The 66,662-nt window shown below is 49.8% G+C and overlaps 2 long non-coding RNA genes across 2 annotated transcripts; both read right to left on the reverse strand.

The window, feature by feature from the left end:
- Nucleotides 1–37,115: 37,115 nt before the first annotated feature.
- On the reverse strand, nt 37,116–45,885 carry LOC140598322 (uncharacterized). Its single transcript, XR_012000650.1, has 5 exons — nt 43,687–45,885; nt 39,951–40,148; nt 38,724–38,833; nt 38,298–38,465; nt 37,116–37,565 (listed from the first exon to the last, which is right to left on the reverse strand). It is a non-coding gene; the product is annotated as an uncharacterized lncRNA (long non-coding RNA).
- A 1,238-nt stretch (nt 45,886–47,123) lies between these two features.
- LOC112923308 (uncharacterized) lies at nt 47,124–48,247 on the reverse strand. Its single transcript, XR_003235656.2, has 3 exons — nt 48,140–48,247; nt 47,963–48,023; nt 47,124–47,208 (listed from the first exon to the last, which is right to left on the reverse strand). It is a non-coding gene; the product is annotated as an uncharacterized lncRNA (long non-coding RNA).
- Between the last annotated feature and the right edge of the window lie 18,415 nt (nt 48,248–66,662).

Below are 66,662 nucleotides of genomic sequence, written 5' to 3' on the forward strand. Positions count from 1 at the left end.
CCTCCGTGAGCGCCTATTAAATACCAGGCGAAGAGGTTCTAGGGCTGCAGAGATGGATTCAACCGGTGAGCCTGTCTTCAAGGAGAGCCCTCTCCTGGAGGACATGGGGATGAGCACCAGGATCCTACCCTAGGCAAGATACTCTGCTGTTCATTCATCCATCCATTGAACTAACCTGTATCGAGCCTTTATTATGTACGAGGCACCAGGGATCTTAGGATGAAAAGTCAGGAGAAGAGTCTTCTCTCTTTTTTTTAAGATTTTATTTATTTATTCATGAGAGACACAGGCAGAGGGAGAAGCAGGCTCCATGCGGGGAGCCTGATGCGGAACTCGATCCCGAGACTCCAGGATCACGCCCTGAGCCAAAGGCAGGCGCCAAACTGCTGAGCTACCCAGGGATCCCCTCTTCTCTTTTTTTTAAGATTTTATTTATTTATTCATGAGAGACACAGAGAGAGAGGCAGAGACACAGGCAGAGGGAGAAGCAGGCTCCATGCAGGGAGCCCTCCAGGATCATGCCCTGAGTCAAAGGCAGACGCTCAACCACGGAGCCACCCAGGTGTCCCAGAAGGAAGATTCTTCTCTTAAGGAACTTATAATCAATCATTCCGTACCAAAAAAAAAAAAAAAAATAGGACGAGGTGGTGATGAATGATTAAAGTACTACTGGGGATGGTCAGTCAGGCAAAGCTTCTTCCAGGAGAGGAGCTGGGATCCAAACATGAGAAGCTGCAGCTGTGTGAAGCAGGGAGGTAGTCCCAAGCAGAACAAAATGCATGCCAAGGTCCCGAGAAGGGAATGACCTCAGTGCTTGCTGAGGGATGAACAGAGAGAAGGCAGTTTGGCCAGGACGAAGCAGGCCAGTGGGAAAGAGTAACACGATGAGGTCACAGGCAGGGAAAGATGCTAGATCATGTAGGACTCTTAACTGCCAGGGTGATAGGGTTGGATGTTGACATTGGAAGCCACCAAGGTTTAAGGCAAGGGAGTGACATGACATCATGAACATTATAAACACAGCTCCCTGGCTGCTGTGGACGGAGCATATCGCCCGGTGGGAGCAAAGACCAGCTTGGGGCCTTCTGCTCCTATCTGGGTGGCAAACATCCCCAACGTTTTACAACCTCCTGTTGTAGGTTGCGGGGGAAACAGTCTTCCCAGGTGTCACTTGCAGGCTTGCAAAAGGGCGCCACTCCTACAGGGAGGGGAGTTGGGCGATACCTAGCAAAATTCCATATGCATTTATCTACTGACTCAAATCCGACTCTTAAACATCTATCCCCAAAATATACTGGCAGAAAAGACAAAGAAAGGGGTCATGAGGCTGCTCATGGTCACTGCAGCATCACTGATGACAGCACAAGACTGGGCATCACCTGTACTGGGGCATTAGAAGGAGCCTGGCTAAGTTCATATGGCACGTTGACCCAAACCCATCAGCAACACAGCTGCCAAAGCAAGGTCCAGAGTCTTCCATTCTGCTACAGAGTAATCGCCATGATGTATTATTAAAGAAAAAAGCAAGGTGGAGAAAAAAAATGTGTCTATTTTGCCGCCTTTTACCTCAGAAAGAGCTGAAATATGAACAGATGTTTTTTTAATGGGAAAATAAAGCAAAAACAAGAATGACTACCCACCAGGGGAGGGAGGAAACAGTAGAAGAGGGAAGAGATATAAACTAGATTTTGCTGAAATGGACTTTAATTTTCAATTTGACTTTAAAAATATTGTGCTATTTTGAATAACATATTTTTAATTTAAAAATTAATTTAAATTTTTCTTTAGGGGGATCCCTGGGTGGCTCAACAGTTTAGTGCCTGCCTTTGGCCCAGGGCATGATCCTAGAGTCCCGAGATCGAGACCTGTGTCAGGCTCCCAGCATGGAGCCTGCTTCTCCCTCTGCCTGTGTCTCTGTCTCTGTCTCTCTCCCTCTCTATCATACATAAATAAATAAAATATATTTTTTTAATTTTTTTCTTTAGGATTTTACTTATTTATTTTATTTGAGAGCATGTGAGCAAGGGAGGGAGAGAATCCCAAGCAGACTCCCCACTGAGCATGCTCCATCCCAGGATAGAGATTATGTGCTGATCCTGAGATCATGACCTGAGCCAAGATCAAGAGCCGGACCCTTAACTAACTGAGCCACCCAGGAGCTCCTTAAAAAATTAATTTAAACTTAAAAATTAATTGTTTTAGCTCCTCAAATTTTTTTTTAATTTTTTATTTATTTATGATAGGCACACAGTGAGAGAGAGAGAGAGAGAGAGAGAGAGAGAGGCAGAGACACAGGCAGAGGGAGAAGCAGGCTCCATGCACTGGGAGCCGGACGTGGGATTTGATCCCGTGTCTCCAGGATCGCGCCCTGGGTCAAAGGCAAGCGCCAAACCGTTGCGCCACCCAGGGATCCCGTAGCTCCTCAAAATTAAAAGCAAAATGAAACAACCAATGAGCCTAACTGTATATCGGCTTGGTGGCATAACCACATGGGAAAAAGGCGAGTCGAGTGACTTTAAAACATAGTAAATTTTAAGCATCCCTAGTAAGAAATACAGGAAGGACAAAAACAAGGTGCCCAACAAAAGTCTGTTTTCATTCGTCAAACCATTGATAGGAGTGTTATTGTTTTCCCAGAGACCATTCTGTGTGTGTGATAAAATAAATCGAGTGAGTTACTACGTTGGTTTCCTGGGGAATCGGGAATCTGGATGTGCAAGGATATATATATATACATATCCACGTATAAGATCGAGGAGGTTAAGAAAAAACCCGCTAGTCCAGAGTTGACATTGAAAGTCTCGGTATTGGGGTGCCTGGGTGGCTCAGTCAGTTAAGCATCTGCCTCTTGGTTTCGAGTCAGGTCTTGATCTCAGGGTCACGGGATGGGACCCCATGTTGGGCTTCGTGCTCAGCGTGGAGTCAGCTTGAGATTCTCTCTCCCTCTGCCCCTCCCCCACTTGTGGTCTTTAAATCAATAAAAAAAAATTTTTTTAAATAAAAGAAAATCGGGACGCTGGGTGGCTCAGTGGTTGAGCACCTGCCTTGGGCTCAGGGCGTGATCCTGGGGTCCTGGGATCGAGTCCCCCATCAGGCTCCCTACATGGAGCCGCTTCTCCCTCTGCCTGTGTCTCTGCCTCCCTTTCTGTGTCTCTCATGAATAAATAAGATCTTTACAAATAAATAGATAAAAATTTTAAAAGTCTCGTATAAACTCAAGATGTATTTTATCTCCAAAGAAAAAAAGCCTCCCCCCACCCGCCAGCATCCAGACTGTGGGCTTTAAATACTGCTCTCCACCAGGAGAAACCAGGGGTCAATGCAGAAGTGTCTGATTCTGTCTGGGGCAGAGGAGGAGAAGTAGGAAAAGGGAATTATAAAGTAGCTGTCAGTGAATAAGGAGAAAAAAAAAAAAAAACCCCAAGGGAGCAAATGGACACTGAAACCAAGAGAAGAAGCTGTTCTAAAGAAGGTGGGAGTGAAAATTACCAAGAACAGCAGCAAAATTTTAAAAATTGTTCTGGAAACTACCAATGGAAGAAAAAAATAAATAACACCATCAGAGGAAACAGATCCAAACCCTGCCATCTGCATACTCACCTCTAATAGGAACCTGGCATTTGGAAAAGGTAAGTGAAAAAAGATGCATTCTTTCCCTCACGCTCCTCATCAAAATGCAGGCATCGCTTTCTGCATGTGGTGACATTTAAGAGCAGAAGCGCATAATCTCAGCAACCCAGACCCAGGTAAGGCAGTGAGCACCCCATCTCGGGAGGGGATCAAGTCAAGGAAGGAAGATCATCCTTCAGGGATGCTACAGGGGTGATCCAGACTCAGATAGCGAAATAAGGCTCCCCAGGGCAAGAAAGCAATACGGCGGAGCAAACAGCAAGCGGGGACTTCATGAATGTTCCAGGCTGATCTGTGGAGCTTCCTCAGCACGCCCCAGGGCCCTCCAGCTCCAAGATACTGTAATTCCACGGTGTTTGCTTTGGATGAAAGGACCCCGATTCCCTTCCATGGACCGTTCCTCCAGGTATTTCTCTGCACTGGCATCTCTTCCACTCCATCTGCCAGGGCGTCGCCTGCGCATTCACCTGCCAGGATTAGCCACAGGAAAACAAGCAACGAGGAGGCCTTTGTGAACACCACCAGCGGCACAGGCTGGCCCGGGGCCCTCCTGCAGACTCCAGCCACATGACGGCTCTGAAGCAGGCCCAGAGCACATGCCCCCTTCTGTTGACTCACAGGGATGGAAAGGAAATGATCGGTCCTCCAGTTGTGACCTGTGTATCAGTCAGGGAGGGCTCCCCAGAGGAACAGGACCAATGGGATCTATGTACGTAGATAGAAGAAGGCTTATTCTGCAGGACTGGCTCACATGGTTTTGGAACAGAGAGGACCCACCATCTGCCACCTGCCAGCTAGAGGCTCAGGAAAGCCAGCAGCATGGTTCCAGTCCAAACCCAAAGGCCTGAGAACCAGGGGAGCCAGTCGTGTGAGCCCCGGGTCTGAGTCTGAAGGCCTCTTTTAATGGGCATGGGGACGGTCATTAGGGCCATGGCAATAGCTTTACAACTTGTTAAACCCACTAAAAAAAAAAAAAAATCACTGAACTATACACTTGAAATGGATGAATGATACAGGATATTAAGTGTTGGTACCAAGAATCCCAGTGGATCAGCTAAGAGAAATCCCAACGTCAGAAAAATAGGCAAGAGGTACCCTGGCCGAGGGAACGCAGTACCCATTAGCTCAGTGGCAGTCCCCACATGTGGAAGCCAACCTCTCGATAAGCCACAGAACACCCACAAAGTGTTTAAAAGTGACTTTAGGCAAGATAACGTCCTGTTTTATTACACTGGTAGGAGAAGAGGGATGAGTGACCACGTGAGGACCACAACACCATTGGTAACATGTCTAGAGTAACTCAAGTTTATACTTGCTTTCGTCGAAATCTTTTGGGGAGGGAAATTTTCTAGAATGTCCAATTGATTATCTCTCCATGATTGATTAGTGGTGACTGGCTGGAGCATTGGGTTGGAATTGATTAGTGATGTCTTCCGGGGATACAGGAGTGGGAGCATGAGCAGGTGCGCCATTTATCTGCCAGCCCGGCTTAGACACTCAGGATCCTCACCCTGGTACAAGAGGGAGATGCCATAAGCCTGAGATACCTGGGAGGTGGGGAGAGAATCCTTTCCACTACGAGCCTTGTTTGCACAGAGGGTGTGCTAAAGAAAAAAACACTGAAACCAGAACCTCTAAGGAATTCCTTGGATACACTGAACCTACCAAATGCTCATTTCCATGGAAGCAAAGAAAACCACGAAGCAACAAGTCTGACCCCATCTCCTTGCAGCCCATTTGTGCAGTTGGAAAAATTTTTCCCACCTCTTTTTTTTTCCCACCTCTTTTTTTATGAAAATCTGTCATCCTGTAGTAAAGTTCAAATAATAGGAGGATCATAAACACCGAGATTCATCTAGATTTATCAATTGTTAACACTTTGTCATGTTTGCTTATCTCTATCCATATATATATATATATATATATATATATATATATATATAATTTTTATTTTTTTTTCTGAACTATTTGAAAATAACTGGTAGCATCAGGGCACCCAAGTGGCTCAGCAGTTGAGCATCTGCCTTCAGCTCAGGGAGTGATCCCGGGGTCCTGGGATCAAGTTCCACATCAGGCTCCCCACGGGGAGCCTACTTCTCCCAATGCCTGTGTCTCTGCCTCTCTCTGTGTCTCTCATGTATAAATAAATAAAATCTTTTAAAAAAATAACTAGTAGCATCATGACACTTCATCCCTACATACCTCAGCGTATATTTCTCCAGAATAAGTACGTTCGCCAACATCACCACTGTGCAATAGTACCATCAGCACAACCGACGAGATTTAAGTCATTCAGTGCTAGTACCTTATAAGCAGCGCACGTGAAAATCTCCCCTCAATGCCCCCAGGAATGTTCTTTTCTTTTAATTTATTAATTAACCCAGAATCCAATCAAGGCTCATGTACTTCACTTAGTTATCATGTCCCATTTGTCTCAGTAACCAAGAACGGCCTCTGGCTGCCTTGCGGTTACTTCCATTCATCGATGCTCCTTCAGCGTCTAGGCTAGCTGTCTTGTGTCTCGTGCAAGGGCCCCCTCCTTCTGAAAGGGGCACAGCTCTTCAAGAAAGCTTTTTTTTTCTTTCAAGATTTTATTTTTTTATTCATGAGAGACCCAGAGAGAGAGGCAGAGCCACAGGCAGAGGGAAAAGCAGGCTCCCTACAGGGACCCCGATGTAGAACTCAATCCCAAAACCCCAGGATCAAGCCCTGAGCCAAAGACAGGTGCTCAACCACTGAGCCACCCAGGTGCCCCAAGAAGGCTTTAACATATCAATTCCCCAATGTCTTTCCCACCCTTCTGCCTGCAATTTTGAGATCTAAGTCAACATCCTATACACAGCTGATTTAATTCCAATCCTCCAGTTAAGAATGGATTCAAGGCACCTATCTCTTCTCTGCACGCAGCCCTCGTGCGATGTGGCCGCCAACTACAAGGTGGGCCTCACTGGCTTGGTTTCAAGTCAAGTGAAGGGCATCTGGCTGGCCTCCGTCATCCCAAAGAGCAGAGAAAATTCGCTTAGGTTTGGGGCCATTGGTATCATTCCGACGCCTCTCCAAAATTACCTTCTTGCTGTTTTTATTAATTCCAGTGGGTGTTTCATAACAGGTGACAGCTTTGCCCTTTAATTGCTCAGGGATTTTAATTTTGCACTGCTGTTTGCTGTTCAAAATTATTTACCTTGGTTCATAAACACCTGCATCCCAGGGACTTTCTGTATGGTCAGAAAAGTAAACTTACAGGCTGTGTAGACTCCAATGCACGCCTTCAATTAGAGCACTATCTCCCGACATCACAAGGTTCGTATCACATCAGCTTTTGGGGCAGTGTCTATAATTACTTACCTAATACTGTTCTTCAAACCAAATTGCTTTTCTTACTGAAATAAATAACTTCTCCAACAAGATCTTTTATCACTATTAATGGAAAACTGGCATGATTTTCCATAATCGGCTGTAAAAATAAGCTGAGCCCGAGGCCTGCTCCGTCTTATTTAAATGGGAGATGGGCAGGAGTTCAAGACAGAGGACACCGAGCCAGCCAAGACGGTCGGCTCTGAGCCATTAGGGGAATGGGGAAAAAAAAAAAAAGAAAAAAGAAGCTGAAAAAAAAAAAATAAAGATTGGTTTTCCACCGCAAGATTTGAAGTTATTTAATATCCGGTCTGATGGCCAACTCTCCGGAATGATCTCCATGCCCACAGCATGGCACACATGCTCCACTTTGAGAAACACCAGTCTTCCTCTCTGGGGTGGCTCCTTTCGTTTTCTTGTCTCAATACTCTATTCGAAGATCAGGCCTTACGTGGGATGGCTGATCCCAGCCTCTACTTGGAAATGTTGGCCATCGTATGGCGCCAGATGGATGGTCGGCTGGCAACACCTTCAGCAAGAACGAGGGTCAAACCATATTGAAGTCTCCACGTATGAGGATTGAAAATGATCTCATGTTAGTGACTTCATGCAAGGCAGCTTGGTGGCCTCCATCAGGGACATGAGCATCCTGCACGACAAGGCTCGTCACCTACCCAGCACACTGCGCCAGCACGACCTTGCTTTGGCCCCAAAGTGAGCTTGGACCCAAGTTTCCTCCTATCTTTCTTCCTTTTTTTCTTTTCACGTCCCTTTTACAGACGGGAGAATTGCTCTACAGTGGGAGGGGGGGGCCCCAGGCCAGGCCGTTATTGCTACAAATATGATGGTAAACAAGGAACGGGAATCCGAAGTCAGCGGTGGCTGCTGCCTGTGGCTCTGCGCCCTCGCAGCTCCCGGTGGGAGGCTGTACCTGCTTTGTATCCCCTGGGCCTGGCGAGAATAAATGTCCGAGAGAACAGAAGGAGGGAGGGCAACCAAAATGCAGGATTTAGTTCCTATTGCGGTTTCTTGGGATCTCCATGGGAGGGAAATACAGGTTTAGGATCCAGACAGGTGAGTCTCCAGCTCCCAGCCCCTCCCCTGCCCAGGTGTGACCTTGGGCAAGCCGCTCCACCGCTCTCAGCTGCAACTCTGTTGTCCTGATAAAGTAGAAATGAACTTGGGATACTCCGAAGAGAAAGCAAAAGCATGATGAGCGTCTTGCCACTGCTGTTACTGTTGTCATAGCTGAAAAGACCTGCCTCCTTTTTGCCCTGATGACTAATTACATCAATTTCTTTATCCTCGGAGCCACCCTCTCAGTTCAAGGGAGCTTTGACCCCCGGTCTGTCCACAAAGAGAAGGAAAGCCAATGAGAGCCACCGAGATAGTTTCCCTGGAAGCGCAGAGAGGCCACCTGCATCAGGTGTGTCAAAGGCTCGGCTCTGGACAGCGATTCCCTGAAAACCGTAAGAAACAGGGAAGTTCCTTTGGGTCTTAGAGGACAAAGCTGCCACCGCACATCTCTGTCGTGGTATAACCTTCCAGGCAGTGAGCCCAGCATGTCAGGGGCTTGATAAATGTTTGCTGAGCTGAGCCGTTGGTTCTAGTGGGGAGGAAGGATTGCAAATCACCACAGTGAAGCCCCTGAGGGGCTGTCAGGGGGGGAAAGTTGCACACTTGTTCAGCCCAGAAGGCAAGATGAGGACCACTGCCTGGAGCTCAGAGGAAAACAACTTCCACACTATAAAAAGGAGCACTTTCTTAATTAAGAGTTTGCAGAGACGCCTGAGGGGCTCTGTGGTTGAGCATCTGCCTTCAGCTCAGATCGTGATCCCAGAGTCCTGAGTTCGAGTCCTGCATCGGGCTCCCTGCAGGGAGCCCGCTTCTCCCTCTGCCTGTGTCATCTGCCTCTCTCTCTGTGTCTCTCATGAATAAATAAATAAAATCTTTAAAAACAAATCCTGACTCTACCACTCACCTGCTGTGTGACCTCAAACATCTTACCCACCCTCTCTGTGCCTCAGGCTCCCCATCTGTGAAGACAGGGTAATTTGTGGACATGCCCCTTGGGGGCTTTTTTGTAAAGTGATTCCCTGTGTGACCCTGAGTGACACTGGGAGCCAAACACCCCAGGTCGAGCAGGAAACAGGTTTACTTGAAAGGAAAAGCGCACCATCCAAACCGGGTACCATATTAGCTTCCTGTGGCCTGGCAATAAATTACCAGCAACTGGGCAGCTTCAAACACAAAAATGTGTTCTCTCAGAGTTCTAGAGATGAGACAGCTGAATCCAGACGTCGGCCGGGCTGGTGTCCTCAAAGCCTAGGCGGGAGAACCTGTCTCCTGCTCCTCTTTTAGCCCCTGGTGGCCGCCGCGATCTTTGGTCCTTCCTGGGCCTGAGTGTCAATGCCCAGTCCCATCTCTTTCTCCATCATCGCACAGTGGTCTCTTCTGTATCCCCTCCTCTAGGTCTGTGTCTTCTCCCCTTTCAAATTCACCATCCATTGGGTCTGGGGCCAGGATGAACCTTACAACCCAGAATGATCTCATCTCAAGATGAGATCCTTAACTTATTTTTTTCAAGATTTTATTTCTTTATTCATGAGAGACACAGAGAGCCGCAGAGACACAGACAGAGGGAGAAGCAGGCTCCTCACAGGAAGCTGATGTGGGACTCGATCCCGGGACTCCGGGATCACATCGTGAGCCGAAGGCAAACGCTCAGCCACTGAGCCTCCCAGGAGCCCCTCAAGATCCTTAATTTAATTTATTTTAATTTAATTCAAAATTTAATTTAATGAATGATACGTGCAAAAACCCCTTCTCCAAACAAGGCCACATTCCCTTGTTCTGGGGGGACAGACCTTTGGGAGGAGCTGCCAGTCAAGGCTTTGCAGGCACCCAAGGCACCCCAGGCAGGAGCTGCCTTCATTCCAAGGGAAGAAGAGTGGCCCACGGTTATGAAGCATTTACCCTGTGCCTGCACCGTGCAAAGTGATGTCCACTCATTAGCTCCTTTAGCCCATCCAGTTTGCTCCAGCTCAGCACTTGGAAGTGTGGCTGTCATTCCCCTGGGGGCCCTAGTGCCTGCAGAACAATGACACATGAATTAATAAGTGGCGCCATCTGGAAGGCGATGGGAGCAAGCGCCCTCCCTCCCCCACCATCCGTTCCCCTTTGATGATCTATAATTTGATCGCTTTAAAGGATGTAAGGTAATCACCCTGCTTCAAAAGAGGCATCCCTTTTATCTTCTCTAAGGCTTTCATGCGGCTGGCCGGGGACAAAGTCTCAGAAGTGAACTGGGGTTTGTTTCTTTAAAGCCCCTGTAAGGATGCAAGTGTGGGGTTGGCCCCCAGAGGAGTGGGAAATAAACCTTTTCCAAAGTTGCGGATTGGCATCCACTCTTGGAGGCCAAGTAGAAGTAATAGTAGCAAAAATAATAGTAACAGCAGCAAGAAAAGCCGGGGAGCCCTTCATCCCACATCCTTCTCAGGCTCACCCTCTGCTGCTGGAAGCTAAAATACACCCCGAGCCCTGGAGCAGCTTACAGCCTGGAGGTCAAGGTGGGGCCAGTGGAGGAACATTTGCAATGAACATATAATAGAGGGCAGGTGCACCAGCAGCCTACACGATGGACACCCCGACAACGAGCTGAGGCTGCCCAGCTGGGGAGGAGAGCCAGCTTGCAGGTGAGAAAACTCAGGGAGAAGCCCCCACCACCACCAATCTGATACTGTCCCGAGCTAAGAATATTCTTGGGAACCGCTCCAGGACACCCGAAGAGCAAATGCATGCGTGGACCCTTGGCATTTGTCACCTCGGTTAACCCTTGCAGCCAACCCCATGCCCCCAGTGCTGTCTCCATCATGGCACAGTGGTCACACCACTGTCATTCACAGCGGTTTCCAGCCCGGCCCCCACGGCCTCCTGCTGACAGACCATTTGAGGCAAGCTGCCAAAGCTTCCCCAGTCCCTGAGTTGTGGTCACCACAAAGAAAAATATTGAAGGTTCTGGTCCTCGAGATTTTCCTTCCCAATGCACATTTCTGGTGCTACGGAAAATATTTTGACATCTGCTCATAGCTGGTTCTAACAAGTACCTTTTCTCTTCCTCATGCTATATGAAATGTGAAAATTAAACAGAAGTTGCAGCCCTTGCAGGGAGGACTGGAAGGACAGGACGGTCACGGCATAACTTCCAGACCAGACTGTGACCAGAGCTCTGCTGCATGACCTCAGACACGCAACAGTGCCTGTGTCTCAGTTTCCCCACCTGGTGTAAGCAGGGAGGTGAGGGAGGCGATCATCAGACTGCTGTGGGAATTAAATAACTGAACATAACAGAGTAGGGTTCGGTTTTCCGTGCAGGACCAACTCTGCCACTAGAGTAATAACAGCCGCAGAAAATATGCAAATGAATGGGCGTGTCTGTGTGCCAATAAAACTTTATTTACAAAAGCAAACCATGGGCCAGGATTTGGCTCATGGGACTGCGATTTGCTGATAACGGGCCTAGTCTCAGGTCCCAATTGTGCCTCTTAGAAGCTGTGTGACTTGATGCAACTTACTTACCCTCTCTGATCCTCAGCCTTCTCGTGGCACATGGAAAAGACTCAGCATACAGCAGCCCCTGATGTTATTAATATAAACCGCTGCCTCTCCTCAAGGCTTTGGGCACCGTCAGCCCTGACTCCCACAGCCCACCTCCGTCATTCATGGGATTGTGTGGGAAGCCTGCTTGTTTCTCCACCTGCCTCTACCCATGAGCAACTTGAGCTGACAGTCCACAGCCTGGCACCCCGTCGATGTTCAATAAACGCCACTGGAGTAAATGACCACATGGACCTCGTTTCTACATCCCAAGCTAAGCCAAACCCAAATATGAATTTTGCCTGCCAAAGAAACCTGGAAAAAGCCAGGCCAGGGGAGGTGAATAAATACTAGTTGGTTGGTCTGCCTCAGACTCATAAAAAACCAGAGCCAAGACCCAAAGGTATGCCTAGAACCTCTCAGCAGGTTCAAGCCGGAGGAAGGAGTAGAATTCAGAGTTAGTTTCCAGGCTCCTTGCTTAGTTACCATATCCCTCTCCTTTCTCCGTCACTCAGCCAGCCCACAGATGAATGTCCTCTCAGGTGGGATTTCACTGATGCTGGTGGGCTAGATGGGTGAGCCTGGATTTAATACCTTATGCTCGGTCATCCCCACCAATGTTGAATTCCTCCAGTTGAGTCCACCAACCTGCCCAATCGTGGCTTGAAATTAAGTTCACTCACAAAGGTGGGCTCCATGCAACCAGGGCTGGGATGTTCACAGGGCTGTAGCCCGGGAGCAGGGTGGGGAAGTGAGGGGCTCTGGCTCTGCAAAAGGTCTCTGAAAGGATCCCAGCTTATTACAGAAGCCCTCTTCTCAATTTATCGTCAGGGCCCAGAACCCCCTGTCTGCTGCTGTAACAACAAAGACAAATAATAACTAAATCCATTCAGACTACATATAGCATGTGACAGCTCTTGGCAGACGAGATCAAGTTTAAGCTTCATGACAAGGAGGTAATAGAACCCCCTCTAAATTTTAGCAAGACACAGCTTTGGAGCTCAGATAGAGATGAGATTTCCCAGCTTCCCTTGCAGCTAGGGGTGACCATGGGACTAACTCTTGCCAATGGGAACTAGGCGGAGGTGGTGAGTTTCCATGTCACCTCCTTCAAAGGAGTTGCTGGTCCCCATTCCATAGATGTACTGCTGGTGAGCCCACTTGGCCACACTGATATTAGCAGAGCAACAAAGTAGAAGGAACCTGGGTTCCTGCATGACATCATGGAGATGTCAGCCTGGAAGGACCCACCTTGACTCTTGTGGAAGAGAGAAAATAATCTTCTATCTACTTAAAATCACTGCATTTGGGGGACTCTTTGTTACAGCTTAATATCCTAACTAATATACCTTTAGTGCCCTAATGAGCATGTCTACTCGGCAGATGAGGAACTGGGTCTTAAAGTGGTTAAGCTACTTGACCAAGAGTGGGCAGATGAGATGTCACCAATCAGGGACTGAACAAAGCTGGGACTGACCCCAAGATCTGGATCCTCCTCCTGAGTCATGATACCTCTCAATTACAAGGCTCATGCCGCATGCATTTCTTCAATGTACACAGTCCTTTCACACACAAGGACATTATTTCTGAGCTTTGCTCTAGCCTGGTCAAGGAAATTACTCCTTTCATTTTACAAATGAGGAAACAAGGTTTCACCAGGATTGAGACAGTGCCCACGCCTACACAGGTGGTAAGAGGCAATTCTGGGATCTGAAAGGAGTCATCTAGCTTTAAAGGCAGATCTCCCATCTACCACTCTACAGCTGCCCAGCTACTTCAATATTGACAAGAACCCCTAAAAAAAGGTTCAAAGTGCCCCTTCCTGAGGTCAAGATGCTTCCACTAAGTCACAGATGGCCAGCCGTCTCCACTTGGTTCCCCAGGAGCAGACCTGAGACAAGATGCATTAGTCAGGGTTCTCCAGAGAACAGAACCAATAGGATACATGTATTTAATATAAGGGATTGTCCCACACAATTACGGAGACCTAGAAGTCCCCCTGTCTGCCATCTGCAAGCCAGAGAGACCCAGAAAAACCAACAGTGTACTTTGGTTGCCTGAGAGTCAGATAACTGATGGTGAGGATTCCACTCCAGCTCTGAAAGCTTACAGTCCAGGAGTGCTGAGGGAAGGAGAGCAAGTTGGCAATTAATTTTTTACCTTTTTGTTCTATTCAGATCTTCAAATGGACTGCATGATGCCCACCCGACATGGGGGAGGGCCATAAGTTTTACTTACCAAGTCAAATGCTCATCTATCTCATCTGGGAACCCTGTCACAGACACACCCAGAGATCATTTTACCAGCCATCTGGTGGCCCAGTCAAGCTGACGTCTAACATAAATGATCACACAGCCTTTCTAGCGAAAGGAGTTTCTCTGGGAAGGGATCGCAGGTGTATGGACAGGAAAGTGAGAGAGGGAGAGAGAGAGACAGACAACCAAAGTATGCATTATCCAGAAAGATGCCTTGCATGCAAAGTGGAGCTTGATACACCTGAGGAACTAACTGTGGGCAGATGATGCTGGACACCTCTCAGTTTCCCATCGAAGGGGCAAGGACTCTGCAGTATTCCCACCCACTCCCAGTCCCTGTCGGTGGAGGGCTGCTTCGAGGGGTGGCAACTCCCTACCACTTCCAGCCTTCCCCATCCACCGGCAGATCACGCCGTTAACCCCAAGGGCCCTCAGTACACAAGCACAGGACAGCAGAGGTGTGTAGAGACAGATAACGATGGGCAAGCAAAGCATCAACACCTTCTGCACTCCAGCGCTAGGAGGACACTGAGTGGACAACTGCTCTACCTCTTTGGATACCAAGAGGATAAGGAGGCCTCATTTTGAACTGATCATTGATTTGGGCTGCTTTGATTTCAGAACCCTATTTGCTTGATTTTAAGACACCATTGCCCATAAGATACACAGTGGGCACTATAATAAGAGCTTTTCTAGATTTAAAAAAAAAAAAAATCTACATTAAATGCCCACAAAAGGCATTTTAATTTCAGATCTCTTAAAATGTTTTAAAGAAAGCATCTCAAGCTCTAGACAATACGGCTTTGTCCTGCTGTCCCCATAAGAACACTTGTACCCTTCGACCCTCTGCCCCACTCTGGGCCCAGAAAATAGAGGTATTTTGTTTGAAAGTCTGTTCTGCCTCTGAAGTTCTGTGATTTTCTATTTCCTTGCCATATCTTTGTCATGGCAACACAATGCACATTTGCATTTCAAAAACCACCCCGGCCTACTCTACACCTTAAAACCAGAATCACAATCCCACCCCTCCTTCCCCCAACATTTATAAACAGGCAACTTCAGCCCCTTTGTGTCCAGGTTCCCTCTTCTCAGCGACAGAAAGAGAACACACGCAGTTCCTTATTCATTGTGTCAGTATCTTTCAAATGCACATTTATTAATTAGATGCAGCAGGGGCTGGCTAATTTGGTTACAAGGAGAAAGGAGGAGAGCTCCCATTTATTAATTGACTGTGGCTCTTAGACAATATCTAATGGCTCTCCATGTATTGTTTCAAGCAAGTTCTACAGCCCTTCCACCCACAAAAGAAACTAAATCTCAGCTCGCTTAATATCACCTGCCCAAGGTCGGGTAGCTGGCAAGTTGCAAATCAGAGACAGTGTTGGTAAAATTGCCTTCCTCCACAACTAGCATCCTGTCAGGGCTTTCTGCAACAGACAAAAACAGAAACAGACAGAGGAAAGAGCGAGAGGAGGAGGAGAAGGCAAAGAGACAAAAAAAGGAAGAAGACTTCCACCCCCCCGAAGATCTACCCTCCTCCTGATGTCAGACCACATGATGTCACTAAGAAACGGGGGTATGGGCTCTCTGGTTCCCAACCTCTAGAGGCAGAAATCAGATCACCCCAGCAAAAAGGGGAGAAACTTTCCTTTTCCTTGCCTCTACCCTCTTAGATATTCTCCAGCCGACGTTGGCCAGCCAAACTCCCTGGTTGTGAGATAGACTGTGTTAGCTATTCTCTGGTCCATTTAATTTAGCCTATTGTTTTTTTATGAGTATCGACCTCTTTCCTTCACTCTGGAAAAGTTTTAGAGATTGGTAAATGTGGGCTCTTTAGAATCCCACATGAATCTCTCAGACTTTGTTTTCCCACTTTGGGATAATAAAATAAATCGGTTGCTATGCATTAAACTGCATTAGCCCAGCGGTCAGGCAAGCATGGTCCGTGTAAGGCCAGCTGAGCTGGCTCCAGGCTGCCCCACACCCTGCTGTCCGTGTGCTCCCACCACTAAAGAATTCATCATTCCACCATTAAAGATTCATTCTTTTGGCTATCCAAAAGCCATCTGTAAAAATCAGATGATCCCGGGAGAAGTGACAGGTACCTAAGATCCAGTGGTTCTTAACTTCTTTTATGGTTTGAGAATGGGAGGGAGGCAGAGGCTATGGACCTTCTTTCTAGAACAATGTAGACAGGTGCAAAATCCTCCAGCATGCATAGACCCCAGAGGGAGAGCCCCTGCTTGAATCTGCTGTTAGCTGATTCCTCAGAAAGTGGGTTGCAAGGAAGGGTTGTCTCATGGTGGCAAGGACCAAGGTCCTGCAGAGGAAGATGATAGTAAGCCCCAAGAGAGCCAGGGAGGTAGGAGGGAACCAGGGCTTGGGGGCAGTATGCAAAAGAGGGGCACCTGGGTGGCTCAGTGGTTGACCATCTGCCTTGGCTCAGGTCCTGATCCCAGAGATGTGACCCTCGGTCAAGAGATGCATTTGGACCCTGATAGACCTTTCATGGAGGAAACAAAGAGAATACATTTCTTGACCTCACTGCCCCCTCCTCCTACTGTTGTTGATCCCATTTTACAGATGAGCAAGATGAGGCTCAGAGAGATAAAGCCACATGTCCAAGGCCACACAGCTGGGAAATGGAAAAGCCAGCACTGCAACTCAGTTCCCCTCTCCCAAAGGCGCGAGCCTTGACCCTTGATCGTCTCCCGGAGGGCCCCAAGGAGGCTGGAATGCATGTGTCCCCTGGAGCCTGGATAACTCTGGTTTGTTTTGATGTGGCCAAGGCCGGTTTGCAAAATTTAGCTAATAGTGCCCGAATGCCCCGAAGTGCCACGCTACCAAAAGGACGGCAGGAGAACCAGATCACGCCAATGAAATCTGCCAATGGGGTGATGGACATGTGGTCCCAGCTGGTGTCATGATCATCAGTCGTTAGGCAGAGATGGTCCCTGGCAAGTCTGTCCCAGGGGCATCGTAGAAGCTACTGAGGCTTCACCAGTTATGCCCGTCACCCAGGACTGAAGGAGGGAACAGAGCCCACCCAGGAGGCTCTCACCCCCAGCACTGGAGGCATCCCCTCAATCTTGGGGAGACCCCTTCCCTGAAGGGGCCTCCCCAGAGGCGTAGATGTCACAGCAAGACATGGGTTAGGGGGAGTCACCGTTTCCAGGATAGCACCTCCCACAGGGAGGGGACCAGAAGTCCAAAATCAAGGTGTCGGCCACTTTGCTTCCTTCTGGGATCTCTAAGGGAGAAGCCGCTCCCTGTCTCTGTCTCAGCTTCTGGTGGGTGCCGCGGTCCTGGGCGCTCCTTGGCTGATGAAAGCACCATCCCCTACTCAGCCTTGGCCTTCTGTGGCCTTCTCTCCACTAGCCGCTGTGTCCGTGTCTCAGAGAGCTCCTCCTCCTTCTCTAAGGACCCTTGTCATTGGATTTAGAGCCATCCTAATCCAGTGCGACGTCCTCCTGAGCTGCTGAACGGAATCCATCTGCAGAGGCCCTTATTCCAAATAAGGCCCCATTCTGGGATTCTGGGTGGCCATGGATTTGGCATGGGGCGGCGGAGGCGTTATTCACTCCACTGCATCTGCCTCAAATGGATGATCCCAGAAGTCAGACATTTACACACACACACACACACACACGCACACACTAACCTCAGCCTGAGCCCAGAACCTCCCGCATTTCTCCCTCTGTGACCCCCCCTTCCTGCTGTAAGGCCTCAAGTCAACCTTCCCTGAAAGACCCTGGGTCTCCTTCGAATGGGTGAAGCCTCCACCCTAGAGCTCTCTGCCGATCCCCCACCCAAATACTTGTTACACCTGGATGCCACCTGTTCCTTCTCAGTGGGCCGTCTCATCCCCAGCACCATCCCTCTCAGAGGGAAACATCTGTACCCTCCATGTTCTGGGTCATACAGCTAGAAGGTGGGAGGACTGGGAATCACAGGGGCGCCCGCGTGGCTCAGTCGGTGAAGTGCCTGCCTTCAGCTCACGTCATGATCCCAGGGTCCTGGGATGGAGCCCCTGCTTGTGTTCTTTCTCTCTCCCTCTAAAATAAATTAATTTTTTAAAGTCTTAAAAAAAAAATTTAAAGGCCAAGAATCACCCACTGTCTCCCTACAAGTGCTAATAAAGGACACTCCAGGTGACAGTAGTGCGTTTGCTCTGTGCTCAGACCCTCACACGCATCCCTATCTGCCTGACGGTGTAGAGTAAGGGCGCTGAGCCCGCCTGCCTGAGGCCCCACCTGTCATTTACAGATTGTTGGACTGTAGGCCAGTTGTGTAACCTCTCTGTGCCTCCATTTCCCCACTTATAAATGAAGATATGATGGAGCGAGGGTGGTGTCGCCAGTTTTACATTCTAGAGACGGCCCCCCAAAAAATATATGCCCCCCCTTTGCATGTTCCCCTGCGGTGAGACTCTCCACCAAGACACACGGGCTACCCCTCTGCCCTCCTCCATCTTGGTGGGACCCGTGGTGCTCTGCCCAAGAGAACACAGCAAAAGGGACCCGGGCCCTGGACCCTGCTGCCACGGAAGGAATGTAGCTATGTTGAGACTTCTTTGGGCGGGGGGCATGTGGGGGGTGGTGCAGAAGGCCCCCGCCAATTTGTCCAGAGATTAATCCCCAGACCCTGTGAATATGTTACCTTAAAAACAAAAGGGACAAAAAAAGGGGGGGGGGGATGCCTGGGTGGCTCAGCGCCTGAGCATCTGCCTTTGGCCCAGGGTGTGATCCTGGGGACCCAATCGAGTCCCACATAGGGCTCCCTGCATGGAGCCTGCTTATCCTTCTACCTAGGTCTCTACCTCTCTCTCTCTCTCTCTCTCTCTCTCTCTCTCTCTCTCTCTCCCTCTGTTAAAATAAGGGGGGAACCATACAAATGTGCTAAGGTTATAGAACTTTCCAGAGAACTTTCTCTGGCTAGAAGCACAGCCAAGCGGCAGAAAGAGAAGTCAGCGAGCTTCGGAGCAGGGAAGGGGCTCGGCGCACCGTTGCTGGAGGGGAGCCAAGGCCAGCCCCCAGCTGGCAACCGGGACCCCGACCTACAAGCACACGGTAGTGAATTCAGCCAACAACCTCAATGCGCCTCAAGGAGCTTCACTCTCAGAGGCTCCAAAAGGAACCAGCCCCTCCACACCTTGATCTTGGCCTTGTGAGACTCTAATCGGGGGACTCATGGAGCCACCTCACCCAGACTTCTGGCCCCCAGAACTGCGACTTGATAAATGGGTATTATTGAAGCTGCAAAATGCGTGGTCATTTGTCACAGGGGTAACAGGAAACTAGCACACACACACATACACACAGGGTCACAAGGACACATCTGGGAGGCTGGGAGCCCACAGAGAGAGGCTAGGAGCATCCCAGGTGCAAATAACCACCGGGGCCGCCCAGCCTGCCCCCCGGGAGACAGAGTGACTCCAGCTCCAGCTACACCTGCCCCGCACCTGCACGACAGACCCCAAGCCAGGAGCGCCCACTGAGCCCAGCCCGCCCACAGAAGTGGGACAGACAGCGATCACGCCACTCAGTTCTGCAGAAATAGAAACCCAGACAGCCTCGTTAGGAGGATAAATTAGAGCTAATGCCCTAGAGCATCTGGAATAGTAAGTATTCCATAAATGTCAGCAAGTGCATTTTTACTGTGATCCTCCCCACGTGACAGACTGACAAACGAGGAAAGCGGGACTGGAGGCAGTCGTGGGACCTGCCCAGCTGGGACGGGGTACAGCCGGGATGTGACCCCACGGGCTGCCCCTGCCCCCGGACACCAGCTGGAAGCGAAAGGAGCTGCCTCGCTCCTGCAGCAGCTGGCCCCTTGGTCCAGGCCGGGCCAGGCCGCGGGAAGGTCACCCCCCTCCAAGACTCTGACATCTGTAGGTTCTCGGTCCCCGCTCAGGCAGCCGCTGCAGCCAGTGAGCCTGGGGTCCACCGCACAGCCCTGCCTCCCTCCTCCACTCTGCGCCCGGACAACCAAGCTCAGGAGGCGCCTCGGGGGCTGCCAGGCTGCCTTGCTTGTGGCTCTGGGCCCCGTGGGCTTCCAGATTCTTCCTCGGAGCCCGCAGCATCCTGCTTCCTGAGCAGAATAACAATGACCAGGTCCACCGGCGATGCTCCCTCCATTGGAAGCTAAAAGACCAGATGTGTAGCTCAGGGAGGGCCCAGCCTCGGGGTGCTCATTGGCACCCCCTCCCCTCTGCAGGGCGCAGGGAAGAACACGGCCCAAGAAGGGAGATTCTTTTTCTGTTTCCTCTCTCCTTCCCTTCACCTTCCTTCCCCGCTGCCCTCCTCTCCTCCTCCTTATTTCTTTCCCTCTTAATCCTGGATGCTCCCTCTCCCTCGGTGGACCATCCGCTCCCTCCCTTACGCGCGCACACACGCACACTCATGCACACGCACGCATACGCACAGCCCATCTTCCAAACCCAGCGGAGAGCACCAGCCCCAGCCTGGCAAGCTGCGGATGGAGCTGAGATCCGGAGCAGACAGGCTGCTCAGGGCTCAAGCCCAGGGGAGGCTAGCACGGCCTCCAGAGGCCTCAGCCTCCCCGCAGCGGGCAGCCTCCTCCCTCCCTGAGGGCACGTGTTGAGCGCCAGAGGGAAAGGCTTTGAAAGGACAGGTCTCGTCCCCTCCTGCTCATTCCTACCCTCCGGCTACTCCGGGGACCGGCTGATGGGGAAGACTTGCAGGCTGCGAGCCGAAGACACACCGTGCGGGGATCTGGTGACAGCCAGCTGTCAGCTTCCTTCTGCACAGACCCTGGACATGCATCAGAGGCGAGGGGCTGCAGAGCCAAGACAGCAAACTCCCCTGGGCTCCGCCTGGGGTCCCTTGATATCTCCTCCCTGCCCTGCCTCTCTTTCAACATCTGGAGCGTGGGGCCACAGCCTGGAACCCCCATGGGACTGCAGATGCAGGAGTGGTGTGTGTAGGGAAACTGAGCCCCAGTGTAGAGGGTGGGAATGGTCAGGCCTCTCTCTTCCTCCTCCCTCAACTCCACTTCACCAAGCCTTCCCTCCCTCCTGTTTCCTTGGGAGACCTAAGGAGGAATGAGCTGTGTAGCCATCCCTCAGATGGGTCCTCGAAGGCCCAGCTTCGCTTCTGGGATGATCACTACGACGTGAAGACAAGATCCCGCAGAGGAAACAACACGGCCTCAGGAAAGTGAGAAAGTCTGCAGGTCGGAGGTAAATCCAGAAACCATGGGGACACCTGGGTGGCTCAGCGGCTGAGCGTCTGCCTTCAGCTCAGGACGTGATCCCGGGGTCCCAGGATGGAGTCTCGCATCGGGCTCCCTGCGTGGAGCCTGCTTCTCCCTCTGCCTGTGTCTCTGCCTCTCTCTGTGTGTGTCTCTCATGAATAGATAAATAAATACAATATTTTTAAAAAATAAAAAAGAACTAATAGAAGAGTGAGCCATTTCTTTAATAATCAGAAGCAAATTCAACCTTCACAGCCGAAGAGCCTAATATCTGAGATTATGTAACAAGAGGAAAAAAAAAAAAAAGAGGAAAAGAGAAAAGCAAATGGATGTAATTAGAGAAGAGAAGAAACGATTTGGACCCCGGGCCGCAGAAGTGAGGAGGTGCAAGTAGAATGCGATTCCAGGTCCTCTCTGCTGGAGATCCCAAGTCCCCATCGCAGCCCGAGGTGTCCCTTGTAGAGAGCCTGCATGTTCCCGCTCTGCCCATCACGTGTGGCATCCCCTAACAAGCTCCGGGAACAGGCTACCCTTGTGCCCATTTCAGAGACAGAGGACTGAGGTGCAACCTCCCTCAGCACCTGTCCAGCAGGTGCCTGCTGTACGCCAGGCACACGCCGGGAACCCCAGAGGTTCTCCGAAGAGCAGAGATGGTCCCGGAGCGAAACCTGCATGTGTCTCACACCAAATCCACTCCCTTCAGAGTAGGAACTCCCATCAACACTCGTGAAATGAATGGATTCCTTCCAAGTTTTCCTTCCACGGCTCTTGCTTTATTGCTGGAGAGAGTTCCCAGCCGAGGGCAGCCGGGATGAGACACCCACGTCCCAAGCAGCCCTCAGCAACTTGTGCCCCCAGAGGTGGCTGCTTCTGAAACAGCCAAGGCTGGGTCCTGGCCCCACAGGCGCACGGGTGGGTCCTCGGCCCCAGGGGCCTGCATTAGACAACCTAGGAAGGGTGTCAGCTAATGGAGTATTGATTTTTTTTTTTAAAGAAGCAAAAATTGCAGGTGTTACAGCAATCGATAGCCAAGGAGAGGGAGTAAAAAGAGAGCCCCTTGAGATCTTCCAGCACTTTCTCCTGACTCCGTTGACCCCCTGCACGCCTGTCTCCAGCTGAGGTCTTGGGAATAAGAGGGAGCAAGAGGCAGGAAGGGAGGCAGCAGGTCGTCCCTGCAGGCGGCGTGCAGCCTGGCGTGGAGCCCCCACCTCTGTCTTACAGATGAGGAAACCCAAATGGCAAGGGGCTGGTCCCAATGTCCCGTGGCCACTGAGTTAATGGGCCAAAGAGCGTTTGGTACAGAGGGAAGAGCATATGCAAAGGTCCTGAGGAAGGAGGTGTGTATGGCGAGATTTGCAAAAAGGCCAGTGGTAGCTGGAATTCAGGGAACAAGGGGGAAGCAGAGCCTGAGGCTGGAGAGGTAGGCGTGGGAGAGACCACAATGGACCTTGCAGGCTCTCTGCAGAAATTTTGTCCTTATCACAAGACAAAGGGGCATCCCTTGAACTGTTCTAAACCAGTGAGTGGGGCGGGGGTTTCCATGATCGAATGGTCCCATCATCAGTCGGCTGGTTGAGAATGGAGCCGAGCAGAGATGCTAAAGCCACGGCCCGTGGTGCCTTGCCCCGCACTGTCTCGGGGCCACCCGGTTCGGCCAAGCCGTGAGGGGCACAGGCCACAGCCTACCTCGGGGCTGCCTGGAGATGTTGTGTGCTCTGTTCCCTGCCCAATGAGAGCCACGCGTCCTGGACGTGAGGTGGGCAACCGTCCAGGGCTGGGGGACACTTCTGCCCCCCTCCTCTGGTGAGCCCTTTTAAGATGCTGTCCGCAGCTCCTCCAGAACTCCTCCCCTTGCCCGCAGCGTGCCCGCAGCTCCAAGAACCTGTCCCCGTCTCTTACCCAACAACCTACCTGTGCCCAAGCCCCCGCCTCAGGCCCCACTTTTGGGACTATTCCAACCCGGGTCAGGCCTCGAGGGGGTGGAGAACAGGGGAAAACCAAGGGTGACTTGGAGCAAAGTATCAGCAAAGCAGGGGTTCACTGGCTGCTGACTCGCTCTCTAACTTACCCACCCATTCATGACCTCATCCTATCGCTCATTCATCCCACCCCTCCTGCCATTCCTGCGGGTGATGAGCAACCCCCACCCCCACACCCCACCCCCAGGAAGGGTGAAAGGACCTTTCCTGGCCTGGTTTCAGGTCCTGGCCCTGGAGGAGCATTCTCCCTCTGCACAGGGTGCGAACTGCAAGTCACATCTCCATTTTCATGCAAAAAGAATCGCATTTCACCTCCGAGACAAAGAAAGTCCATTAAGCAGCCTTCCAGGGAGGGATCTAAAAAGCACAGATTTCCCCAGGGGTCACATTCCTAGGTCGGGAGGGAAGCCGGAGCTCTGTGTGGACTGTCTAACCTCAATTAAATAATCAAGCACAGCCTCCTTCCACAGGGCAGGCTGTTTCTTGCAAGCGTGAGATTGCATTTCCTACTCGAGAGTCCATTGTTCACCTCATCTCAACTCTGAAACGTCTCGAAAATCTGAAAAGACATCACAGAGATATCAGAACACCGTTTTGTTTCCCAACGTGCAGGTTTCTGTCTACAGGCTTGATTGTCTTCAGTGTCCGCCCTCCCTAACGTCTCCTATCCTCCCCCCACCCCCCCACAACCTCCGAAGGTGTAAGAGCTGCATTTATTGAGCACCTACTATGTGCTGAATGTTTGATGTCAGTGAATTCGTGGAATCTGCAAAACAGCCTCGTGTGAGGTATACGCGCCCATAGTCACCTCTGCTTTGGAAGTGAGGAAACGGAGCGGCGGGGGACTAGTTGTGTGTCACCTGGCTGACACAGTGGGGAGCTGGCGTTGAACTAGGAGCTCAAAGTCACGGTTGTGTCCCCGCAGGACTCTCGTCCTTTTTCCACTCCAAGCCTTCTAGGGCCTTGAAGGAACCGAAAATGGCGGGTAAGGTCCCATCCGTGCTGTGGGGCAAGGGACCCAGAACTGGGAACCAGACCCACGTGAGTTTACCATATGACTGGGGGCTCCGGTTCCTCTGACTATCCACATCCCCAGCAGGATCTCCAGGCTGGGGCCCTGCTGATGGGTGCATCCTCATCCCTTCTTCTCTGCTGCCCCCACCCACCCACCCTGCAGAAACCCCTGATGGCTTGGAGCTCCCTGCGCTCCTGCGCTTGGTGCCTCTGTCCCAGCAGCGCCTGTCACCCCGCAGAGCCACTCCCCAGTCTTCCTCCCAGCTCGTTTCTCAAACCCCTGCCCAGGTCCCACTGTGGAGAACTATTGTCGGGCATCATAAGGAAGTCTGATTTTGGAGATTTTTATTTATTTTTGCGAGGATGGGCTGGGAAAGGAAGGGAGAGAGAGAGTGCATGCATGGGGGGAGGGTGAGAGGGAGAAAGAAGCAGACTCCCTGCTGAGCAGGGAGCCTTAGTCTGGACTGATCCATCCCAGGACCCGGACCTGGGGATCATCCACCAGGCCGAAGGCAGCCGCTTAACCGACTGAATCTGCCCTGGTGCCCCTAGGAGGCCTGATTTTAAAGCAGAATTGGAAGCGCACACGGAGAGGTAGAAACCTGGCACGTCTCTATCTCCGCAAAGCCAACAACCCTTGTGGGGCACGCACTGGTTTGGATTATCCATCACCAAGTAGCAAAGCACCCCAAAACTTAGTGGCTTCAAACTGCAGTGTGTTTTTTTTTCTTCTTTGCTCGCACATATATAATCTAGGTAGGGGTCAGTGGGAACGGCCCAGCTCCCATGAGGCAGCCGGGTAGGGTGTGCTGGGATTGGACCAGGGCTGGGGGCCGGGGACAGCCGTTTCCCCCTCACGCAGGCCTCTCAGGATGCCGCCCGCCAGCTGGGCTTCCTCCCAGCACAGTGGCCGCTTTCCAAGGATGAGCACAGGTGGATGTGCGTTGCATCTTTATGCCCCAAAATCGTACGCCAGCATTTCTGCCATTCTGCGTGGGTCAGGACAGCCACCAGGGCCGGCCCCGGGTCACATGGAAGAGGACAGAGACTCTTGATGGGGCTGGCAATGTTCTAGCCCAGCGCCTGGGCCAGGGGGCACGTCTCTGGAAAACACAGCCCGCCTCAATTTGCATGATGGCTTTCCTGTGATTTCCAGCTAATTGCTCTGCCACGACATCATTCCTCTCAGCACCTCCCGGATGGGATTCAGTACCGAGGAAGGAATAAATCCCAGGTAACCCAGGTAACCGGGGGTATTCGGCACACGATGCTGAACTTCCTTGAGTTGCTAGGTGGGCAGGAATATAAAAGGACTGGACAAAGCCCCAGGCAAAATAAGATCAAACACCGGTTCCTCCTGGCTTTTTTGTTTTGTGGTTGCCATGGTGATGCGAAGGGCAGCTTTGGAGAAGACTAGACATTATCATCATGCTGGAGCTTAGAAAATCTATGTCACTTTCCACACACACACACCTGCCCACGGCAAGTACAACTGGGTAATTGCCAGCACTGGGTAATTGAGATCTCCCACCCCCCCCCCAAAAAAAAGTCAATTAAATCTTTAAGATTCTGCTGGCTGAAAGGCCTCCCTGGGGACCCCAAAGAGACACAGTCACGGGGATGGGAAGTCACCTCCTCCAGGAAGTCTTCCCGGGTCCTCCAGAGGAGGCTGTGCTCTACCCCTTGGCTTCCTTAAGTGACCTTCACTGGCAAATGTATCCAGCTAGCATCTAAGACCTTGTTTCTTTTTCCCTTGTTCTTAGTTGTGTTCTTGGTTGTTTCACACCTAAGCTTTTATGTTTCAACTGTCATGTTATTGCTTTTTATTTTTGCACATTTACCTAAGGGCCAAAAGGCTTGCAGATAGGTATTTAATTACACTTAAATTGCCCATTTTATCACACACACAACCCAAGGAGGTAAAAAAAAAAAAAAAAAATCACCTGCCAAATGTTTTTAAAACATGATATCTATTTTTACCCTTGGTGTTTATTTATCATTTGTGATGTTGCCTTTCCATTTATAATAACACTCTCAAGTTCTCTATTTAAAATGCAATGAATCTATGAATTTAATCAATATGTATTATCCACGTTATAAAGACGAATTAAATTATTTTGTATAAATTACATTCATGGATTCGTGGCATTTTTAAAGGGGTTGGTTTTGATTAAGGAAATAATAGAACACGGTCGTGGACAAAATGGCACAGGGTACGCGAACAAGTCAAGTTTGAGGGGACACAGGGAAGCTCGAGTCTAATACTTGGCTTCCTGAATTTTAACTTATGGCCACAGGGGCCACATCCCGTCTCAGGACAGGGTGGCTCAAAGGTAGGTGGACCTGGCTGGAGGCTGCATCCCCACCAGATTGCAGGCAAGTTTCCAGGGCCTTGGAGCCCGCTTGTCCGCATCCGCATGTCTTGCTCTCAGTTACTAAGCTGGGAGCAGACGGGGAGCGATCATATGGATCAAGATGGGATATTCTAGAGAAGGCAGTTTAATGAGCAGTGGTTTGAATTAAGACCAGTTTTCACGTCTTTTTTTTTTGTTTTGTTTTCCACCAACCGTCATAGAAATTGCCACGAATGATGTGTTAATTCTGTTCCCTAGTGGGTCTCCGATATGGAGAAGGATGAATTTTAAATTGTTTGATCAGAATTAGCAACATTAGTCACTGCAAATAGCCTTTTAATTTCCACAGAGCTGCCAAGGGGAGCAGAAATAGAATCGGCGAGGAAGGTTCCAGGCGGCAGATGTGTTGGTGGTAGATGAGGCCCCGTGACTTTGCTGCTGGGAGGTCCTGGAGGTGGGGTGGGGGAACTGTGTGCAGGTGCCCCCACCGGGCGTGACCCCTGCTTTCGACTTCCTGGAGGTGGGAAGGGGTTGCTCTCCAGGCAGCTCTAGGGGATATGAGGGCGATGCACTTGGACCTTGTGGAAGCGGCGGTGGGGTCACATCTCCTAATGGGAGACCAAAGCCCTCCTCCCAGCTCAGACCACATCTCCCGGGTGCCCCCACAGCATCGGTGGCAGGAGCTCCCAGAGAATGGTCCATTGTCCCAGCACCCACCAGAGAGGCCTCTCCACCCCTAACCCTGCCAACAACATCCTCCTGCTTAAAACTCCCCAAACGCCAAACTGTCTCCTCCTGGCACTTAGACTAGAAGCCAACTTCCTGGCCTTGGCCCACAAGTCCCCAGCCACCTCCACTCCCCAGCGCCAGCCTCCCAATTCCTTCTAGAACAGCCCAAGTCATTCTGGCTGGAGAGGTTTTTTTCACCCTAGAATACCCCCTCCCCGGCCTTCCCCTGGGCAGCCCCTCTGCCTTCCACAGCCTCAGCCTGAAAGCCACCGCCTCAGAGAGCCCCCGGCCATCCCACCTGGAGGACGGTCCCCTTCGCTCCCATCCACCTCCACGCTCCTCATCTATTTGGTAGAACTTGCCAGCACACATCGGCATTTCTGGGGGTGGCTGGTGTGCACGATGGTTCAACCGCTGTTCTGCTATGTTGGTTTTGTGTGTCTGTCTCATCCCACTAGATTATAAACGGTGTCGTGCCTGGTGCCTGGGGACAGCATCAGGTGCACAGAAGTCCTCCAGAAAGAGCCGTGAAGTGGACGAGGGACTGAACGAATGAATGAATGAATGAATGAATGAATGAGCAGCCCCATTCTCGCAGGCAGGCTGCCTCTGGGGCGGGGCCTGGGAGCTCCTACCTCCAGACCTGGGTCTCCCTGCCTTCAGCCTCCTTGCACTTGGCCTCCAGGGTCACATTTCTTCTGTGCAAATCCTCCAGGCTGCTTTCTTCTTAACACCCTTTGGGGGGCCACCCCCTGATGTGAGGACAAGCACTTGCCCTTGAGCACATGGGGTTCAGATCTCCCCGTGTCACCGCTCAGCATCTGTGTGAAGCTGGGTGAGCCTCTCCCCTGCTTCCCCTCTCTGCGCCTCTGCTTCTTCATCTGTAGAATGGGGGTAACAACGAAACTTACAATTTACGTTAAGAAGATTAAGGCAGTTAATCCTGTTCGGGGATTAGGCCAGTGTCTGCCACCATAACCACAACCAGCGTGAGCTCTAGGGACCATGGTGACCCCATCGTTGTCACTGTCATTACCAGAACCATGCAGAGTGGAGCCCGGCACCAACGCAAAGCTGTTCATGTAATCCCACGGTCAAGAGCAAGGTCATGGTCTTTGATTTCAATGATGTGGGTTGAAAATTATTATAAAAAGAGGGGCGCCGGGGTGGCTCAGTGGTTGAGTGTCTGCCTTTGGCTCAGGTTGTGGTCCCAGGGTCCTGGGATCGAGTCCACATGAGGATCCCCACAGGGAGCCTGCTTCTCCCTCTGCCTGTGTCTCTGCCTCTCTCTCTGTATCTCTCATGAATAAATAAATAAAATCGTTAAAAAAATTATTATAAAAACAATACCAGCCTGTTATTGAAAAGAGTCAGTACACAGACACTGAGCCGTACTGATTCTACCCTAAAACACACCTGAACTTAAACATTGCTGTCCATCTCCACCCCTCCAGTCCAGCCCGTGTCACCAGCACCCCACACCTAGGCTGTAGGACCCATGTCCAACTGCCTGCCTCCAATCCATACAGTACCCAGCAGCCAGTGCGTTCTTTTCAATGCATAATTTGGGTCATGACACTCCATCTGCTTAAAACCCTTCAAGGTGCAATTCCATCCTACTTAGATTAAAATCTAAAACCTCTTAAGGTGCTGCGTGACTTTTCCCTGCCTGGTGTCCTACTTCATCTCATGTCCCGTCTCCCTCACCCACTGCTTTTTATCCATTACTAGAATGAGCTCGTGCCTTGCCAGCCCCAGGGCCTTTGCATGTGCTGTCTTCGTTTCCCCAATATTCCCATGACTGACTACACCTCACCCTCCAGGTTTCCCCTTCAATCTCCCTTCATAAAGGAGACTCCTCCTGAGTAGGTGTAGGTTCCCACCCCCCTAGACTCTAAGGCAGTGCATGTTATCCTAATGAGTGCTTATGAATCATTGGTTTTCTGTGTTTATTTGCTTATTTTTATCTGCCTCCTGCATTAGACTTTGTCTCCCCTCCCATACTCCCCTAGCGTGACACTGGTCATTTCACACACGGTGTCACGGAGCCCTCCCCACACTGTTGATGAAAAAACGGAGCCCCAGAGAGGCAAGGCAGTTGTTCAGTGCCCATGCCAGAGCCGGGATTCAAATTCAGGTGCCTTTGACCCCACAGCCCAAACCTTTTCCAAAGGGTCCTGTTCGAAGAGGAAGACATTTCTGCACAAGGTCAGGCCCAATGCACCTTCACCTTGAACCGGTCTCTCTTGTCATCTGCAAAGTCAGAAGTAATTCAGTACCAGCTCTTCGAGGCAGCTTCTGGGTATGTGACGCTTGCCTCCGTGAAGAGGGGGAGGCGGCTATCGGAAATGTCATCATTTTTCTCCTTTTCCCAGAAAGAGTGGCCTCAGCAAAGCCATTCTGCGCAGCAGCAGACGCTGACAGTTATAAACCACAGCAGTTTCCAGCTCTCTCCAAAACAAACGAGAGCATCAGTCTTGGGCTCTATCAGAGTCACCTGCTGCTTCTAGTGACCTGGCTCACAAGAGTAGAGCTGGGGCAGTGCCCACCCCCACCCTTCCCTGCCAGGCAGGGGGGGGGGGTGGGAGGGGCCCTTCTGAAGGCAAAGCCCACCCCGGCCCCTAGCAGAGCCCACTGGTCAGAAGGGCTCAACCCATCCCCCCTAGGTGCTCACCCGAGCCCATCGCCTCCACCTTGCTAGATGATCTGCTTATTTATTTGGCCTTCGGCCTAGTGCCCCCTCATCCAGACTGCAAACTCCACAGCAATAGGGATCTTTCTCTGTTGTACAGCAAGAGCCCCAGTAAATATTTTCTGAATGAACCACATAAATAGTCCCAGGGGGCCACCATTATATTCAAGTATGAGAGTGTCCATTCAGAAATACCCACCCATTCCCAGCCAACTGGAAGGTCAAGTGCAGGTATTGCACTGTGAACACAGCTTTCCCAGGAGCAGTGGTGACATCCCAGGTAGGGGACACACTTGGTGGTGTGAGACCACCTACATCAGCACCCAGCTCTTACAATCCCTGCCTATGGGCTGTGCAGCTCCGAGCAAGTCCCCTAACCTCTCTGGGCCTGGTTTCCTCGCCTGTCAAATGGATGCGGTAGACAGAATCATGGCCCCCCAAGGTCCCTGTCCTCATCCCCAGAACCTATGAATACGTTGCCCTATATGGCAAAAGAGGCTGTGTAGGTAAGAGTAAGTTAAGGGTCTTGAGATGCGGAGAGTATCTTGGATGACCCGATGGCCCAGGGAAATCACAGCATCCTTAGGAGACAGCAGGAGGGTCAGAGTCCAAGAAGGAATAAGCTGAGGTCAGAGAGGAAAGCGCTCTGAGGCTGCCACACTACTGGCTTTGAAGATAGAGGAAGGGGCCACCAGCCAAGGAGTGGAGGTGGCCCCTAGAGGTGGGAAGTGGGAAGAAACTGATTCTCCCCTGGAGCCTCCAGAAGGAACACAGCCCTGCTGACACCTCGATTTTAGTCCAATGAGACATTTAAGACTTCTGACCTCCAGAGCTGTAAGATAATATATTTGTGTTGCTCAGGCCACCGAGGGTGTGGCTTTTGTCATCACAGCCATAGAAAGTTAAAACAGGGATGCCTGGGTGGTTCAGTGATTGAACATCTGCCTTCCGCTCAGGGCATGGTCCCAGGGTCCTGGGATCGAGTCCCACATCAGGCTCCTTGCAAGGAGCCTGCTTCTCCCTCTGCCTGCGTCTCTGCCTCTCTCTCTGTGTCTCATGAATGAATGAATGAATGAATGAATGAATGAATGATCTTTAAAAAAAAAAGAAGAAGAAGAAGAAGAAGAAAGCTAAGACGACAGGCATAAACAATGGTACCTGCCTCCTGGTTGTATTGGAGAAATTAAATGGTACAATGTACAGAGTGCTTAGTACAGTACCTGGCACATAGTAGGTGCTCAGTCAGGGTGACTCAGTAGGATCACACCAAGGCCCTGCCTTCTCCACCCTTCTGCTGCCACCCATCAGGGGCAGTGCCATTATCCAAGGATGCTGGGACTTACCTTCCCTCCATTACCCATGTGGGCCACCTGTGTCCTGCAGTTAATTCACTTACATAAATGCCAAGGTTTTGAAGTCAAACCCGCTAGGGTTAAGGTCCTGACTGCTATTTCCTCCAAGTACAATCGTGGGTCACTTTCTTGACCTTTCTCAGTCTCATCACGCCTCCCATAAGGCATTGCTTTAAGGCCAAGAAGAACCATGCCACAAAGTGCTCAGCATCCCACAGGCAGTACTATTACTATTACTGTCAACAACAACTGCAAAGTTCATGGCTGTGCTTCAGAAGAAGGAGCTGTTCTAGAAAGGTGGTGAGTTCTCTGTCACTAGAAGGAGCCAACGTACATCCTGATAATCACTCATCCCCAAGACCTGCACATTAGATGGTGGGGGCCAGACTAATACAAAACGTCAGAATAGAACAGACAGGGGAGAGAGGAATATCTTCTGAACCAGCACCCCCATCTTACACAGGGTTAACCTGAGGCCCGCAGTGAGGAAGTGGAGCCCCTGCCAAGACTCTTGTGCCCTCCCAACTCCCTGAACCCTGAACTCTTTGTTCTGTGGGTTCCCCCCTCACAACTGCATCCAGAGCCAACCATCTCCTATTAATATTAATGTAGTAGAAAATTAAACCAGGCTCACACACGTCGCTTTCCAGGCCATAACCCCTGGGCTGTGCCAAATACTTTTTTACCAGCAGATGCCACTGGCTTAAGACAGACTACAGGGTCCTGAGGGACGGGGAAAAGGTGAGGTCTGACTAGTCTGACAGGGGAGGAGGACACAGATCACACAGGGAGAAAGCTCCCAAGCCACAGCAAGAGGGCTAGGCTTCGCCTTGATAAAGCCTTCTGCATTCTATATCCTCATTCCAGGGGATCCCTGGGTGGCACAGCGGTTTGGCGCCTGCCTTTGGCCCAGGGTGCGATCCTGGAGACCCGGGATCGAATCCCACATCGGGCTCCCGGTGCATGTAGCCTGGTTCTCCCTCTGCCTATGTCTCTGCCTCTCTCTCTCTCTGGGACTATCATAAATAAATAAAAATTTTTAAAATTTTTATTTTTTATTTTTTTTATTTTTTTATTTTTTTTTATTTATTTATGATAGTCCCAGAGAGAGAGAGAGAGAGAGAGAGAGAGGCAGAGACACAGGCAGAAGGAGAAGCGGGCTCCATGCACCGGGAGCCCGATGTGGGATTCGATCCCGGGTCTCCAGGATCACGCCCTGGGCCAAAGGCAGGCGACAAACCGCTGCGCCACCCAGGGATGCCCTAAAAAAAATTTATATCCTCATTCCAGATGCTTCCCTCTTGACTTCCAGGAAGACTCATCATAGCATAATTATCACCACCAACATCATCATCACCATCATCACCACCACCGTCACCGCCATCATCACCATCATCACCATCATCACCATCCTTACCACCGTCACCATCATCACCACCACCATCACCATCACTATCATTACCACCATCACAATCATCACCATCACCATCATCACCACCATCATCATCACTACCACCATCACCATCATCACCATCCTCACCATCATCATCATCACCACCATCACCATCATCACCATATCAACCACCATCATCATCCAGCCTCTCCCTCAAAGGTTCACTGTCCAGCAGGGAGAATAAACAGAGACAAAGTTATGAGCACTGTGACAATTCCTTCCCCCAGCAAGGAACTGGGAGCACAGGGGGTGGAGAGTCCTCTGGGAGAGTTGCAGGTTCTCCCTTGAGTGGAGAACCAATAACCAGCCCTGGCACAAGCAGAGGGTAACAACTGACCAGCTGTGCTTGGAGTAATATAGGGAGCACTGTGCTAGGGGCCTGGGGTCCAGAACTCAGGTCCTGGCTTGGCTCTAAGCATGTGACCTTAAGGCAGAGGTTCTCCCCCCAGCCCCCCGATGTTATTGATATTCATGGTTGGATCATTCTTTGTAGTGGGAACTGTCCTATGCACCATAGGGTACATAGCAGCACCCCTGGCCTCCACCCAGTAGCATCCCTCATCCTTTAGCTATGGTGACAACCAAAATTTGTCCTGACATTGCAAAATGGGAGTGGGGGCAAAATCACCCCTGAGGGATTCTAAGGGTTAAGAACCTTCAGGAACTAAGTCACTTACTATGCTCACTTCCAACAGCACATACTGCTGTTGGAAGCACTTACTATGCTCACTTCCAACAGTCACTTACTTAACCTTGTAGTCTTGGCTCTTCATCTGTTAAATGGCATTCAGAGCTGGGGTCCGCCTGACAGCTTGCCTGAGTCTGAATCATGCCTCCACCAACTAATTGCTATTTGCACGTCCTTTGTCCCTCTACACCTTGGTCTCCTCTGCACAACGGAGGCAATAATCACGCCTACCACCTAGAGTCAATGTGAGAATTCAGCAAATGATGCTTGGAGAGTGCTTAGCCCATGAGAAGAGCTCCATAAAGGTAAACTCTCATGCTCGTTATTACTACGCGACTCACGGACGGAGCAAGGATCGATGGGAATGTGCAGATGCTCCGAAGCAGGCTCTCGTTCCAGAGCTAGTTCTCTTGGCCCCTTCTCTGCTGCCCAGCGGGGCAGCCAAAGCCTCTGGAGTTCACCTCCAAGCGTGCGGCAGAGAAAGCCTCGGATTTCCAGAATCCTGCTGTCTGCCGGCCCGGAAGAGTTAATAGTGCAGTACAGCCCTAGGGAAGAGATGCGGCAAGCGCTTGAAAGGTTTGAACATCCTTCGTCTGTTCGTTACTATTGTCCTGACGCCTTTGGCCAGTGTGTTATGCTTTCTTTCTAGCCAGAGCCCTGACAGCTACCCAGTCTGGGCCCAGCAAAGACAGGGGCCGTGCTGGACATCACACAGAAAGTGATCGCAGGAAGAGAAAGATGCAGAGAGGCAACACGCGCACTCTGGAACATGGAAATAATTATTCATAGGCCAAAAAGAAAAAAAAAAAAAAAAAGGATGCTGCTTTCTTCTTGGTCTCAAGGAAATATCCTCTGGTCCCTGACAAGGATGGATGGGTGCAGGAGAAAGGATGTGGCTTTGTACTCCAAAGGATTGGGCTCGGTATTAATCATGCCTGTTTTTCTTCTATATTTTTGATGATTTGACATCGTGGAGCCTTGCTGATTCAGAAGGGACTGACCTTCCCAGGGTTAGCTGGTTCCTAAAGGTGGCAAACAACTCGCCTTCAAGGGCACATTCCATATGCAAACTGGCCAGTCCAGGGCCCATCCCCCAACCACCTCCTTTTTCAGGCTCGAACACTCCCTCTGGGTCACCAGCCCTTGCCTGAACCACTCCAGGACAGTGTACCGGATACTTGGGGGGCAGTCCTAATGCCCCAGAGCCCACCCTAATTATCCCAGCTAGCGCACGCTTAGCCTGCTTACCCTGCTTACCCTGCCTCACTGAAACAGGTTCTAATCCAGTTAAGTGCTTTCGGATAAGCATCTTTTATCATTGTCCCGATCTCTCCATCTATAAAACAGAAGCAACGGTCCCCTCCGGTCCGTGATGTGGTAAGGTTTAAAATGGACACTTGACGGGATGAGCACTGGGTGTTTTTCTGTATGTTGGTAAACTGAACACCAATAAAAATTAATTAAAAAAATAAATAAATAAATAAAATAAAATGGATATAAAGTGCTCTGCACTGTGCCTGGCGCATGGAGGGGTTGGGGGGATGACCCCCTAGATCCCCACTGAGGAAATGTGGTGGGAGGGGATGTGAGGAGGCATGGAGGGAATAGGCAGGGGGTCCTGGCTGGCAGGAAAGAGACATTGAGAGGAGCCCTGGGATGCCCCAAACCTGTGACAAAGAGGGGTCCTTCCTGGGAGCCCATCCTGAGACCACAGCCAACACCTCTTCCCCGACTCTGGAAGACAGGGCCCCGGGGCCCACCATTAGGATGTGGAAAGGGGGGGAAGGGCACAAACACCCCCACATAATCACCTAGAAAAAAGTCCCCCCCGCCCCCCGTTCCACAATATCACCTCTCTGGTCTCAGTTTCCTCACCCCTGGAGCAAACCATAAAATATGCAACCGCTTACATCACAGAGATGGTGCGGGGCCCAGGGACAACAGGTGCGAAATCAATGTCTTTGTAAACCGCAAAGTGCTGCGCAGATGAGCGGGTATGCTGGCGCCTTGTTATGGAGCATTGTGCCTTCCCCAGACGGTCCTCAGGTGTTGACAGTTCCAGACGCTTGCTTCAACTCCCCAAAATTCAGCTGTCTTTTATGTGCACTGTCTCAGACCCATAAACGCTCCAGAAACCATCTGCCCACACTTGGCATTCATCTACTTTCAGACCATACCGCAAGCCCATTTTTATGAATTAGGTCTTTCTGACACCTGGAATATTCATCAGCCGCCTAAAAATGGCACAAAGGAATCAACCACAGCTTAATCATGTGGCACCTAGCAGATGCCCAGAAATACCAGATTAACCAGACCAAGCCCCAGACACACCCCCTAATCCATTAGATTCCGTGGCTGGGCTTGGCAAAATCCACAGGCAAAATCTCTGTTTTGTTTTGTTTTTTTAAAAAAGGGCAGCCCTAGGTGGTTCAGAGGTTTAGCCCCTGCCTTCAGCCCAGGGTGTGATCCTGGAGTCCTGGGATTGAGTCCCATGTCAAGCTCCCTGCATGGAGCCTGCTTCTCCCTCTGCCTGTGTCTTTGCATCTCTCTCTGTGTCTCATGAATAAATAAATAAAATCTTTTTTTAAAATAATGCAAAACCAAGCCAAGAATTCATGCTCTTGAAATTTAGGAGGGCTACAAATGTGTCTCTGTGCCTACCAAGTAGAATGGCAGCAGGTAGAGCAGAGCACAAGCAAAACATAAAATACGTATTTCCGTCCATACATGCGTGTCTATCCTCAAAACATGAGGATAGACAAACAGGGGCACGTACCCACGGTATGGGGAGGGGCATCCTGCGGGAAAAAAATCCTTGAGCTCCTAGAGCAGTTGCAGATGTAAGTGGTTGAGTGAAGATGAGGTCATAGTTTGGGGCGCCCGGGTGGCTCAGTCAGTTAAGCATCTCACTCTTGGTTTTGGCTTGGGTCGTGATCTCAGGGTCATGAGATTGAGCCCCACGTGGGGCTCTGCACCCAGCATGGAGTCTGCTTGGGATTCTCTCTCCCTCTCTCCATCGGCCCTTCCCGTGTTGCTCTCACTCTAAAATAAATAAACAGATCTTTTAAAAATTTAAAAAAAAAAAGACAAGGTCATAGTGGAGTAGGGTTGGCCTTAATCCAATATGACCGATGTCCTCATAAGATGGGGAAGAGGAGAATATGAGAGTCAGAGAGAGGGGGTGGCCGTGTGATGGTGGAAGCGGGAGTGAGGCAGCAACAAGCCAAGGAATGCCAGGGATTTCAGACAATCACCAGATGCCAGGAAAAGTAAAATATGGACCATCCCAGAGGCTCCAGAGGGAAGATGGCCCTGATGACATCTTGAGCTAGGACTTCCGGCCTCCAGAACTATGAGACAATACATTTCTGTTTGTTGAGGCCATTCGGTTTGTGCTAATTTGTTATGGAAACCCTAGAGAACGGATACATCTCACAGTGCAAAAAAGTCAGGACTTCCGGCCTCCCTGACTTGGCGCATGCTGTTCCCTCCACCTGGAAAAGACTATTGCTCCCTTAATCTGCCCAATGAAAGTCTACTCAATTTTTCAAGGTACAACTCAGATGTCACTTTGTCCAGGGAACCTTCTCTGACCGCCCGTGCTCTCACCAGCATCATGCTCTTAGGCATGCCACTGCTGTGTCACTCATCCCACTGTGGGACAACAGTCTGTTCTCATCTTATACTCCCTGTTCCCTGGTCTGTGAGCTCACGGAGGCCGGGGAACTCATCCATTCGTATTGGCGTCCCCAGTACCTGCAAAGGACCGCGCTCATCAGAACCAGATCTCAGCCACATTCTTGATTAAATAGCTTGTTGTAGCTGTAACTAGAGTATTTTTCCTTCCTCTCGTAAAGGAGGGAGCTGAAGCAAATATGACAAAATGTTGACATCTGTTAACTCCAGGGGGTGGGTACATGGGTGTCATATTATTTCCTGTACTTTTCTTGAAGATTTGAAATATTTCATTATGAAAATGTTCTCAACCTTAAAAACAGAATGTAGTGGGCTCTCTTGGGACACTACCAATCCATTGGAGCCTGGTTTCTAATGGGAAACATGGCCCTCGAACACAATTTTAGAACTCAACCCACTCATGTGTTTGGTGAGGAGCCATCTCTCTCTTGAGTCCCCGCTGCGCACTCCTTGATGGTGGTAGCCTTGTTTGCATTGTTACCGCAATCCTGTGAGATTTACGATTGCTTCCTCTGAACTGGGACTTGCCCAAGGTCGTACAGCTGACAAATGTTGAACCTGGGATTGAAACGGAGTCTGCATTAGTCCAAAACTAAATAACAGGACCAGAAATTTACAGTGTTCACGACGCTTGTTTCAGCCACACCACGACCCCATGAGACAGGTCCTGTTATTATCATCGTCCCATTTCATGGATGAAGAATAGAGAGGAGGAGCAGCTTCCTGGTGGTGGGGCTGGGATTCAAACTTGTGCAGATTGGTTTGAAGCCTGTGCTCCATTCCCCACCCCTGGAGTGTCTCCCAACGTGGAGAACTGGCTGCTGCTCCTCTAGCAAGGGCCCCCAGCACCAGAGATGATGCTCCCTGGCTCCTGGGGGTCTCTACAGGTCACTACATCCTAGGTCCTTCTTCCAAACCCAAGAAGAACAGCCTAGAGCCCATCCAGGGGAGAAGGATGTACACAGGACTCGAATACAGGGAATGTACAGAGGGCAACCATCCAGCCGTGAGCCCTCAGTCTCCACTGCTTACAATTCCCTGTGTGAGCACATTTCCAGAACGCAGAGGGAAGAAAGACAAAGGACTATCCCAGATCTCTCCCACCTTCCTACCTACCCGTGTCCATGTTTTCTCTCCACGCATCTCGTGGAGGGCACTGTGATAGCTTCACTCCCGCCCCCAACCCCGTGTCTAAGGGCTGCAAACCTGTATTAAAATTACAGAAACCTAATATTCTAAAACATTCTAAATTAACCCTGCAGGTCAGCAGCAATATTTCATAACTCTCACCCACACTCCATGTGTGGGATTTGGGGGACGGGCTTCGATGCTCAGACATGCGGCCTGCAGACTTCCCTTTGGTTTCTTCCATTGGTCCAATGACTTCAGGACGTGCCTGCTAACTCTTCTTCCCTTCTTGATACGTAGCCTTTGGTCACCAAAGACCTAGAATCCCCTCTGGCATGAAAAGATTGAGATCGCAAAAAAAAAAAAAAAAAAAAAAAAGAGAGAGAGAGAGAGAGAGAGATTGCTTTCAGAAGCTTTGAGAGAGAAGGAAGCATCAGGAGTCGATGCTAGCCACCGTGTCATAAAGAATCCGACACCGGAGAATGCAGTCTTCATGGTCTTTGAATTTGAGAGGAGGCTCCGTGATTCATATAGACCTAAGCCAAAAGGCATCCCTTTAGGCAAACTTGAAGTTCACTTGGCTCTCACCCAGAAAAGTGACTTGACTTCACAGAGGTAATAACGTTTTCAGAATTATTTCCAACCAGCTCTGTCTTTTTCTTATCCGGGTTATTCTTAGGTCACACAAGGGATCACACCTGCCAGGAGAAGGATCTATGGTCACAGAAGAAACCCATGTACATCAGAGGAAAAAAACCCCACTCCCTGCCATGACCTCTAATTGACCATGACAAAAGTTTCTGAGGTTTTTTTAAACTTACTGAACCAGCTCTTCAGAAAGTCTCAGAAACTTTCATGAATAGCTTCTTCCCCAGAAAGAACCACTCTTCTGACTTCCGTCACCTTCAATTATATGCTTAAGGGAACTTTCTGGGGAAGGTGGAAGTACTGCATATGCCGTCCTGATCTGGGTTGTGGGTGCACAGGTGCACACGTATGTAAACATCCGTCCAGCGGCACACTAAGAGGTGTACATTTTATACATGCTGCGTGTATGTTATCTCTCAACTTCAAGGTTTTTTTTTTCTGATATGATTTAAACATCAAGTTTTTTGTTTTTTTTTTTTTAAAGGAGAGAGATAGATGGGACACCTGGGTGGCTCAGTGGTTGAGCATCTGCCCTCAGCTCAGGGTGTGGCCCCGGAGTCCTGGGATTGAATCCCGAATTGAACCTGCTTCTCCCTCTGCCTGTGTCTCTGCCTCTCAGTCTCTCTCTCTCTCTGAATAAAATAAATAAATCTTTAAAAAAATAAATAAAATTAAATAAAATTAAAATAAAAATTTAAAAGGAGGGGGATGGGTAATCCTCCTCCGGCCAAAGATCACACAAACCCTAGAAGATGAGAAATTTCTAGAAACATTTTCTTTTGTGTGTGTGTGTATTTTTTTTTTTATTGGAGTTCGATTTGCTCTAGAAACAAAGAGCAAATCGTTGCTCTTTTCATGTTGCTGAAAGAAGGTGGTTGAGGGTGAAGTGTGCAGGCACGGGGCCATGTCTGGTTGTCACAGATCGAAATTCTGCATTTCTGTGTCACTTTTTACGAAAACTGAAAGGCGAGCTTCTAACCTCTGAGAGCGGCCAACCAGAAAGGAGCCATCGAGTTGATCTCTTGGAGACGTTGTCCACCCATCAACGTGCACAAGGAAATATGACAAGACGTAGGGGCAGGGGCAGGGAGAAAAAAAGATGCTGGAGCCAACGATGGCTGGAGGGGTGGAGACAAGGGACAGGTGATCCTCTCGCTGCACGTTTACCTGACAAGGGTGCCCGTCATGACCGCTGCAGGGGAATGGTGAGCTGGTGTGGGCAGGTGAGGGAGCTCAGGGCCTGGAAAGCTAAGGACCATGCGTTCTCATCCCATTGCACCAGAGCCTTTTCCATGCACAGAACATCCCAGCCGGTGTCTCCTCGTCAGTAACTCCTGCTGCTCGGCCTGGCTCATCGCTTCCTAACTGTAAAGTGGCAGAGAAGCCTTTTTAATTAACAAGTCGTGTCTCTATCCCCCTGTACATTTATTTCACTGCTCAACGTACCAACCAGGTGCCTTCAGGGACAGAGGAGAATTTTAAGGAGCTGGGAAGGGGGGGAGAGCGGGGAGCTGTTAAAGGGTGTCAAATGAACAGGTGCAGGCTTGTTAGTCACGGAGAATGCATAAATCTTTGAAATTAATTTCACTGATGGTTCATTTTTCATTAATGTTTTCCCGGCCATAAAAAACGTAGCACTCTATTCTCCTGCACCCCAGGGGACAAAGACACATTCTTGGAGAGAAGATCAGACTCAAACAGGATGCATATGTTCTCAGAGAAGGACCCCTCCGGTCGTTTCGGTGAGGGGCAGCCCCCCCAACCCCCGGGAAGGGAGGCAGCTGGGGGAAGAGCCTGGAGCAGGAGGGACAGATGCAGGTGCCAGCCGGGGAGACAACACCGAGTCATGGCCTGTGTGATCCTCGGGGCCTCCCAGGAAAGGGGGAGGAATGACACCTCACAAGACCGTTGTCAAAGGGAAATAAAGCAAAGTCGAGGGTGGAGTGCGGAGCGCGTGCATATTGGGTAAGCTTCGGGTTTTGTGCACGTTTGATTTTGGTGGATAATAAAACCTGACGCTGGCCAAAATCAGAGTAATTTTTCAAAAAGAAAGAAGAAAGTGTCGTTGAGAGGATCCAAGGACAGCCAAGGAATTGGGGCAACCTCAGCTCATTTATCCTTATTCTTTTTTTATATATAAATTTATTTTTTATTGGTGTTCAATTTGCCAACATATAGAATTTATCCTTATTCTCATTCATTCTTCCCTCCATCCAGTAGGTACAGGGGTTCCCCCTTATTCTCAGGGGGTACATTCCAAGACCCCCAGTGGATGCCTGAAAGTGCAGATAGCACCAAATCCCACATATACTGTTTTTCTCCCTATACATACCCTACAATAAAGTTTAATTTATGAATTGGGCACAGTCAGAGATGAACCACAATATCTAATAATAAAATAAAATGGTTATAAATGTTCTGTACTAAAAGCTACGTGAATGTGGTCTATCTCAAAATATCCGATTGTCCTGTACTCACCCTTCATCCTGAGATGATGTGAGATGATAAAATGCCTACATGAGGGACACCTGGGTGGCTCAGCCAGGTGAGCGTCTGCCTTCGGCTCAGGTCATGGTCCTAGGATCGAGCCCCACATTGGGCTCCCTGCTCAGTGGGGACCCTGCTTCTCCCTCTCCCTCTGCTGTTCCCCCTGCTTCTGCTCTCTCGCGCTCTCTCTCTGTCAAATCAAGAGATAAAATCTTTTTTAAAAAATGCCTCCAGGGATCCCTGGGTGGCTCAGAGGTTTAGCGCCTGCCTTCGGCCCAGGGCGTGATCCTGGAGTCCCGGGATCAAGTCCCACATCAGGCTCCCTGCATGGAGCCTACTTCTCCCTCTGCCTGTGTCTCTGTCTCTGTGTGTGTGTGTGTGTGTGTGTGTGTGTGTGTGTGTGTCATGAATAAATAAATAAATTTTAAACAGACATTTTAAAAAATGTCTCCATGAGGCAATGAGGTGAGGGGAATTTTTTAGGGATTGTGACAAAGCACTAGGCTACACTGTCCGTCTCTGATGGTGTGTCAGGAGGAGGAGCATCTGCTTCCAGACCACAGTCAACCATGGGTCACCAAAACCACAAATAAGGGTGGATGACTGCACTTTACGAGCTCCTGCCACGTGCCAGGTAGAGTCCTAGGTGAACAAGATACACACGACTTCTGCCTACTTGGAACAAACAGTCTCGTAGAGATGTTAGAGAAGTAAATGAGTCATTATAATGTTTCTTAGGAAGAGTGATCATGGGGTAAACATGGATGGTCAGTGAGAGCACAGGGGGAAAGTTCTGTATCAGTCAGCTACTGCTGCATAACAAACATCCCTAGAGACACACACATACACAGTACCAAGTGACGGTCTACACACTCAGCTGGGGCAGCTCTGCTTCAAGCTCAAAGTGACAAGGGCCCACAGTGACTCTGCTCCGCATGAATTCCACTCCTTGGAAAGTAAGGGCAGCTAGGGCATATTTTTCATGGCCATGATGGAAAGTCTTGCATCTCTCAGAGGAATTTTAAATTATAAAACATATGAAAGAAGTGCAGTTTATTTTCTCTTTCAAGTGCGTGCAGTGGAAGCAAACAACAAAGCCCTACCAAGTGGGAACCGGTTGAGCCCTGCTTGATCCATAACCTATTTACATGTCACTGATCAGCCCACTCCACCAGCTCAACGCACAAAACAAGGTCACGGTCCTTTTTAATATTCAAATTAAATTACTCTGGGAGCATAAATTGGATCAACCTCTCCCGGAGGGCAACTGGATAATATCTCCCCAAGTTTTAAAAGCCCTTACCTTTGAACTCAGGGACTCGACTTCCAGGAATCTGTCCTACAGAAACCCTTGCACAAATACAAAAAGATCTGCCTGTTTGTTAAAATATGTGTGTTGCAGCATTGTAGGGAAAAGCTGCAGGAGAAATGGGAGCAACACGATTGTTAATTAACAGGGGACTGGATAAAAAGAGTCAGTGGGTATAGATGTTCTTGTTTCAGGAAACGTTCAAGACACCTGTGTAGTGTAACAGAGAGTGGCTAGACCACAAAGACGGCACAATGACATGTATATTTAAACATACACAATCTGGGACATCTGGGTGGCTCAGCGATTGAGCGTCTGGCTTGGGCTCAGGGCATGATCCCGAGGTCCTGGGATTGAGTCCCACATCGGGCTCCCTACAGGGATCCTGCTTCTCCCTCTGCCTGTGTCTCTGCCTCTGTGTGTGTGTGTGTGTGTGTGTGTTTATCATGAATAAATAAATAAAATCTTAAAAAAAAAAAAAAAGGAACTATCACCACCAACAAACAAGGTGAATTCCCACTCCCATTCTTGACTCCAAATGTTTCCACGGTATTGTTTTCCATATATTTGAACAGTAATGACATAGTTTGCAAAGTTCCGATGACCCTGAGCCCCATCATGAGTCCAAGGGAGCAGGTCCTGCCCCTTGTCCCAGGGCCTCTCAGCTGTGATCACATCCAGGAATGTCAGTCCTGGCTGGTGCCGCAGGACAGAGAGAATGGGGAACAGGGGTGCGGACAGTGGAGGCATCCGTGCAGACACACCCCGTCCTGAGGCCTGGCCACCCCCAGCCCAGTGCCAGCTCTGTGCCCTCATGTGTCACCAGCGTGGAGTGCTCAGAAGACAGAGTTCCTTTCCCTGCACATCGGAGGCCGGGAATTGGCATCTTTCCACTCACGGTGTACACACGCACGCGCATGCACCCAGGGGCACGCAGAGGCATGCACGCACACACGTGCCCATGAGCCCACCAGCGCCGGGAGGTAGGGGAACGAGGAAGAAGGCAGGGCCGTCAGCGCAGGCTGTGCTTGTCAACAGGTGGTGCCGTGGGCAGGGGGCTGGACCCCCCGGGGCCTCCGGGAGACCCAGCACCCTCTGGGGTTTTACCTCCTGACTCCCCTGCTGGAAGGATGCTGGGGGGGTGCTGACTCCCCCTCCTCGTCTCCTGTGGCCTCTGCAATGAAGTCCTGGAAGCTGGAAGCCTGGGTCACGGTGTGGGCAGGGCTGGGGCTCTGCGCCTCCGTCCTGGCGGAGTGGGTGTTGCTCGCGTCGCGGGCATTCCCTGGCCGGAGGGGGCATCACGGCGACCTTGGCCTCCCTGTTCACACCGCGTCCTTCCTCTCTGCGGTCCGCCGCTGCGTCCAGATTTTCCCCTTTAATAAGGACACAGTCACACCAGATTCGGGCCCGTGACCTCATCTGAACTTGACATCTGCAACGTTCCTATGTCCTGGGGGTTATGGCTTAGGCATCTTTGGCGGGGGACACAATTCCACTCCCAACAATACCCCCCACCCCAGCACTTCCAGCCATGCCCAGGCCGGGACGAAGCCCCAGCGCAGAGTCTCCAGGGTGGGGTGGCGGGGCCGGGGGGGCCCGGGCAGGACCCCAGCTGCGCTGCCGCCGCAGCCTCTGAGCTCGGGAGACCTAGTCTCCTGGCTGCGCTTCCAACGCAGAGCAAGTTGGGTGAAAGCCGAAAAGGCCGGCGACCCGTCAGGCGCGACTACAAGATTAAGGGTCGGGCCTGAAAACCCAAAGTCCGGCTGGCGGCCAGGCGGTGATCTGTGCAGATGAGCCTCCTAATAACCGGAAGTGCCTCCTCGTGGCCCTCCAGATCATTTCATTAGAAGTTGCAGCGAGGTCTGCAGCTGAACCCGAGTCGTGCTGGGAAGGCCATTAGGTTAATCAAAATACGAGCACAGCTCGCCATCTACTCTTAATTAACAAATTAGGTCCTGCCGCCAACTCAGCAAAACCGAGAGCGAGCCAATGACCCTGGGGGCGTTCAGATGGCTCAGAGCACCCCTCCATCCCTGACAGCCGATCGGAACCTCAAGGAGGGATGCTCTCGCTGTAAGCAAATCAGAAGAGCCCCCAAAACAGCCAGTTTCCCACCAAAATACCCGCCCGGCTCTAGCAGGTGTTCACCTGTCCTTCCTGGGCTGGAACGCAAGCTCCATGGGAGACCCCCACCTCCACCCCAATCCTAGTTTCCTCAGGACCGAGGAGCGTCCTGGGACACTGGACATTCAGTCACACCAGCTGCAAGAAAGCAGGGGCTCAATGTGTTTTATTCACGACCGTATCCCCAGAGCTCCAATGCCTGACACGTAGCAGACCTTAAATAATATTAATTGAGAAAAAAAAAAAACAGGAATGAACAAATGCACAAATAGATTTGTCCCTTGTCTGCAATCCCACAAGGTAAATTCTTCCCTCCTTTGCTTAAGCTTTATGCCCATACCCAGCCCGCGACACACACACACACACACACACACACACACGTGCACGCAGAGTATGAGGCTCTTCTCCCTCAATAGAAAAAAAAAAGGAATCACAGGCATGAATCAGCAATTTGCTTTATCACTTCACCATATATAGTACATCTCTTAGATCACTACCTATAGGTCTTCCCAGTTCCTTGTAATGGTTCATGATGCTGAATGTGCCATAATTTATTCTATTATTCACTTATAGGTAAAGTTATATGTCTCTTTTTTTTTAAGATTTTATATATTTATTCATGAGAGACACAGAGAGAGGGAGGCAGAGACCCAGGCAGAGGGAGAAGCAGGCTCCCTGCGGGGAGGAGCCCGATGCGGGACTTGATCCCAGGACCTTGGGATCACACCCTGAGCGGAAGGCAGACGCTCACCCACTGAGCCACCCAGGCATCCCTAAAGTTATGTTTCCAGTTATTACCCTGGGGCAGACAACGCACCAACAAGTATCCGGGCATACATATCCTAGCATTCTGTTTTTACCAGCATAGGTTCCTAAAGGTCAGGGAGACTGAGCGTTTGTAATTTAAACAGACATCGGGGTTGACCTTAGTTGAGATGACACAGAGAAAGGTCATGGAGCTCATCGCAGCCAGGCTGTGGGGGAAGAAGTCCACGAGCACCGTGTGTCACACGCCCGCTGCCCCAGCTCTCTCCCCGAAGTGTAGGACGCACACGAGTCCATTATTCCCTGGGGATGCAAGGGTAACTATGATGTGGTTCCCATTCTGGAAAAATCCCACAGTACAACAGAAGGGAGCAGAGAAAGGGGAACCATCATGTGCCAAACACTCTCGGGGCGCCAGATATTGTTCTAGGTGCTTCCATGCACAGGATGCTTTGTCCAATTTTCAAACAATTCTGTAAGGCGGGACAGATGAGCTCACTTCTCCAGAACAGGAGCTCCTGTGGGCCAGAAAAGGGGTGTGCCTTGCCCAGGGTCAAACAGCCAGCGAGTGCGAAAGCTGGGAGTTGAACTTGAGTCTGGCGGACCCCAACACCACTTTCCACTACACCACTGGGCTTGACCTTGGTTATATTGGAATCAACCACAGGTGCAGGTCCCAACCCCAGAGGGCCTGATGCAATCGGTCTGGGGTGCAGTCCCCCCACCGAGGCCTGAAAGCCAAGGGATCCCAGGGTGCAGGTCACCTACAGATCAGACTCACCTGGAGGGCTTGTCGGGGGTCAGTGTCTGATGCAGGGGCCCTGGGGTGGGGCCCAGGATGTGTGCTTCTGAGCAGCTCCTAGTGATGCTCAAGGGCTGCTGGTGGGGATCCATGCTTTGGAGACACCGCCCTATGCGGCGGGCCTGTGATCTTTCCTCCCTCGCGGACAGACAGGTGTGGAGGCCGAGAAAAATTAAGGCCATTCCACCTAAAGTTTAGCATTTAAGCACAGCCATTTTAGGCCCCTGTGAATAAGAGCTGAACTTTATAGGAAAAACTGCAGAATGTCCTCGGCAGGGAATCCCATATCAGAAAGACAACAGAGCCCACACCTGTGGTAGAAAGCCCCATATTAGAATGAGAACAGAGCTCAATGCCCTATCAGAATGTAAACAGAACTTGAGAAATTCCTCCACCCCTTCTGAAAATCCCCTAGACCAGCCTATAAAAAAACCCAGCTGTAACCCACTTCGGGGTCCAAGTCCCTGCTCCACTGTGTCAGGTATACTTGGACCCAAGCTCGAGCTTGCTAATAAACCCTCGTGCGCTTGCATCGGTGTCGGCTCCTTGGTGGTTTCTCGGATTCGTAATCTTGGGCACAACACAGGGACACGAGGAACCAAGGAGCAGATCACATTCGAGCACCGACCCACATGGTTCAGGCAGCCGTGGGGGGCTTTCTTTGTGGTTTTTCAAGGCTAGAAGTGTCACTGGTGGGAACTCAGGGCCCACACCTGCCCATCTTTCTGTCTGCTGTTTGCCATGTGCTTCCTGGGCCTGTAAAAGAAAGCCCTGTCTTTTCTCTGGAATTCTGAAACGCTGACACCCCAGGATGACTGCCCCCCTGCAAATATGGGCCGTGTCCTCATTTTACCTCTTTTCTAGGGCTGGGGGGCCGTTCCTGCTGAGCTCCCGGCTGCTGCCAGCTAGCTCCGGGCAGCTCATCCCCATGCCTTCCTCTGCAAAAAGAGCCGAGATTCAATGGCAGGAAAGACACTCGGAGGTCATCTGGGCCATCCAGGGTGGGTCCCCCCTCCCGGCAGGGCCCCCATGCCCAGGCTTCCCGGCTGCCCAGACTCGCAGAGGAAAGCAGTCCCCCAGTGCCCCCTGCTGGCTCATCTGGAAAAGGCTTGCTGCACCTGGACAGCGCAGCCAGAATCGCAGAAACCTCAAGATCTCCCTGACTCCTTGGTTAAAGTGCAGATTCCCCTGGAAGGATTTCCGTCTTTCCAGAATCATCTTCAGTACCTGCCACAGGCCTGCCGTTTGTGTATGTATTCCCCACCAATAGCCACAATCCTATTTCTAGGAGGTGGAAAGACGCTACGAGGAGTAGGCCCTCCTGTGAGGCCTTGAGAACCTAAGGGACATTGCACATGCTTTGGAGGAATTCACAGTCTAACCCGCAGGTCAGCAAACCCCGGCCCACCGGCCAAATGTAGCCCACTGTGTTTTTGGGCAAGGCCCAGGTATGTATGACTTTTCCATTTTTTTTTTTAAGATTTTATTTATTCATGAGAGACACACAGAGAGAGAGGCAGAGACACAGGCAGAGGGGGAATCAGGCTCCATGCAGGGAGCCTGATGTGGGACTCAATCCCAGGACCCCGGAATCACGCCCTGAGTTGAAGGCAGACACTCAACCACTAAGCCGCCCAGGTGCCCCAACTTTTCCATTTTTGTTGGTATTTTAAAAACCAAGAGTAGACTTACCATGATGAGAGCAACGAGTAATGTATAGAGCTGTTGAATCACTACACTGCACACCTGTAAACTAATAGGACCCTGTGTGTTAACGACACTAGAATTAAAATTAAAAACTTAATTTTAAAAAATCAATAGAATATTTTGCGACATGTGAAACGAGCTCAGCGAGGTCATTCGACTCACCCGAGGCCACACAGCTAAGAGGCAGCAGAGCTGGGTTCGAGCACAGACCTGTCTGGCTCCGAAACTCGCCAGGTTCCCTGCAGGCTCACATTCTCAGCATCTTCTCCCACCTGACAGAGGAGAGAACGTGGCTCATAAGCTCAGGGGACTTGTTCAAACGGCACTCAGCCAGCACGTGGGGAGGAGGGGACTTGGACCCCGGCACCGCCTGCAAACCCAGGGTGCCGTTCCAGAATGCAGCTCCCGGCCCCGGACGGGACTGGTTCTCTGTAGCGATGACACCCAGTCGTAGCAGCACCCAGCGGGGAGGAAGTGACGCATTCCCCACGTTTCTCTGCAGGGGTTGCTCCTGCCCATCCCACACTGACAGGTCTTGTGCAAAATGAGTATCACTCCTCTGGGTGGTGGGGTTTGAAGCGTCCCCCAGGAGGCCCCCCAAAGTGGTGCCCAGGGTCGCCAGAGGTTAGGTGAGAATGAGGATGCCAAACAAAGGACCCAGGGAGCCCCTCCCACGGCACCCGGCCACCAGACCGACCCTGCTTTTCCGTTACATGGAATGCGGAGCCGTGTAAGGTTTCACTTGGAAAATTCGGCTGTGCAGTTAAGGAAAGAAAGCTGGCAAGTGACCACTCGGACGAGCGTGAGCTGCAGGGGTGCATTCTGAGCTGGCCCCCAGGTCCCAGGGCCGAGGTGATGGGCTCCGGCCACTGCTGACCTCACAGCTTAAACAGTGGCGACTTATCCCCCACAGTCCTGGAGGCTGGGAGTCCAGGGCAGGATGCCGGCAGCCTGGATTCTTGTGTGGCCTCGGTGCGTGGCCGGTGGGCACGGCGGTCTGCGTGTTTCCATGGCTCCCTCCTTCCAGGCGAGTCTATGTCCAAATTTCCTCTTCTTGTAAGGACCCCAGGCACCCTGGATGAAGAGCTACCCTAGTGACCTCCTGCTACTTAATTATCTCCCTAAAAACCCCCTCTCCGGGGGCGCCTGGGAGGTTCACTTGGTTAAGCATCTGCCTTCGGCTCAGGTCCTGATGTCAGGGTCCTGGGAGTGAGCCTGCTTCTCCCTCTGTTGCTCCCCCTGCTTGTGCTCTCTTTCTGTCTCAAATAAATAAATAAAATCCAAATAAATAAATAAATTACAGTAAAAGCCCCATCTCCAAATACAGCCCCATCCTGAGGTGCTGGGGACTAGGGTTTCCACACATGGGTTGGGGGGGCACACAGTGTAGCCCAGAACAGAGCCGTAGGGCACCTGGCTCCTCTGTCCTGCAGAAGCAGGGACAGGAGGGACTGCGCGGAGGGGAGAAGGCCCAGAGTCCACTCCGAGGGGAGGGAGGGCTGGAGTAGGGCCCAGCGTGGCCGCAGCGGGGCACCCAGACTCCGGTGGCCAGGATTTATCACTGCAGTCACCAGGGTAATGGGAGAGAGGCAGGCTGTCGGAGGCAGGGCCCGGGGACAATATTTCAACCGCAACCCCCCTGCCCAAGCCCCACTCACACTCCATGAATTATCACCCTGGGACCCCCAGCCCCCACTCCGGGCCCCGTAGGGGTGAGTACTTGTCCCTCTGAAGGGCTTTTCAAGGTCAGCTGCCCTGGGTACTCAGGGAGGGGGTCGGTGGGGGGGTGCCTGCACCCCTGCAGAAGCTGGGCCTCCAGCTCAGCCTTCCCTGCCCACCGCAGCCCCCGGGATGGTCTGCTGCAGGCAGTTCTGGTTGCAAGGATCTGGGTGTGGGGCCGAGAAGCCCTGCAGGAGCCAGGCAGCACTGCCCAATGACCCAGCTCCAGATCCCAGCAGAGAACTGCCCCTCTCACAGAACATTCCGGTTTTCAGATCCTGCCTAGCCATCTCTAAGTCCTCTCTCTCTCTCTGCCTGTTTCTCTCTCTCATCACAAGCAGGAGGCACATGAAAAAGTGTGTCCAATTCCCCTGCTGGCTTCCCACCCTAGCCCTGGACCCCAGACCCAGACCCCACCCCACCAAGCCGCCATCTCTCAGTACTCTGGCTTTCATTCTTTTTCTCTTTCTTTTTTTAAGATTTTTAAACTCTATTTATTCATGAGAGACACACAGAGAGAGGCAGAGACACAGGCAAAAGGAGAAGCAGGCTCCTTGTGGGGAGCCCAATGCAGGACTCAATCCCAGGACCCCGGGATCACGTCCTGAGCCAAAGGCAGATGCTCACTTAAGCCCCGTCCTCTGGCTTTCATGTCGGGTGTCCTTGCACCACTGGATTCGAACGGCCCCTCTGGGAAGATGCCTCATTGGAGCCCTTTGCCCTGATGGGTCACCAAGCAGATGGAGTCAGAGAGAGATGGGGCTTGCATGGGTTGAAGAGTGCATCCCCCCAAAACCCTCCTCTACCTGGAACCTCAGAATGTGACCTTACCTGGAAATAGCGTCTTTTCAGGTGTCATAGTTCAGATGAGACCAATCCAAGATTCTAAATAGTCACATTAAAAAAGCATTCAATATTTTTCAGAATATTCCTAAGAATATTAACTAATGAAGGAATTCTGTGAAAATGGGTAAATTCAGGTAACTATAGCACAGAGCATGAAATTCGTATTAGTACTTAAGAATTTACCAAACTTGTCAACTGTACTTACAAAATGAAGTAGGGTTTTGGGGGCAGCCAGGGTGGGCCAGCGGTTTAGCACCACCTTCAGCCCAGGACCTGATCCTGGGGACCTGGGATCGGGTCCTACGTCGGGCTTCTTGCGTGGAGCCTGCTTCTCCCTCTGCCTGTGTCTGCCCCCCACCTCTGTGTCTCTCATGAATAAATAAATAAAATCTTAAAAAAAAAAAAAAAGAAAAGAAGTAGGGCTTTTGGAGTAGACTTGGAATGAACATGCTTTCAAAATGGTAGATGAAAAACCAAATTATGGCCAGGTAGGAATTTGCCAATTAAATTTTGCTGTCCTTCCAAAAAAAAATAAAAATAAATAAAATAAATAAATTTTGCTGTCCTTTGATCTACTATATAACTTAAACGTGGTTTCTATTTTTCCTGTTAATTTGTTATGAATGTATAAAATTTCCTCTATTTTTAGAGAAACCATTTTCTTGTTAATTTTGTTGAAATTCGATTTAGGGCTTTAGAATAAATATATCCTCATTTAAAAAGAGAGAGAGAGAGAGAGAGAGGTCTAAATCCAATGACCAGTGTCTAAGAGAGAAGCTTGCACACACATGCAGGGAGCAGAACAGCGGGGCAGCCACGAAGCCAAGATACCCCAGGCTGCCAGCACCACCCAGGAGCCAGAGGGGAGCCCCGGAGCAGGTTCCCCTTCAGAGTCCCAGGAAGAGACCAGCCCTGTGGACACACTCTGGCCTCCAGACCCATAGAGAATCAATTCCTCTTGTTGTTTTAAACCACCCCATGTGGAACCCTCCTGCACTGTTGGTGGGAATGCAAGCTGGTGCAGCCACTCTGGAAAACTGTGTGGAGGGTCCTCAAAGAGTTAAAAATAGAGCTACCCTATGACCCAAGAATTGCACTATTGGGGATCTGCCCCAAAGATACAGATGCAGTGAAACGCTGGGACACCTGCACCCCAATGTTCACAGCAGCAATGTCCACAATGGCCAAGCTGTGGAAGAAGCCACGATGCCCTTCAACAGATGATGGATAGAGGAGATGCGGTCTATATATATGATGGAACATTACTCAGCCACCAGAAAGGACAAATATCTACCATTTACATCAACATGGATGGACCTGGAGGGTATTACACTGAGTGAAGGAAGTCAGTCAGAGCAGGACAATTATCATATGGTTTCACTCATACACGGAATATAAGAAATAGTGAAAGGCACCATAAGGGAAGGGGGGACATTGAGCAGCAAAAAATCAGAGAGGAAGACAAACGATGAGAGACTCGTAACTCTGGGAAACAAAGGGTTACAAAAGGGGAGGTGGGTGAGGAAATGGGGTGACTGGGTGACAGGTGCTGAGGAGGGCACTTGATGGGATGAGCACTGGGTATGATACTATAAGTAGGCAAATTGAATTTAAATTTTTTAAAAATGTAAAAAATAAATAAAAAATAAAAAATAGGACAGCCTGGGTGGCTCAGGGCTTTAGTGCCGCCTTCAGCCTAGGGCATGATCCAGGAGACCCGGGCTCCCTGTGTGGAGCCTGCTTCTCCCTCTGCGTGTGTCTCTACCTCTCTCTCTCTCTGTGTCTCTCATGAAAAAATAAATTAAAAAATAATAATAATAAAATAAAAAATAAAAAATAAACCACCCCACGCGTGGTCTTTTCTTCTGGCAGCCCGAGGACACGGATGCAGGGCCCACGCATGGGGGCAGCAAGGACACCCAAACAGACGTCCAGCAAAGCCAGCCCCAGACTTGCAACAGCCAAGGGGTGCAGAACAAGCCTGGAGAAACTGCCTGCATGGCACCGCATGGATTAATTAATTAATTAATTAATTAATCTTTTTTTAAAAAAAGAATAAAACCAACCACAAGCTGGACTGCTTTTTATCATTACCATGTGAGCCCCACAATCCTCTTCCCCCCAAAATACCTCCCATGGTCTAAGTTCTGAACACTTGATGCAGACAGCACTGGGTTTTTGTTGGGAATGGGGGGCGGTATAATTGATACACACAATGTTATATTAGTCCCAGATGTACAACATAGTGATCCCACAATTCTATACATTATTCTGTGCTCTGTTGAGATTTAATAATATATATACATAAACTTCAAATCAGCACATTTTATCACTTACTCCTTTTTTTTTTTAAGATTTTATTTATTCATGAGAGACACACAGAAAGAGGCAGAGACACAGGCAGAGGGAGAAGCAGGCTCCCCGCAGGAAGACCAACGTGGGACTCTATCCCTGGTCTCCAGGGTCATGACCTGGGCCGAAGGCAGGTGCCAAACCGCTGGGCCACCCAGGCGTCCCTTACTTACCCCTTCTTAAACACTGAATTCTCCGGAAGTTCATTCTGAGAATGCCCAGCTACACAACCAAATAGACCCGGATCCCACATTTGTTTGGAGAGAAAAATCGGGGTGGCTGCGGATCCTCGGGGCTCTGTCTGGGTGCAGTGCACGTCTCCAACACCCGGACCGTGGTGTTGTGCCCTTGCGTGCAAGCGGCAGCGTTAACACACTCACAGAGGGCTCAGTGACAGGGACACAGAGCTGGGGCTACTTCCATTCTCTGTCATTCTGTTGGCACATAACTTGGGGGGTTTTATTTGTGTTTACAGCCTAGGCCCCTGAAAAGGTGGGCTCTTGTGGGGTGAGCTATTTTTGTTCTGTAAATGCAAATTCCAATTCAAGGTGGAACAGGGTAGTGCCTCCCAGAGTAACAGCTTTCAAATTGAAATGGCTGCTTCTCTTTTAGCTGTTAATCCTTTGTTTTTAAAAGGAAAGGAGGGAGGAGTGGGGTGGCAGGGATGGGCCAAATAGGGGAAGGATAAGGATGAAGAGGTACAAATTTCCAGTTATAAAATAAACGAGTCAGCTCGGAGAGACGTAGTCAATAATACTGTAATAACACTGTACGGTGACAGATGGTAAATACACTTGTCATGCTGAGCGTCTTCATAATGCACATAAATGTCAAATCTCTATGGTTTGCATCCGAGACTCATAGTATGTGTCAACTGTACTTCAATTAAAATTTTAATTTTTAAAATAAATTTCTAATGATGAAAGGACCAATCAAGCATCTGTGATCGCTGCTGACTCTCGCAGATCATTTTGTCACTACTGTAATCACCGCCACTGATCTGCATGCTTAAACATGGTCAAAATGGTGCATGTTATGTGATATATATTCTTTTTTGTGTGTGATATATATTCTTATGACAAATATTTAAATGTCATGTCGTATGCCCAACACCATCTAATTTTACCTTCAGGGGATGAAGCACTGAGTATGTGAATTGTTTCTGAATAAAGTTGTCACCCCCGCCCCCCGAAAAAAAAAAGAAAAGACAGTAAGTAAAGGGTGTCAAAAATGAGCCACTCTGGGTATCATATAAGCCACATATGCCACTGGGTGGTATCATCCTTATTCTATTTTTTTTAAGATTTTATTTATTTATTCATGAGAGACACAGAGAGAGAGGCAGAGACACAGGCAGAGGGAGAAGCAGGCTCCCTGCAGGGAGTCCCATGTGGGACTCGATCTGGGTCTCCAGGATCACAGCCTGGGCCGAAGGCAGGCGCTCACTCCCTGAGCCCCCCAGGTGCCCCGCTGTCATCCCTATTCTACAGAAGAGGAAACGGAGGCTCAGAGAGGTGAAGTGATCTGCTTAAGGTCACACAGACTCGGCATCAGGTCTGTGGGCCCTTCTCTGTTCTGCCATCGTGCAGCCTGCAGCACCTGCCGTGGCCCCTTCCCTCTGTGGTTCAGGGACACCAGGGGGCTGACACCCCAGGCTTCTGGACCAGCCCCTTGGCAGCAGCTCCCCTGGGAAGGGAGTCAGGGTCAGATGTGGCAGTTCGGGGAGCGGGAGGTGACCACGCTGGCAATGCCGTCAGCTGTGAGCGGGCGTGAGCACGGCCAGGACACGAAGCAGGCACACACTCGGGGTCCTGGGCCAGCCGCGCTCACCTGATCGCGTAGAGGTGACGGGCCAGGTGCAGGCCAGGAGAACTCAGGAGACACCTGTCACTCGACTGAGTCACAGAATCAGGTTCCGGTGAGAGGCGGGAGGGCCCGACGTAGCCAGCGGTTACTCGGCTGCTCTTTTGGGGTCCTGGACGCAGGACATGGGCCACTATCACCCGGGTTTGTCCAAAGCCCAAAACGATGGGTCTCGAACACATATCCCTGGAGGGTGGAGTTCACCCCACCCTCCGGGTTCTGCAGACTCGGCAAGGAGAAGCTCCCACAGTCCCCCTGGCCCCCCGCCGCCGTCCCACCCCTCTGCCGGCTCACAACCCCACCCCATGGAAGGGGAGCGGGAGGCAGAGCACACCCAGGACAGACACGGGGTTTCGGGCTGCAGCCCGGCTTCCCGGCCCCAGGGACAGGTCAGCCCCAACCCGTGGCTCGTGTTGGCCAGAGACAGAGAGAGGAAAGGTTAATGAGAGACACAGACAGATGAAGAAGGGAGGGGGAGATGCCCCTGGCACCTGGGGGGGTGGGGGGTGGGCAGAGACGCTGCGAACACAGAAGCTCCCAGCCCCAGTGTCAACGTTCCTGGAGTCAAGGCAGAGACAAGGGGACAGAGCAGAACAAGGGAAGGATCCAGAGGCACAGGTACAGGAACTGTCATCCTGCAGAGCAGAGGGAACCAGGAAGGTAACAGCTGGGCCACTGGGGGGTGGGGGGGTAGCAGGGAAGAGCTCCGTCCAGCAGCCCCATCGTCCAGCGGCCCCATCGGAGCCAAGCTCCAATTTCAACAGCCTCGCATTTCAAATATTTGAGTAATAATAAAAATGTGCTTCAAAAGAATATATATTATCTGTGCCCATCCAAAGGCTGGTAGCGTTTGCTGGACTTGCTGCCGGAGAAGCAGGTGAGCCAAGCTCCAGCCGCCAGTGTGCGCAGGGGAGAAAGAAACCCAGGCGAGCAACGGGCTTCACCCTCACAGGAGAAAAAAAAATTTTTTTTTACAGGAGAAATTTTTAAGTCACTTCCAATAAATAAGCCACAAGACTCTGAAAGGGTACGTTTGTTCTGCTTCCAAAGGCTTTCCGAGCACCCATTCCTGGTTCATGAACTAAGCAGCCCCAGATGCAGCCCCAGGGACTCCCCAGAAAGCCTCTTTGCAAACCTCCAATGGCCCCAAGTGCAGGGCTGAGTTCTCTGAGGCCCCAACACTCAGTATGGTCCCCAGGGAAAGCAGTGCCCCAAAATCGTGTGCCGTGTTTCCAATGGCTAAACTTGACCTCTTTGTAGGGTCAAAGTTCCAACATCTCTGCCTTCACCTCCTCCTTTCCACTTCCCTGCTGTGTTCCAGCCACACTGGCTTCTGTGCTGCCCTCAGACCAACCGGGCACATGCCTGCCCCAGGGCCTTTACACTTCCTGTGTCCTCACAGTTCCCTCCCTCTCCCCCTTCAGGTCTTTGTTCCGAGGTCCACTTAGAAAACCCACCACCCTCTCTCTTCCCCATTCTCTGCTTTGTTTTTGCTGGTAGCACTTACAGTCCTTCCAACTTACTTAAATAATTCCCTCCTGAACCTGTTCAATGCTTTATCTCTAGATAGACCCTAGAGTATCTAGTAAAGGATCCCAATAAATATGTCCCAATGAAGGCATGGTCGTTAAGCCTCACAGTGACTCACTGTGATTAGTAATGTCATTGACCCCTTTAAAGACAGGGGAACTAAGACACACCGAGGTCATGTGACTTGCCCAAGGTCACTTAGCTACACGGTCCAGAGCCGGATTCCAGGCTAGGCAGGCTGGAATTCCAGTCCCCAGGGTATCCCGTCTCTACCACTTGGCTATGCAGGCTCTCAAGCAAAGCCTTTCCTCCGAATCCTGTTCTGTCCTTGGGTCCAGGGGACCTTGAGCAGGTTCTCTGTCCTCGACCTGCTTGTCCAGAATGGAGGCCATCTGGAGACTCGTTCAAGGATCCCTCGGGGATTCCTCCGTGAACATCGCGTGCGACTGCTCCCCTTCTGCACGGATAACACTGAGCTCAAACTTTTAGAGAGCCACGATGTGGAATGGAGAAAGTCAGAGACAGCTGGGGGGACCTCCAGCCTGCCACACTGTCCGTTGTGGGATCTCCCTTAAAGAGGGTGGATGTTATGGGTTGAACTGGTTGAACTGGCTGAGACCAAAAGAGATGTTGAGACCCTAACTCTCAGGACTTTAGAACGTGACCATATATGCCTCTGTCTGACCAACAGAGGTAACCAGGTTATGATGAGGTCGTGACAGTGACCCTTAATCCAGGAAGACTGGTGTCCTTAACTTTTTTTTAAAGATTTATTTATTTATTCATGAGAGACACAGACTCAGAGAGAGAAGGGCAGAGACACAGGCAGAGGGAGAAGCAGGCTCCATGCAGGGAACCTGATATGGGACTCGATCCCGGGTCTCCAGGATCATGCCCTGGGCCGAAGGCACGTGTTTCACCGAAGGAGCCACCCAGGCAACACACCACCCCCCCGACCCCCCAGCACACTTTAATAACAACCAAAAAACCTTGTGACTAAGGATGGGTGCCTTATCCAGCAGGTTGAAAGGATTCAGCCCCTGTCTTGCACGGAAAGGCAGCTGACACCCTGATACATGTTTGCCTAAAGAAAACTAAGCAGGTGTAAATCAGGAGGAGGAAAACCTTGCCATTTTGGGAGAACGCGGATGGGCCTGGCGGATGTCGCGCTAAGGGAAACAAGTTAGACACAGAAAGACAAACAGCGCTATGAATTCACTTACGTGCAGAATCTGAGACACAAAACAAACAACCAAGACAAAACAGGAATGGATCCAGGAGACTGTTGGAAAGCAGACGTGGGGAGAGCTGAGGAGGGAGGAAGGCGAAACAGGCAGAGGGGATTAAGAGATACAAACTTCTAGTTACAAAGTAAGTCTTGGGTGGGCGCCTGGGGGGCTCAGCCATTGAGCATCTGTCTGCCTTCGGCTCAGGGCGTGATCCCGGTGTCCTGGGATCGAGTACTGCATCGGGCTCCCCACAGGGAGCCTCCTTCTCCCTCTGCCTGGGTCTCTGCCTCTCTCTGTGTGTCTCTCATGATAAATAAAATCTTTAAAAAACAAAGTAAGTCTTGAGGGTGGGGAATATAGCACAGGGGATACAGTCAATAATATTATAGTGACTTTGTGTGGTGACCGACTCACTTACAGTGTGGATCCTAACGTATACAAATGATGAGGGGGGCTCAGTGGTTTAGGGCTGCCTGCAGCCTGGGGCGTGATCCTGGAGACCCGGAGTCGTGTCCTGCGTCGGGCTCCGTGCATGGAGCCTGCCTGTGTCTCTGCCTCTCTCTCTTTCTCTGTGTCTCTATGAATAAATAAATAGAATTTAAGAAAAAGTGATCAAGTCGGGCAGCCTGGGTGGCTCAGCGGTTTAGTGCCACCTTCGGCCCAGGGCGTGATCCTGGAGACCCAGGATCGAGTCCCATGTCAGGTTCCCTGCATGGAGCCTGCTTCTCCCTCTGCCTGTGTCTCTGCCTCTATCTCTCTCCATATCTCTCATGAATACATAAATAAAATCTTTAAAAAAAAAGTCACTCTGATGCACACTGGAAACCACTAAGATATTGAAAGGCAATTATACTTCCATTAAAAAGAAGAAGAAGAAGAAGAAGAAGAAGAAGAAGAAGAAGAAGAAGAAGAAGAAGAAGAAGAAGGAGGAGGAGGAGGAGGAGGAGGAGGAGGAGGAGGAGGAGGAGGAGGAGGAGGGAGGTTGGAGGAGGAGGGAGGTTGGAGGAGGAGGAAGAGGAGGAGGAGGAGAAGGAGAAGATTAGGGGTTGCCCAGCTGGCTCAGTGGGTGGAAGGTGTGACTTTTGACTTTGGGATTTTGAGTTTGAGTCTCACCTTGGGTGTGGAGATTACTTTAAAAATAAACAAACAGGGACACCCGGGTGGCCCAGAGGTTTAGCGCCTCCCTTCTGCCCAGGCTGTGACCCTGGAGACCCGGGATGGAGTCCCATTTATTCATGAATAAATGAATAAAATATATTTAAAAAATAAAAAAATAATAAAATAAACAATTTCTTAAAGGTTTTTATGTATTTGTTTATTATTATTTATTATTATGTTATTTATTTATTCATGAGAGACACAAAGAGAGACAGAGACACAGGCAGAGGGAGAAGCAGGCTCCCTGTGGAGATCCCAATATGGGACTCAATCCCAGGACCCGGGATCACAACCTGAACCAAAGGCAGACACTCAACCGCTGAGTCACCCAGGTGCCCCCTAAAGTTTTTAAAATAATAACTCAAAAAAAAAAAAAAGAAGAAGAGGGAAGACTAATAGGAGTTTCACATCACCAACTTAATTTTAAGAAAACATGGTTATCTCAATAAATGAAGTTCAAGTTTCTCAAGACCCCAAAATCAAGAGTCACAGCCTCTGCCAATTGAGCCAGTCAAGCAGCCCATAGACAACCCATTTTTTTGTTTCTTTTAAAGACTTACTAATTTTATAAAGAGAGAGAGATCGAGCGTGCGCCTATGTAGGAGCAGGGGGAGGGACAGAGGGAGGAGGAGGAGACAAACAGACTCCCCGCTGAGCACAGACCCTGAGACCATGACCTGAGCTGAAACCAAGATTCAGACGCTCACCCTCAACCGACTGAGCCACCCAGGTGCCCCCACCTATATTTAAATTGGGGCTATTAAACTGTATAACAAAATAAATAAATAAATAAATAAATAAATAAATAAATAAATAAATAAATAAACTGTATAACAGTTTCTCTACAGTTCTGCATTAAGTTTTTTTCAGTTTACTCTAAAACTGAGTTAACACACAAAATATTGCTTTATGCAATAATAAAATAGTATTGTTATTTGATTATATTTGTTAATATTAATATTATAAAATATTTACATATCACTTTTTTAAAGTTATATTAATTTGCAATAGTAACAGGCATTTTCTTCCTCCAAAATAGTATATTTAATATTGCTACTTTTTTTAGTTCTTTGAACATTAAAGAGTAACCATCTCAGGGTGTCTGGCTGGCTCAGTCAGTGGAACACGCAACTCCTGATTGTGGGATTGTGAGTTCGAGCCCCACGTGGGGTGTCAAAATTATTTAAATCAATACAAAAGCTTTAAAAAGGAAAAAAAAGAAGCAACCATCTTGATCTTTCTCTTTCCTTTCATCCATTGATAATAAACCTTGTGACAAATTTCCTGCTTCAATCTGAGTGTCCTGATTTTACCCCTGGAATTCCTTAGGAATCGAGGTTTGTGTCTTGAAGACTGGCAGCATTTTGCCAATTCAGACAACCTGACAGGGCAGCCCCGGTGGCTCAGTGGTTTAGCGCCGCCTTCGGCCCAGGGTGTGATCCTGGGGCCCCGGGATCGAGTCCCAAATCGGGATCCCCACAGGGAGCCTGCTTCTCCCTCTGCCTGTGTCTCTGCCTCTCTCTCTCTCTCTCTCTCTGTCTCTCATGAATAAATAAAAATAAAAATCTTTAAAAAAAAAAAAAAACCTGTCTTTTTTCCAGGTAAACAGGACCTTAGGGACAGTCAAGTCAAGAGACATTAATTAGACACAGTAGAATTAAATAGTTGACCAACGAACCATCCACCGTGACAGAGCACAAAGCTGAACGGGGGCCACTGATTCCTGAAAAATATTCCCACTAGTGTTTTGAGACAGAGGAAGCCAAGAAGAATGGAACTAAATTGTTTTGAAAGGCTGGGTTTCAAATGTGGAACGACTGAGCTATGTGTTTGTAAACACAGCTATTTAAAAGAATGTGTGACTTATCACCCAATTAAAATACCATGCCAATTTGTAAGGCAGGGCTTTGTCAGCTTGAACAGTAAACAGAGCAGAGGAGCTCAAATGAAATTATTTCTAGTGGAATAAGTTGTTGAGGATATCTTTTTTTGCAATTGTTTGGAACTGAAAAGAAGTTGACCGTTTTCCTTTGCAGAAGAACTCCTCTTTAAAGATCTCCCCAGAAATGCGGGATGGTTATTTCACCCAAACGCTGCAGAAGGTACTAATAAGGAGTTAACATGTCCTGAGTGTGTACACTGTGCCAGGTACTGTGATAGGTGAGTTGTATACAGTATCTCATTGAATCTCCCCAAGACATCGATGAGGTCATGCATTTATTAAGAATAAGTTCAGGTGGGATCCCTGGGTGGCTCAGCGGTTTGGTGCCTGCCTTTGGTCCAGGATGTGATCCTAGAGTCCTGGGATCGAGTCCCACATTGGGCTTCCTGCATGGAGCCTGCTTCTCCCTCTGCCTGTGTCTCTGCCTCTCTTTCTGTCTCTCATGAATAAATAAAATATTAAAAAAAAAAAAAAAAAGAATAAGTTCAGGGACAACTGGGTGGCTCAGCGGTTAAGTGTCTGCCTTCAGCCCAGGGTGTGATCCTGGAGTCCCGGGATCGAGTCCCACATGGGACTTCCTGCATGGAGCCTGCTTCTCCCTCTGCCTGTATCTCTGCCTCTCTCTCAATCTCTGTGTCTCTCATGAATAAATAAATAAAATCTTTAAAAAAAAAAAAAAGACTTAAGTTCAGTTTATAGGTAATAGAAACCTAAAATGACAGTAACCTAAATGAGATGACATTTACTTTCCTGTGATATAAAAGTCTGAGACGAAGTGATCCAGGACTGGTGTGGCAGTTCCATGGTGTCAGGGAAATGACTTTCTTCAGGGTCTTTTATGCATGCCCTCCATTCTTCATTCCTAAAAGGACCTCATATTCCAGAGGGCTGCTCCAGCTCCAGCCATTACACCTGTAATCAAGCTCAGGCGATGGAGGAAAGAAGAGAAAGGCAACACTCCCCAGAAGTTTACTATTCCACTTTTATCTCTTCCCCATTGGCCAGAACTTGGTCACATGGCTACGCAGTTATACGGCTGTAGCTGCAAGGGAGGCTGGGAAGTGTAGTCATTATTCCGTGCAGCTATGTGCCCCAGCTAAAAACAGAGGGAGAAAGTATCCTGGGAGATAATGAGCAGCCTTTGCTACAGTAAGGTACAGTTGTTCATTCTCTTGTATGGATGAGAAGACTTAGAAGTTAGTGACTTGACCCAGGTCACAGCAAAATCCTATTTTGTGATACTTTTCCTCATGCACCTGGCATTGATAAGGTATTAGTAATTAACTCTTCTATGTTGCTCAGAAGACAGAAATTTTACAAAAACAGTGCACTGACAATTCTACTCTTTTACGCTCAAATCATTGCTTATTTTATCAAATAGAATCTTTTTTAAGATTTTATTTATTTATTCACGAAAGACACACACAGAGAGAGGCAGAGACATAGGCAGACGGAGAAGCAGGCTCCCTGCGGGGACTCGATCTCAGGACCCCAGGATCATGACCTGAACCAAAGGCAGATGCTCAACCACTGAGCCATCCAGGTGTCCCATGTCTTTTAATTTTCTTGATATTGTTTTTTGTAGAGCAGAATTTTTTTTTCAATATTTTTTATACTTGAGAGCGAGCAAGAGTGGAGGGAGAGGGACAAGCAGGCTCCCCACTGAGTGTGGAGCCTGATGTGGGGCTTGATCCCACAACATTGAGATCATGACTTGAGCCAAAAATCAAGAGTCGGATGTTCAGCTAAGGCACCCAGGTGCCCCTGTGGGACAGAAATTTTTGATTTTTTTTTGAAATTTTTGATTTTTAATGAAGACCGGTTTATCAATTATTTCCTTCACGGATCATGCTTTTGGTATTGTATCTGAAAATCATTACTATAAAACTAAAGTAAAAAGTCATCACCATGCCCAAGGTCATCTATCTGGGTTCCCCTCTGCTATCTTCTGGGAGTTTGATAGTTTTACATTTTACATATAAGTCTGTGGTTACAAAAAAAACTTGGGTTAATTTTTGTGAAGGGTGTCAGGTGCTGCAGACATGGCCACAGTGAGCCCTGGATAGCGGGATCCATCCATTGCTAGCAAACCCCCTGGGATGTGAGGGGGGACTGGTTCATTCACCTACATCCCCTAGAAAAGGAGGAAACCTATTTTTTGCTATTCTGCTTATTCTTCTCTGCCACAGAGATACTGCACTTTTAAAGTTTGAGGGGCACTTGGGTGGCTCAGTGGTTGAGCGTCTGCCTTCAGCTCAGGGCGTGATCCTGGGGTCCCGGGATTGACTCCCATATCTGGTTCCCTGCATGGGGCCTGCTTCTCCCTCTGCCTGTGTCTCTGCCTCTCTCTGTGTGTCTCTCATGAATAAATAAATAAAATATTTTTTAATAAAAGAGTGAGAGAATTAAAAGACAAGCCACACACTGAGAGAAAATATTGCAAAGGACATATCTGATAAAGGACAGTTATCCAAAAGAGACAAAGAGCTCTTAAAATTCAACAATAAGGGAGCACTTAGGTGGCTGATTCCGTGGAGACTACGACTCTTGATCTCAGGATTATGAGTTCCAGTCCCACGCTGGGTGTGGAGATTACTTAAAAATAAAAACTATTTTATTTAAAAATAAAAATTAAAAAAAAAGAAAATATTCAAGAGTAAAGAAACAACCTGATTTTAAAAAGGGCCAAAGAACTTAAGAGACACCTCACCAAAGAAGATATACAGATGGCAAATAAGCATATGAAAAGATGCTCCTGGGGTGACTGGGGGGCTCAGCTGTTGAGCATCTGCCTTCAGCTCAGGTCATGATCCCGGATTCCCTGGGTTGAGTCCCACATCGGGCTCCCAGCAGGGAGCCTGCTTCTCCCTCTGCCTGTGTCTCTGCCTAATGTGGGACTCGATCCCGGGACTCCAGGACCTCGCCCCGGGCCGAAGGCAGGTGCTAAACTGCTGGGCCACCCAGGGATCCCCCATAAAATCTTTATAAAAGAAAAGATGTTCCTCATCACATATCATCAGGCATGTCAAATTATAACAATAGTGAGATACCAGCACATACCTGTTAGAATGGCCAAAATCTGAACACCAAAAACATGAAATACTGGCAAGGACGTGGAACAGCTGGCACCCTTGTTCATTCACAGGAACAAAAAATGGAACAGCGACTTTGGAAGAGAATCTGGCAGTTTCCGACACCACTAACCATACTCCTACCACGTGATCCAGCAATTGCATCCCTTGGTATTTACCCAGAGGAGCTGAATGCTTATGTCCACACAAAATCCTGCACATGGCTGTTTGCAGCAGCTTTATTCACAAACTGTGGTACATCCAGGCAATGGGATGTTATTCATCACTAAGAAAGGAACTTTCAAGCCATGAAAAGACAAGGAGGAAGGTTCAATGCACATCACCAAGTGAAACAAGCCAGGCTGCAAAGGCTACATACTGTGTGTCTCCAACTACAGGACACTCTGGAAAAGGCAAAAGTTCAGAGACAGTAAAAGGATCACTGTGGTCGTCAGAGGCTGATGAATAGGTGAAGCCCGTGGAGATATTCAGGGCGGTGAAATGAGTCTGTATGATGCCATAATGACGGATACACGTCATTATACACGTGGCCAAACCCATGGAAGGTCCACCACCTAGGTGAACTCGTATGCAAACTGTAAGTTTGGGTGATGATGCAGTCAGTGTAGGTTCATCGACCGTAACAAACGTCCCACTCTGGTGGGGTGGATAGTGCGGGAGGCTGAGCATCAGGGGTGGGGTAGGGTGTGTGTGAGAAATCTCCGTACCTCCTCTTGATTTTGCTGTAAAACTAAAAATACTCTTAAAAAAAAAAAAGTCTTTGGGGAGGTGAGTTTGGCTAGCTCTGTCAGAGAAGCATGTGACTCTTGATCTTGGGGTCATGAGCTCAAGCCCTACACTGGTTGTAGAGATCACTAAAAAAGGGGAGGAAGGTAATTTTTAATTTAAAAAGAAACCTTAAAATAGTCAAGGAAGCGGCAGCCCCAGTGGCGCAGCGGTTTAGCGCCACCTGAAGCCCGGGGTGTGATCCTGGAAACCTGGAATCGAGTCCCACGTCGGGCTCCCTGCATGGAGCTTGCTTCTCCTTCTGCCTGTGTTTCTGCCTCTCTCTCTCTCTCTCTCTCTTGCTTGCTCTCTCTGAATAAATAAATCTTTAAAAAAAAAACAGTGAACCTCTTAAACAATTTATCTATGTGTTTCTTTTTAAGATTTTATTTATTCATGAGAAGCAGAGACACAGGCAGAGGAAGAGGACCTGCAAGAGGCAGGCTCCCCGACGTACTCGATCCCGGGATCCCGGGATCCCGGGATCAGGACCTGAGCCAAAGGCAGGTGCGCAACCACCCAGGCGTCCCTATGTGTATGTTTCAAAGGAGAAAGTCAAAGGCTCAGCACCAAGCCGCCAGCCCCAGCCCCATTTCGTTATAAAATATCACTGGTCTGGGTGGATGGCTCTTCAACTTCAGCCTGTATCAGAATCACTTGGGGGGGGGTTGGAGGGGAGGTAGAATTCTAAACATTCAGTATCCCTGCCCCCCCCCCCCCCAAGGAGGTCTGATTCAGGAGCAATGGGATGGGCCCTGGGTCTCTACTATCAGGGTCCCCACCTACCGACACTAATGCAGGTTCAATGACCACATTTTAAGAAACATGCCCCCAAGGCTTCCTTGATCCTTACAAAGATCTTGCCAGAAGGGAACTGGAGGGTGTCTTCCTCGCGGTGACGTTCTCCGAGGCTTCCAGAAGACAAGCAGCTCTCCCAGGCAGCGCATGTGCAGTGAGAGAGGGTCTGGGCAGCTGTGCCCAGAGTCGGTGTGAGGGGCTGCAAGGGACCTGCAAGGGGCAGCTGTCCTGTGGGCCCGGGGCCTCTAGATGGCAGTGCCCAGCCAGAAACAGAGCCAGTGGAAGGCCCAGGGAGCCGGCGAGTTGGGGAGGAGGGAAGCCAGGGACGCGCCTCACAGCCCTCCCCGGCTAGCTGGCTGGCTCACCGACCCGGGGAGACGCTCAGATGCACGTCACCCGGCCAGTGAATTACATGAATGAATGAATGAATGAATGAATGAATGAATGAATGGTCACTTGAGGGTTTGAAATCCTTCATAATGAAGAGTAGCTGACGCGTATTGAAAACCTGCTGCCTGGCGCCGTTCTAGTCCAATTAAGACCATGCTGTACACATTTACTGTATGAAGAGCATTCCCCCGTTTCTTGAAATAACCGTCAAACAGCACGCTCCATATATTTATAAATAGCCTGGTGAAGCCGGTATGTTTGCTCAGTTCCCAATCGTTAGGTTTATGGGGTCTTGTTAATCCAAATACTGCACTTTGTATTGTTGCTTAAGAAACGCCTTTTACAGTTGGTTTTCCCCCTGTTGGGATTAATACTTAGAATGGAGCTTAGAGGACAAGAGACTAGGAATGATTTTAAAGATCCTCCTATAGACGGCCAACCTCCTTTTCTGCGTGACAGCCAGGTGACCATCAGGAGCAGCGTGCCAGGCCCCATCCTATCAGGCTTCCCGGGGCGAGCTGGTAGCAACTTTTCTTTTCAAAAGTGGAAGTCAGAACACAGAGGCTCCTTTTCAAATCTGAATTTCACAAAGTAAGGTTGAACTTTTTTTTTTTTTAAGGTTGAACTTTTGATTCATAATATTGATTGGTCACTTGTATTTCTGCTTCTGAAAACTCCCTGTTCATGTCTTTGGGTCCATTTCTCCTTTTTGGACATACTCCTTATTCGCGTATGTGCGTATTGCACACGTGTATGTAGGTAACCATGGAGATATACACAGATTAAATTTGTCATCCTTGTCACAGTTCCTTTTTCCTTTTTTAATTTTTATTTCTATCGGTGATGTTTACTTACAATCAAGCTTTTATTTTAAACTTTAAAAAAAAAGATTTTGAGAAAGGGTGAGTGAGAGAGCACAAGCAAGGGAAGGGAGAGAGGGCCAAGACTGCCCGCTGAGCTGGGTCTTGACCCTGAGATCACACTGAGCTCCTATCAGATGC

Source organism: Vulpes vulpes, chromosome 3 (assembly GCF_048418805.1).
Source record: "Vulpes vulpes isolate BD-2025 chromosome 3, VulVul3, whole genome shotgun sequence".
Classification (NCBI taxonomy): domain Eukaryota; kingdom Metazoa; phylum Chordata; class Mammalia; order Carnivora; family Canidae; genus Vulpes; species Vulpes vulpes.